Consider the following 60,948-nt stretch of genomic DNA (forward strand, 5'->3'; position numbering starts at 1 on the left):
ATGATTCTGTACGACTGACTATACATTTAAGGGTAGGTCCTAACCTTCATTAGCTGGCATAGGTTTAGTTCCCTATACCAATAAAATCACAGATCCAGTCCTTATCCCAGCTGACCCATATACCTATTTTCCTACCTTTATACAATTTTTTGTTAGAATAATAAGCATAAAGTTCAAAGCCATCCTTGATGAATGTAAGAGAAGGGAATAAGCAGGCTTTCAAAGACAGTATTATATAGCTAATTAGATCTTTACAAAAACAATTGAAAGGTAGAGAGATTATGAGGTACTAATGTACCTATTATTTGTTGACTATTAAAAAAGTTTTGATTTGGTAGAGAGAAAAAAATGCTGCCTTAAACGATCTCCCCTCAACAAAGTGCCTCCCATGAGGATATCAAAATCACACAAGATTCAATGAGAGATGTAACCATCAAAATGGCTCTGTTCAATGGCCTTCTGGTTATCAAAGAAGGAATAAATCAGAGATGTGTAATTGACAAGGCTATTTGCTAGTGTCATGGAGGATGTCCAGGACAAAATCCAGAGTAAACAGGGGTTTGCTATAGAGAATGAGGTCCTCCAGATGCTCCTGTTTGCAGATGGCATTGTGCTGATTGTGTCAAGTCCCAGAACGTTGCCAGGCATTTTAAATGATCGAAAGAATCTAGCCTAAGTATCCACACCGGAAAAACCAAGTGGATATAAAATGCCCATTGTCCAGACTACTGTAAATAGTTGGATAGACAATACTTAGAACTCAAACATTAGTACTTTATCTTGGACCAAAACTACAAATAGACAATGCTAACCCAGAAATGAACAGCAAGAGGAAAGCAGATTGGACTGATTTGGGGGAATTGTGTGATCCTTTAAAAAAATTTTTCCTTTTGGGGGGAAAAGATAACACTATTATTCCCCCCACATCTCTTTTACTCTTTCTCTACAAAAATAAAAGCTTTCTTTTGTTTAAAATTATATATGTGTGTATGTATAAATGTATATGTGTATATATATAATAGTCAAGCAAAACAAATCCACAATTGGTCATCAAAAAATGTTTTGTTCTTGCTCAGTTTTTTAGAAAAATATCCCAAGCTTCTCCATAGACCTATTTATTTAAATTTTTAAATCTCATTTTTTAGGGATCTACAAAAATATTTATAGCATCTCTTTTTCTGGTATAAAAGAATTGGAAACTGAAGGAATGCCCATCAATTGGAGAATGGCTGAACAAGTTGTGGTATATGAATATAATGGAATATTATTATGCTCTAAGAAATGATGAGCAGGCAGATTTCAGAAAAACCTGGAAAGACTTACATGAACTGATGATGAGTGAAGTGAGCAGAACCAGGAGAATGTTGTCCACAGTAACAGCAACATTTTGTGAGGATAAACTATGATTAACTTAGCTCTTCTCAACAACACAATGATCCAGGACAAGTCCAAAAGACACATGATAGAAAATGCTATCCACATGCAGAGAAAGAACTGATGGAGTCTAATGAAAATTGAAGCATCCTATTTTCACTTTATTTTCTTTGGTAGTTTTTAAATTTTGTTCCATTTCTCCTTTCATAACACACAACTAATATGAAAATGCTTTATATGATTGCACATGTATAACCTGTATCAAATTGTTTACCACCTCATGAAGGGAGGAGAGAAGAGGGAGAAAATTTGGAACTCAAAATTTGATTTTAAAAAGAATCTTAAAGATTGTCTTTACATGTAATTGGAAAAAAATAAAATACTATTAAAAATCTAATTTTTTATATTTATTGTTTTGTATTATTTTGGTTTTAATATATCCCCCATTTAGCAGTTTCTTATAACAAAGGCTTTTTTTTTAAAAAGTAAAAATAATAGTTCAGCAAAACCAACACAAGCAACTATATCTGAGAATACATTAAATATACTATATCCATAGCCTTCCCCCCACCTCTGTAAAAAGAAAAAAGAAGTCACATTTTCTCAAGTTCTTCTAGGGCCAAGTTTAGTTATTATAATTATGCAACAATCAATTTTATTTTATAAGAATTGTATTTATGTGGTTGTAATCATTGTCATTTTCCTGGTTCTACTTACATTACTCTGTATCAGTTCATTTAAGTCTTCCCATGCTTCTCAGAATTCTCCAACTTCTTCAGATTCATCATTACTTATGGTCCCAAAATATTCCATTTCACTCACATGCCACAGTTTGTTTAGCCATTCCCTAATCAATGGCAAAAGTTCATTTTTTTTTAACACCATTCTTCTTCCGAGGATGTTGTATGACTTTGAATCATGGAATGTCATAGTCTCAAAAGAACTAAAGTTAAGGATCATCCAGGAGCCTTCTTTGATGCAGACATGGCACACCATACTGGGAGGTCCTGTGCCAGTGTCTCCCACGTCACACAATCAATTCCAAAGTTCTTCAGAGAGACCTTGAGAGTGTCCATATATCACTTCTTCTGACTTCTACTTGAGCACTTGCCTTGTGGGAGTTTTCTGTAAAATGGTCCTTTAGGTAAACATACGTTTGAATCAGAGTTGCACTTTCTGGAGTAGAGTTTAAATGCTTGGCAGTCCAATTCAAGAAAGGACCTCAGTGTCTGGTATCTTATGCTGTCAGGTGATCTTCAGAATCTTCTTAAGGCAATTCAAATGGAAGCAATTCAGTTTCCTGACATGGTGCTGGTAGACTGTCCGGGTTTCACAGGGGGGTCAGCACAATGACCCTCTAGACCTTCAGTTCAGTAGGCAGTCTAATACCTCTTCTCTCCCACACTTTCTTTTGGAACCTCCCAAACACTGAACTAGCTCTGGCAATGCATGCATCAACCTCATCATCTATGTGGACATCCCTGGAAAGTATACTGCCAAGGTAAGTGAACTTATCCACAGCATTCAAAATTTTTCCATTTACTGTAACTGATGGTTCCATGTATGGATAGTGTGTGATACTGACTGGTGGATAACATCTGTTTTCTTGGTATTGTCAGGCCAATATTAGCACAAATAGCAAAGAATTGATCCATATTCTCTTGCATCTCAGCCTCAGAGGCTGCATTGAGTGCACAATCATCTACAAACAAAAAAATTGCACACCAAATCTCACTCCACTTTAGTCTTAGCTTGTTGCCTTTTCAAGTTAGTTTATCATCAGTGCCATAGCTGACCTCGATGCCTCATTCATCTTCATTGAAGCATCACTGAAAACATCATGCTAAAAAGCATAGGAGCAAACACACAGCCCTCCTTCATTCCATTGGTGACTAGGAAAATGCAAGAGCATCATCCATTATCTAGAACTCATTCTAGCATACCGTCATGAAATTGGTGTATAATACCAATAAACTTCAGGCAACCAAATTTTGTCATAATCTTCCACACGCCCTCACAACTGACAGTATCAAAGGTCTTTGTTAGATAGATGAACATTATGCACAGACCTCTGTTCTGCTCCTGGTATTTCTCCTGGAGTTGTCACGCAGCAAACACCATATTAACTGTTACTTGGCCCTTTCAGAAACCACTATGGCTCTTGGGTAGATGACCATCTTCCAGATGAAGGATCAGCCTACTAAGGAGGACCTTGGCAAGAATATTGCTAGCAATGACCAAAAGAGAGGCTCTTCTGTGATTGTCGCAGGACAACCTATTTCCCTTTTGTTTATACAGATGGACAATGGAGGCATCCTTGAACTCCTGGGGGATAATTTCCTCTTACTATATAACCCAGAAAATTTCAGTCAGCTTTTGGATGACCAGTGGACTCCCTGCCTTGTAAATCTCAGCTAGAATAGAATCAACACCAGGTTCTTTGCCACAGAAGAGGGACCTAATGGCATTCAAAACCTCTTCTTTAGTTGGAAGTTCAACTTCCAGAGAGAGATTGGCTTCAGCATTGGTTGATGACAATCTGTTGGAAGGGTTCAACCCATCTCTCCAGGATCAATGTGGCTCTATCAGCACTTAGTAGTTAAGATGTACCATGGGTCTCTGGCCCATAAATAGCCTTCAGGGAATCACAAAAGCACTTTAGATTGTTACTATCAGTGTAAAACTGAATTTCATCAGCCTTCTTACTAAGCCAAAAATCCTGCATCTCTCTAAGATTCACTTTTACTTTACTTTTGATAGGATTAAATGAAAGCCTTCTTAGAGACAGATTAAGTATGCTTCTGGTAAACCCTTTGGAGTTCTCATTTTTCACTTAGCAACTCCTGAACTTCCCTATCATTTTTGCCAAACCAATCTTGATGTTTGCAAGTGTTCTGGCCCAGATGAATAAATGTGGTGCTTGTACACCAGATCTCTGAAAACTGGTCACTCCTTTCTGCTCCACTGTTCCCAATTGTATATTGGCTTGGCTTTCCCTCAAAGTTTCCCTCAAACACACTGTTTACAGAGAAATGCTCTCATTTGTTGATATTAAATCTTCTGGTGGTCATCTTGCCTTGGGGCCACTGCTTTTGTTGAAAGTGAATGTTTAGCTTAGAGAGGATAAGTCTATGATCAGTCCAGCACTCTGGGCCACACATCACCTCCATCACTCTCACATCCTGTCTGTCTCTTCTACTTGCAATGAAATAGTTTATTAAATGCCAATGTTTGCTACAAGAGTGCATCCATGAAGTTCTATTGTGGTTTGGCAAATGAAATACAGTGTTGGTGATAAGAAGATCCCAAGACACACAAGTCTTTAGTAATAAGTGGCCATTGTTGTTACTCTTTCTAATTCCCTTCCTTCTCCCAAGGACCCCTTGCCACGTCTGATACTCTGTGCCTACTTTGGCATTAAAGTCACACAAGCTTGTCCTCTTTCAGCACGTTTATGAGGAGGGTCTCCAGTTCTTTATAAAATTTTTCTTTGAACTCATCAGAGTAAGTCAAGGTGGGAGCATATGCACTGACGATGGTGGTGTGACACTTTCCTGCAAGTGGCAATCTCATTGTCATGCATTCCTTTTGGGAGGTATACAAGCTTATTGACTAGGTTAGTTCTGATTGGCCACCACACAGAAAAATATATATCCAGCTCCGACTGGGGTAACCTGGCCTTCATTTACCAGCCTTCTTTTACTCAGGGCTGCTATTTAGATAGAATACCTACTGAGTTCTCTCACAACAAAAGCTTTTCATCTTTCAGGTCTACTGGATTTCATGTGTCCCATAAGCAATGCACATTCCATGTTCCAATGGTGAGTAGAATCATATTTGCAAAAGGGTTGGACCCCCACCTGCCACAGTAAGCAAGCCATGGTTGAGTGAAGCAGACAATTTTTAGGACACCTTTTCTAGGCCCCTCCTCATGCCAAGAGGTGAGTGATGCTCAGATGCACAGGAAGTTGCCAAATCCTGCTGCTCCTTCAGTTCAGTGAAAAAATGACCCTGTGGCTTGGACTGCCTACATGCAGGGTTGTGGCTACAACTCACAATGTATCCACACCTGCTGATTTGTTACTTGCCTGTTACCACAAGGCTTTGAGGTAGGTAAAAATGGTAAAATGATACAGGTGATATCTTTGCCTCATGGATAAATTGGATTTAAGTGAGGCAATTGCTCAAAGTCATCAGCCTCACTCTCCACAGTCATTAGAGTACAGTGGCAAAACAAAAGTCAAGATGACTAGACATGGCTAAGGATACAGTGGATGACCTTGGCATCTTCAGTGCCTAACCAAGCTCTAAGTGCTCCACAGTGTCTAGAAGTAGAGGTAGAATTGTACTCAATTCTAAGCTCCTTAAAGACAGGAACCCCACCCAGCTATCTTCCCCTGCCGAGCACAGAGCCCTGAGTGTAATATAGCTAAGAAGCAACCCCAAGGTTCCTGACATGTATTTGGGTCCCATATCTATCCAAAACCACAACTCCCAAATCCCCACCCAATACCAAGCCAGATGGCCCACCAAATCAGTGCAAAATATATTTAGTTAAAACAGAAATCAAGGTAACTAGGAAGAAAATCAGGTCACAAACATTGTGCCTATACATAGATGTCAAAAGAGCATCAATTTATCACTTCAAGCATCTGTTATTATTATTATACTAGACAGAGGATTCATGGATAAGATGATGTGATTTACTTGCCTAATGAAGATTCTGTAATAATGTTTAATATTATCAGCCACTTACATTCATTTATCATTTATATGTCATTGTGACTATGTATACTCTGGGTATGGTTTGGGATTATTGTATATATATTTTAAGTATATCCTAATTTATGCAGCATAACATGCATTTTTACCATCATATTGTCTTTGGTGAAATTAATATGAGATTTATGAATTATGGAAACTTACCATTTCAGAGACTAATTGCTCTTACACTGAGCTTAACAGAAATGCTTCAACTCTATGATGCAGGCCCTAAAGAGGATATATGTACAACAGGAGGAGAGACAGGCACATATAAGATGCCCTGATGGAGGCTGAGAGACAGCCATTCAGCGAAACCTGGAGGCTGGATTCCCTTAGTCCAAATACATTCAGGAAGTCCAAAGTTTGTTGATGATAGCAGCTATGTAGAGCACAATTGCTAGATATAGTCCAGTTTCTTCCTCTCTCCCTCCTAAAATGGCCTGGTGTCATGGAACCTCCAACACATGCACCTGGTTTAACTTGACTCGGCTTCTTCACTCCATCTGGTGGCATGGTCAGAATCCATCCACCTGAGGCCTAGAATAATTACTGGATGTCTACGGAACCATGAGATGTGGTATGGTAATCTTCCCATAACATTTTCAGGCATCATCAAGGACACGTTACTAAATTTGGCCTTGAACCAGACATAGAGTGGTAAAAAGTGCTATTGATATCATAACTGCCTCATCTCTGTATTGCATATGGTTATAAGTATCCTCCAAAGGGGGGGGGAATGCAATATGCTGTATGTAGCAAGTTTAAATTTGTTACATTTTGAAGAACTCTCACTGTTTAATTTGATCACTGACAATGTTATACTAAAGATTAGTGGAAATCCAGCAGTTAAACAGCTAAAGAAGTAGAAGTATCCAGAGACAACTGGAATCCAGAATTTGGACCAGAATCCAGTTTCCCTGATGGCATCTTAACACTCAACAAAGACAAGACTTCAAGGACTTTAAATGAACATTTTTGGTTTTTTCCTTCTGTTCCTATATACATCATCTGTAATATGTATTTTCTGCAGAGACCTTTCTTCTGTAGACATTGTCAAAGTGCAACTCCATGAGGGACTGCCTCTCTGGACAAAATTTTCCCTTTCTCCCTTTCTTATATTGTTATTAGCATATTGTTTGTTAGCATAGGTTATGATATTCTGTTATTTTTTATTGCTTCATCAAGGAAACACCCTGTGTTTCTTAACAAAGCAAAGGGGGAAATGTAAGGAATTAATTGTGATTTGGGGTTTTCATAACCCTATCTTTTGCTTTATTATGGTCAGACTAGAAAAAATGTAAGCTTGGGTGTGTACTTTGGGAGATAATTGAACAAACAAGAGGAACTCTGACCACAGGGAACATTTATTGAAACTAAGTAACTAATAGCTCCTCTAATAGCTCCCCCATGCCCACGTGGGTCTGGCAAGATTATAATGGGGACAGCCCATGGGGGTGTGCTGAGCCAATTGGAGACTCAGCATGTCTAAGAACCGCCCCTCCCCTTCATGTGGGGGAGTCAGATTCAGTTGGATATAGTTAAAGAGGCGGTTAGAGAGGGTTCTGAGGGAAATGGGGAAGGAAGGTAGACATTTAGAGGAGCTGCTGGTGTTTGACCTTCGGACCAAAACAGAAGAGACTACAGCTAATAGCTACAGATTTGGGGTACTGGTGAGTCTGTGTTGTTTTTTGGGTTTTTTTAGGCAGAGCTGGGCTGGAGGCAGGTTCAAGTGCCTGGGGCCCTTTTACCCCAGAGATTTATACATTGTTTCTAGTTCTATTAATCTCACTTGTGTTTTAAACTTGTTACCATTAATAAACCTGTTTTGTTTTTGAAAGAGGCTATTTCTTTTCTTACCTCAATATTAAGGCAAGTCACCCAATTAACTCTTCCCATACTAAATTTGGCCCTTACACTAGGAAGCAAATCAGGTCGCAAACATTCTTTGTGCCTATACATAGATGAAGTCAGAAGAGTTGGATAGAAAGGAAGGAAGGAAGGAAAGAAAGAAAGAAAGAAAGAAAGAAAGAAAGAAAGAAAGAAAGAAAGAAAGAAAGAAAGAAAGAAAGAAAGAAAGAAGGAAAAATGGAAGGAAGGAAGAGGAAGGAAGAAGGAAAGAAAGAAAGGAAGGGAGGGAGAAAGAAAGAAAAGGAAGGAAGGGGGAAGAGAGGAAGAAAAGGAAGAAGGAAAGTAAAGAAGAAAAGAAGGAAGGGTGAATGAATGGATTTGAAAAGCATTTATTAAGTACTTTGTTATTATTTAGCTGTGTCCAACTCTTTGTGACTCCATGGGACCATAAAGTCCATGAGATTTTCTTGGCAAAAATATTGGAGTAGTTTGGCATTTCCTTCTCCAGTGGATCCATTGGGTCCTTTTGTCAGGTTAATAGAGGTTAAGTGACTAGCCCAGAGTGACACAGCTAGGAAATATCTGGGGCTGGATTTGAACTCAGGTCTACCTGATTCCAGGCCCAGTGCTATATCCACTAAGCCACCTAGCTGCCTCAGTATTAAGCACTTACTATATACCAAGGGGAAGTTCATTGGGCAAATTCATTTAACCCAGTTTGCCTCTGTTTCCTCATCTGTAAAATGGGCTAGAGGAGGAAACGACAAACCAAGAAATACCCGAATGGGGTCGTGCGGAGTTGGACATGACTAAAACGACTAAACAACAGCACGAAAAATACAAACACAAGTCTCTTCCTTTGGGGAGCTTCCATTCTGATTGAAAGGGAGACAAAAACCTGTAAGTCAGTGGTGATGAAGGAGAGACGCTCTGGTCTGCTAAGCTACAGGGATGTGGATTGACAGGTCTTTTCGGGAGTAATGGCCAATTTGATTTCATCCTGGTTTCAGGCCTGGAGGGAGGGGTAGGGGTGGGACAGAGGGGGAAGTTAAACATGCTAAGACAAAGCAGATGGTAAGAAGACGGCTGGGAGGTAGGTAGAGAAATGAAGCCTGTCTGGGACCTGTCAAACATAGTGGGCCAAGTGAGAGGGCCAAGGGTGGATGTTGAGACAACTTCCTGTCTTGGCTCCATCATTACCCCCTACGCCCCTCTGGTCCTCAGTTCCCTAATTTTAAACATGAGGGAATCAGACGAGATAATCTACAAAATCCCTTCTAGCTCTGAATCTTTCAGCCTCTATAATCCATTGGGCCCTCTGGGAGACTGCCAGGAAGAGCATGAGCCCTCCAAGGAGACGTAGTGAAATCTCAGTCTCTGAGCCAGTAAATCCTCTGACCTCCACAGCCTCGCATGGCAGATACATCTATTTTTGTTTCAGTGACACACAGAGAAGCAGCCATCAGGGGACAGTCGAGATGAAGAAGCCCAAATAGAATGCTGGCCTAGACTCTGACGTAGAAAGGGTTTTTATTTTTTTTTCACTTCATGGTTCTGGCTTCCCTTAGACTGCTGACTGCAAGGCTATGAACTGGCCTAGTTTGTGGGGTAGGGAAGAAAGCTGACAGGTACTCTTGTGGGAGTTCTTTTTTCTTTCAAATTTTTTTTTTCAGTTAACCAAAATCCACCTTTTATCCTTCCACTTCCCTCCTCTTCCCCATTGAAAGAGAAAGAAAAACAGGGGACAGCTAGGTGACGCAGTGGATAAAGCGCTGGCCTGGGATTCAAGAGGACCTGAGTTCAAATCCAGCCTCAGACACTTGAGACTAGCTGTGTGACCCTGGGCAAGTCACTTAATTCTCATTTCCCTGCAAAGAAAGAAAGAAAGAAAGAAAGAAAGAAAGAAAGAAAGAAAGAAAGAAAGAAAGAAAGAAAAACAAAGTCTTTGAAATAAATATGCATGGTCAAGCAGAACAAATTCTCTCATTGGCAATGGATGGATGGATGGATGGATAGAGAGTTAGAGAGAGATGATAGATCAATAGATAGAAAAATAGATAGATGGGTGGGTGGATAGGTAGAGAGATAGAGATGATAGAGAGATATAGAAAGATGGATAGATGGATAGAGAGACAGAGATGATAGAGATGATAGATTAATAGAAAGATAGATGAGTGGGTAGATAGGTAGATAGATAGAGAGAGATGACAGAGATAGATATGATAAATCAATAGATCAATAGATAGATGATAGATAGATATCTAGATAGATAGATAGATGGATGATAGATGATAGAGAAAGATATAGATGGATGGATGGATGGATGTGTGGGTGGGTGGTGGATAGGTAGAGATAGAGATGATGGATAGATAGAAAGATAGATAGATAGAAAGATAGATAGATAGATAGATAGATAGATAGATAGATAGATAGATACACACTCAGTTTGGGAGACTCTTTCAAGGGGAACAAAAGGCATCAAGGTTTTCCACTTTTCCATAGCCCCCAAATAGGGGATTGGACTGGATTCGCATCCTGAACTCCAGGCTTCCTGATCCCACCCTGTGACCCCAGGATCATTGATTTTGAGATGGAGGGGACTTCAGATATCTGGGGGCTCACTGGGTCTTTAGAGAGGGAAGGGAGTTTAGAACAGGTGCTCTTAACCTGAGGTCCACATCTGTGGGTGGATTTCAGGATGTCTGTGAACTTGAATGGGGAAAAAACCCACATCTTTATTTCAAGAGCACTGGTTTTCTTTGTAATCCTACATATTATGTTGTATGAATTGTAAAAACAAACCATGATTCTGAGAATGGGTCCTTCAGCTGCACCAGACTTTGAGCAGGATCTGTGATGCAAAAAATAAAGATAATCCTTCAGATCCAGAGACTCATGTGCAGAGGGTTGCTAGTCTATGTTCTGGGGTCTGGGATTAGCTCTGCCAGGGAGGGAATAGCTTCTCAAAAAGTCTCTTTTGTCTAGATTCCATTCAGAGGTTGGGCTCAGCCTAGAGTTTCTTTCTCTTACTCCCCCAAACTCCCCTAACCCTGGAATTTCTGCCCAGGTCTCTGTATCTCAAGAGGGGCAGTAACTCTGGCTCCCTGGACTAAGGTTCCAAAAGCGTTGGATCTCTCCTCCCTCCCTGAGCTGGGGTCATAAATCTCTGAGTGTCACTGCCTGCAGTTTTATTCAGCCTGTTCCTCATGATGGCCTTGAATTTCTGACTGGGAGAATGGATTGCTCAGGAGGTGGGGCAGTTAGGGAAGAGGGGGTAAGAGCATGATGGATAGAGGGGCCTGAAAGGGAAAGAGGGTAACTAAGGGTAGATAGAGATCAAGGATCCCCTTCCCCAGAGCCTAAAGTGTTTCTCCCTCACACCTCCTCCATTCTTCCTTCCCCCCATAGGGCCTCCTGATCTAGGTGTCTGTGCCAGCTTGGGCCTCAGAGGGCATATGTCTAACAGAGCCGCCCCCCCCCCAGGAGCACTTCCTGTTTAAAAATACTTTGCTTCTTTTTCAATTTGTCATTCCAACTATTCTGGCTCCACAGGACACACACATATACCTCCCCTCTACTCACTCCTTTCCCTTCTAGAATAGGTTTGAGCCAAGTAGAAAGGAATCATGAGGGGGCAGCTAGGTGGCGCAGTGGATAAAGCACCCCCCCTGGATTCAGGAGGACCTGAGTTCAAATCTGGCCTCAGACACTTGACACTTACTAGCTGTGTGACCCTGGGCAAGTCACTTAATCCCCAGTGCCCCACAAAAAAAAAAAGAAAGAAAGAGAGAGAGAGAGAGAGAGAGAGAGAGAGAGAGAGAGAGAGAGAGAGAGAGGAAGAAAGAAAGAGAAAGGAATGATGAGATCTGATTGGAATGGTGAAGGGCATTGACTATAATGAATGAAGTAAACGCTTGGAGATGGGGCCCAGTTCTTGATCTCCATTTTTTTGTCTCCCTCATTAGACTGTGAATTCCTTGAGAGCAGCCACTGTCTTTTTGTCTTTCTTTGTATTCCCTGTTCTTAGCATAGTTCTTGGCACATAGTAAGCACTTAACCAGTGTTTATTGACTGCTTCTCACCAGCTTGTATCCAATTCTCTCCTCTCTTTCTCTCATTTTCTTTAGGCCCCAGTTCCAAATTCCTTAGCTTTCTTTGAGCTTCAAAAACAATAATTTAATATCTTTCTTCCCCCTCTTCACTGAGTCAGTTGCTGTTATTCAGTCATTTCAGTTGCATCCAACCCTCTGTGACCCCATTTGGGATTTTCTTGGCAAAGATACTGGAGTGGTTTGCCATTTCCTTCTCCAGGTCATTTTACAGATGAGGAAACTGAGGCAAGCAGGATAAAGTGACTTGCCCAGGGTCACACAGCTACTAAGTATCTGAGGTCACATTTGAACTCAGGTTCTCCTGACTCCAGGCCTGACACTCTATCCTCTGTGCCACCTAGCTGATCCCTAAGGTACTCTCCTTCCTTTCAGCAGTTCTTGAATCCCAATGCATGCCCTCATCTTGGGTGGCCTCAATACTCAGGTTGATGGCCCATTTGACAGTCTAGCTTCCTGGTTCATCAAACTCCTTGATTCTCATGATCTTCCCTTCATGATCTATATCCCATGTTAAGCAAGTCACAATGCAGCTGGCCTGCACTCCTGAATCCATGCTCCCTTTTTCTTCCATTGTTCACACCTTGCTAATCTCCTGTCCTGAACCACCTTTTTCCTTTTGTTTTCAAGGCCCAGTGAATGCTATGGGCTGAAGTCAAGAAAACACCACCAGATCCACTACAAAGCCCTGACATCCTTTAATTGCTGTACTGCACTCCCTGTATTCATCGCTGATGGCATCCCTTTCCCACTCCCCACATCAGTTGTTCCACACCTTCTTCCCTCTGCTCATGGGCTCCACTCTATACTCAGCCCCTTCTCTCTCCGGAAATGGCCCTGCCTCCTACTTTACTAGGATTAAGGCCTGCTCCCTATTCTCTCCCTCTGCTCCAGAAGTCAACTACCCTTTACATCTTCATTCATTGGCTTCTTTTTGCTCCAGGCTTAGAAGATGAGGTGGTTTTTGTCCTTCCTAGCCAAGGCTAACTCTCCCACTTATGATCTGGATATCACTCCCTCCTGTCTCCTCTGGGAGCTTTTTCCAATGATCATTTTCTCTCTTTTCTCTATCTCTTTCCATCCCTCTCTCTGTCCCTGTCTCTCTCCTCCTCTCTCTCTCCTCTCTCTTATTCTCTTTCTCTTTCTGTTTCTGTTTCTGTTTCTCTAGCTCTCTGACTTTCCCTGTCTCTGTCCCTGTCTCTCTTTTTCCTATTGTCTCTCTCATCTTTTAATTCTCCCTCCTTCATGCCTAAAAACACCAGACCTTCCCCTATCCTTTAAATATCTTTTCTTGACCCTGTTAACTCCTCATCCTATATTTCTGTTCTCTTTCACTTTTAGACAACTCTAAGAAAGAGGTGTCTGCTCACTGTCTTCCTTACAACCCATTTATATTTACTTCCCTGTCCCTGGCAATCTGGCTTCTAATAGCACTGCTCTATTGAAATTGCTGCGTGCAATCACTGTATCACTCACCCCAATGTTGGTTTTTTCTCAGCCTTGATCCATCTCGATTTCTCCACAGCATTTGACACTGGTAATCACTCTCTCCTTGCTGAATTCTCTCTCTTTATTTTGCTATTCTCATTCTTGGTATCTTCCACCTGCCTGTATCCTCCTTCTTACTCTCCTTGATTGGTACATCTTCTTCCCTCTTGCCATCTAAATGTGATTTCTTGCAAGGCTCTTTCCTAGTGTCTGTCTATCTATCTGTGTGTGTTAAGCTGCATTATTTTTTTTTGCGGGGCAATGGGGGTTAAGTGACTTGCCCAGGGTCACACAGCTAGTAAGTGTCAAGAGTCTGAGGCCAGATTTGAACTCAGGTACTCCTGAATCCAGGGCCAGTGCTCTGTCCACTGCGCCACCTAGCTGACCCCCTGCATTATTTTTTTAATAAAAGTATTTTATTATTTTCCAGTTACATGTAGAGATAGTTTTCAACATTTGTTTTTATAAAATTTCCAGTTTCAAATTTTTCTCCCTCCCTCCCCTCTCTCCGCCCCCCCAAGACAGCAGGTAATCTGATATAGGTTATATATGTACAATAACATTAAACATATTTCTGCATTAGTCATGTTATAAGAGAAGAATCAGAGCAAAAAGAAAAAATCTCAAAAAGAAAAACAATGGCACCAAAGCCAAAAGAAATAGTATGGTTCAATCAGCATCCATATTCCACAGCTTTTTTTTTTTCTGGATTTGGAGAGCCTTTTCTATCATGAGTCCTTTGGAACTTTCTTTTTTTGTTTGTTTGTTTTGTTTTTGTTCTTGTTTTTGTTTTGCGGGGCAATGGGAGTTAAGTGACTTGTCCAGGGTCACACAGCTAGTGTCAAGTGTCTGAGGCTGGATTTGAACTCAGGTACTCCTGAATCCAGGGCCAGTGCTTTATCCACTGTGCCACCTAGCTGCCCCCAATAGTCACATTTTCTCTTAGAACCTGGTCTTGGGAGTTTCCCAGTTGGGCACCTCCATTTTTTTTGCAGGGAAATGGGGGTTAAGTGACTTGCCCAAGATCACACAGCTAGTAAGTGTCAAGTGTCTGAGGCTGGATTTGAACTCAGGAACTCCTGAATCCAGGACTGGTGTTTTATCCACTGTGCCACCTAGCCGCCCCATAAATATTCCTAGATTTTTTCTGGTTTTTTTGTTGTTTGTTTGTTTGTTTTTAAGGGCAATGGGGGTTAAGTGACTTGCCCAGGGTCACACAGCTAGTAAGTGTCAAGTGTCTGAGGCCGGATTTGAACTCAGGTACTCCTGAATCCAGGGCAGGTGCTTTATCCACTGCACCCTAGCTGCCCCGGAACTTTCTTGTTCCATTGTATTGGTGAGAAGAATCTAGTCTATCCCAGTTGATCAACACACAATGTTGATGATATTATGTACAATGTTCTCCTGGTTCTGCTCATCTCCCTCATCATCAGTTCATGCAAGTCCTTCCAGGTTTCTCTGAACTCCTCCTGCTCATCATTTCTTACAGCACAATAGAATTCCATTACATTCATATACCACAACTTGTTCAGCCATTTCCCAGTTGATGGGCAGCCCCTCAATTTCCAATTCCTTGCCACCACAAAAAGAGCATTAAGCTGCATTATTAACATTTTCTCCATTATCTTCTTAAATTTAGATAATTAAGGAGACTCAAGCCATGATTTTTTAGCATTTGCCAGTTTTTGATATGGAAATGCTAACACTGATAATTTAACAAGTGACTCTCATGAGCCTCCAGTATGCCCCTGCTTTTACCTAGCCCTTTCTCTCCTGGGATATGACCACAACCCTGGTTTAGGACTTCAACACCTCTTGCCAGATTATTAATATTATCAGCTTTCCTGTCTCTTATCTTTCCACTTGTCAATCTATCTTTCAAATAGCCATTAAAGTAATTATACACTAGTTGTTGAGTCCTTTCAGTCATGTCCAACTCTCCGTGATCCCATTTAGGGTTTTCTTGGCAAAAATACAGGAGTGGTTTGGGATTTCCTTCTCCAGCTCATTTTACAGATGAGGAAACTGAGGCAAACAGGATAAAGTCACTTGTCTGGGGTCACACAGCTACTAAGTGTCTGAGGCTGGATTTGAACTCAGGAAGATGAGTTTTCCTGACTCCAGGTCCGGCACTCTACCTGCTATGCTACCTAGCCACCCTAATCATATCAGTACACAGACATTAGAGAGTCAAGTCACTCCTCTGTTCAAAAACTTTCCATAGGGACAGCTAGGTGGTACAGTGGATAGAGCACCGGCCCTGGAGTCAGGAGTACCTGAGTTCAAATCTGGCCTCAGACACTCGACACTTACTAGCTGTGTGACCCTGGGCAAGTCACTTAACCCCAACTGCCTCACTAAAAAAACAAAAACAAAACCAAAAAAACCTTCCATAGCTCACTATAACCAAAAGCTCCTTAGCTTTGCCCTCCATAACCTGGATCCCACCAACCTTTACAAGAGTTTTATTTCATGTCATACCCTCTCACTTCCAAAGGTTTGTCATGCTGGGGTGGGAGTGGGGATAAGCTCCCACTCTCTATAAAATGCTCCAATAACATGCATCTCAAATAGCCTCTGACAACCGAAGCCCAACTCCTGGCCTTCTCGTGGTGGAACTGTTTTCACTAACAGGAGAAGGGGCGAAGGTGAGTCACTGGCTCCTTAAAACCAGTCACTTTGGCAGGTGGGGCTCGTTAGCCTTGGCAGGTAACCCGCCTAGGGGAAGGAACCCTGATTTTAAACCTCCACTGCCTTGTGGCTATACCCATATATGGGAAAGGCTTTGGGAGTTAACCCCGAGGAAAAATCGGGAGTTGGAGTCCCTTAGGCAGTTGGATGTTGGACATCACATCCCTCTGGCAACTCCTGCGGCGGCACTGGTGCCAAACTGTATTGGCTCTGCCTCTCCTTTGGATCCACCAATGTCGCTGAGAGGTAAAACCTGCTGCATGGGCAACAGCTTGTTTTCCATATTGATCCACCCAGGCCAGTGCCCTGCAGAGGACACTCCAGCTACTCCTCATGGGGTAGATACAACACAGGATGCGGCAATTACTGGTTATAAGTCACTCAGGAGCTTTGGCTCCCATATCGGACTGCACAGCCACACTGTGGCCTGTGGCTCTTCAAGGCGCTGATCCATGGTCATCCGAGACTGGTGGAGGCCTACTACTACCACTACCCTCTCACTCATTCCACATTCCAGCCAAACCAGACAGCTTGCTTTTCTCTGATGCCTCCAAACTATATCCCTCCTCTGGACATTCACATAGGGTATGCTCAACATCTAGAATACACTCCATCACCTCAGGTTGCTAAAAACTTTCTCTTCATTCAAGGCTCATCAGAGCCAAGGTTCAGATGCTGCCTCCTTGAAGCTTTCCTTGATCTCTATTTCCCTGATATGAAAGTATGTTCTCTCTCCTCAAATTTTCCTAAAAGACTTGATCTAGACCTCCCCTTGTATTATAAATATCTCCATGTTATAGCTACCAATAGAGGGTATAGTCCTCAAGGAAATGGACAATATCTTTTTTTTTTTTAGGACTATATCTTTTTAAATTATTTTTAGTTCCCCGTGCCTAACACAGTGTCCTGAAAATAATGGGCACTTAATAGCTAGCATTTATATAGCATTTTAGGGTTTGCTAAGCACTTTACAAATATTATCTTATTTTGATCCTCACAACAACCCTGGGAGGTAGGTACTATCATTATCCCGTTTTAGAGATGAGGAAACTGAGGCAGACAGAAGTTATATAACATGCCCAGGTTCACACAGCTAGTAAATGCCAGAGTCTGAATTTGAACTCAGGTCTTCCTGATTCCAAGTCTAGTGCTCTATCCAATGAGCCACTTAGCTGCCCTAATAGATATTCAATGAATAAATTAAGAGGTTTTCTGTTTTCTGACAAAGTGAATTGTCTTTAGATTGAACAGCATAAGGATAAAAATGGCTACTAGAGAGTTGATACCCAAGGTAAGTGTAGAAATAATAAGAGTATCTGGTTGCCCTTGATGAGTTAAAATCACTTGGCCCAGCTACACTACATGTAAGGATAATGAATGTTGCAGAAGACTGCAAACGTGTCAATCATTTATGTGTCAGTGAAAGACCATGGAAAACAAGAAAGTTCATGATGGACTGAATGAGGGAAAATATTATCCTGATTTTCTAAAGGAGAGAAAAAAGGGCCTGTAAACCCTAGGTAAGTGAGCTTGACTTTGCTGGCAAAATTCTAGAGTGTATTCTATTATAGAGTATATTCTAGAGTCAAAATGGGATAATTAGTGAATATCTAGAATCAAAAGTAATACAAAGTCAGTATGTCTACATCAAGAACCTCACACCCTGAAAATCTGCAGAAATTGCAAAAATTGGCAACAGTCAGTGTTGGAGGGATTATGGAAAGATAAACACACTAATACATTGTTGGTGGATCCGTGGAATGCTATAACCATTTTGGAAAGCAACTTGGAATCATTCAAATAAAGTGACTAAAATGTCTATATCCTTTGAACCAGAGACTCTATACTTGGCTTATACCCCAAGGAAGTCATCAGTAAGAAAAAAGTCACTATAATCCTCCAAAAAATTTAGAGCAGCACTTTTTGTGATAGCTAAAATTTGAAAATAAAGTGAATGTCCATCAATTGGGAAATGGTTATACAAATTGTGGAACATTAATGTAATGGAATATTACTATACTGTAAGAAATGATGGGGCAGCTAGGTGGTGCAGTGGATAGAGCACCAGCCCTGGAGTCAGGAGGACCTGAGTTCAAATCCGGCCTCAGACCTTTGACACTTACTAGCTGTGTGACCCTAGGCAAGTCACCTAACCCCAATTGCCTCACAAAAAAAAAAAAAAAAAGAAATGATGTTTGATGAATACAGAAAAGAATGGAATGATCTATATGAACTGATGCAGAGCGAAGTAACCAGAGCCAAGAAAACAATATACACAGTAACTACAATATAAATGGAAAGAATGATGATGCACTAAAAAGTCAAAAGGGAATGTAACAAAATTATAAAAATCAAACAGGACTCAAATAAAGAGATATGAGAAGACACTTCTAACCTATTCCTTTGTGAAGTTGGGAAGTCCATAGATATTAAACACAGCACATGGTTGTTGTTGGGGTTTTTTTGGGGGGGGGTTAAAACTTTTTATTAAAAATAGTAATTTGGGGGGCAGCTAGGTGGTGCAGTGGATAAAGCACCAGCCCTGGATTCAGGAGGACCTGAGTTCAAATCCACCCTCAGACACTTGACACTTACTAGCTGTGTGACCCTGGGCAAGTCACTTAACCCTCATTGCCCTGCCCCCCCCCAAAATTTTAAAAAGTAATTTATAGCAAATTAACTTCATTTCTTTTTTTGATAGTCAAGTCAAATTTTTTTAAATTGTGAAGCACCTACTATGTTCCAAACACTGTGCTTAAAACTGGGGATTCAAAGAAAGGCAAAGAAAGGTCCCTACTTTCAAAGAGTTCAGTCTAATAGGGAAGACAGCAAATGACTACATATAAACAAGCAAGATGTAGACAGGATGAATTGGGGGTAGAGATAGCCTCAGAAGGAAAACCCTAAGATTAAGGAGGACTGGGAAAGGGTTCTTATAGAAGATGGGATTTCAACTAAGACTTGAAGAAAGCTGCGAGACAGATGAGGCAGGAAAGCATTCCCAGCATGGGGGACAACATGTTGGAGGAACATCAAAGAAGTTGGCAACTTGAGATTCAAGAACATTTGGATCGATTGAAGGAATGGGGTAGATATTTTGCCTGAAGAAGAGGAGTCTCAGAGGGGACATAATAGCTGTCTTCAAAAATTCTGAAGGGTGAGAGGAGATTCATCCTACTTGGCAAGAGAAAACAGAAATAGGAGCCAAATGTTCAAGTTGCAAAGAGGCAAAGTTAGGCTTAATATCAGGAAAAATTGGCTAACAATTAGAACTCTTCAAGGGACTGCCTCTGGAGGTAACCCTCAGTGAAGGTCTTCAAAGAAGACCAAAATATGCCGAATGTGTTGGTGATCTTATCTAAATTTTCTTTTAGCAAAGACTCAATCAGCCTTTCCCAAACTGAGCCCTAACACCATTGTTTCCTGAAGTGTGTATTGGATCGGAGTGTGGATGGCTCCATGTGGCCCGTCCCTGTGGTGCATAACTCAGAATCTACATTACATTTTCAGGACCAGGGACCTCATGATCATAGGATGGAGCAATGTATGGAGTTTGTCCTAGGAAAATCCCAGGTCGCTGTGTTAATGTTGCATCCCTGATTGTCCAATAGGCAAAACAGAGTTTATCTCCAACATCTCACATGGAAACAAAGCTATTTCCCACCGATTGAGCCTCATAAACCATCAGCTATTACTCATCAGCCTTTGCCAGCTCGTATAAGATGAGCCTGATGTTTTCCTTGCCGGAGGAACATTGTATTCCAACTTCATTCTGTCCTGAGAGCTGCCCCTGCAAGGGTGGGAAAACTCCCAACTTCCAGGCTGATCTCCTCTAGCCCAAGGAAAAATCAGACTACTCTTCCTGACACTTTCTGACAAGAGCTAGGGTAGAGAAGGCAGTGTGGTGCAAGAGAAAGATACCCCAATAGGGACATAAAGACCCAAGTCCAACAATTCCATTTGACAAACATTGATTGAGGATCGACTATTTGCAGGGCCCAAAGCATAGACATAGGAGACAAGACTTGAACCCAAACCCTTTGACTTCAGAGTCAAGGCTCTTTCCACTCTACCGCTCTTTAGAAACTTCATGTCTAGTATGGGAATGAGATGTAAATACAGAGAACTATAATACATGACAATGTAGAAGTACATTAGGAAGTGCATAAAGCACCAGCCTCAGAGTCAGGAGGACCTGAGTTCAAATCTAGCCCTAGACATTTACTAGCTGCATGACCCTGGACAAGTCACTTAATCCCTATTACCTCCCCTCACCAAAAAAAAAAATAGGAAGTACATTAGGGAGGTAAACAAAGTGCTGGGGAGAGAGATAATTACTAGAGGAAGTAACCAGGGACAGCTTCTTGAAGGGGATATTTGACCTGGGTTCAAATCCTGGCTCTGCTACTTACCACTTACCCCTTACCACTAAAATTCTCTAGCATCAAGGCACGAGAGTGGCCCTGGGTTCTCAAAGACTGCTTCTAGATTAGCACAAGTTCTAGCCAGTTCTAGAAGCTGGAAAAGTCTCAACTGTGGGCCAGTGATGATCATAGATTTATGGCTGTCAGGGACCTCAGAGACCACTGAGTCTAATCTTCCCATTTTATAGCCAAGGAAACTTAATCTGAGAGAAGGTAACTTTCCCAGGGTTCTACAATCTAAGTCAGGATTAGATCTCAGGTCACCCTGACTTCAAATCCAGTACTCTAACTAAAAGTCTGTTCTCTAGCTAAGTTTCAGGCAAACCCTTCTACATGCATAGGTGATCCCATTCTATGCTATCTTCTCCAACATCTTCTGCCCCTTCCCTCTATCTATCATCCCCAACCTCTCACTTATTTCAATCTCTTCCTGGCTCCTTCCTGCTTCCCTACAGCCTATAGACATGCCCATGTCTGACCCATCTTCAAAAAAACCCCTCACTTGGTCAATCCATTCCCTCTAGCTTTCATCCTATATCTCTCCCCTCTTTGGTGGCTAAACTCCTTTTGAAGATCATCTACAGTGGGTACCTCCACTTTCTTTCTTCTCACTCTCTTCTTAACTCCCTAAAATCTAGCTTCTTACCTTGTCATTTCACTGATACTGTTCTCTCCAGAGTTACCAATGATTTCTTAATGGCCAAATCTTTTTTGGCTTTTTTCTCAAATCTTTGACCTTCTCGACCTCTCTTCAAACTCTGATACTGCTTCAGTCACCCTCTTCTCTCTAGGTTTCTGTGACACTGCTCTCTGCTACTTCTCCTGACTGATTAGCTAACCACTCCTTTTCTATTTCCTTTGCTGGATCTTGGTCTAGGTCACACTCACTAAATGTCCTGGGCCTTCATTTCTTTTCCCTCTATATTAATTCATTTAGAGAATTCATCAGCTCCCACGTGTTCAATTACCATTATTATACAGATTCTGAGCTCCTTTTATACAAGCTCTAATGTCTCTTCTAACCTTCAGTTCCCTTTTCCAACTTCCTATTGGACAATTGGATTTCCCATAAACATCTTAAACTCAACATGTCTAAAACCAAACTCATTGAACTTCTCTGGAAACTTTCTCTTCTTCCTAACCTGTTACTGTCATCCTTCTGGTCACCCAGGCTCACGACCAAGGTGTCATCCTTGCCTTGGTACTTTCTTTCTCACCTCCCCCCTATGCAATATGTTGCCAAGTTCTGTCAATTTTACCTTCCTAAGATCGGGAGTATATGTTCCCTCCTTTCATCTGACACTGCCAGAAACCTGATGCAGACCATCACCACCACATAGCCTGGTGGGTGGTCTTCCTACCAGGTTTTTCTCCATTACTCTGCATCTTCAACTCAATGGTCAAATTGATCTTCCTAAAGCCAAGCTCTGATCACACACCCTTAATTCACTCAACTCTAAAGGCTCTCTATGAGGTCTAGTATTAGGGGTTCGATACTTGTAGCCTCTATCCCCCTCCCATTTTCCAGTCTTCTTACACACTAGACACCCAATGGCACTGACTCTCTTGCTGGTCCTTGAGCATAACTCCTCAGCTACCAGGCATCTTTATTGACCTGGCATGCTTTCCCTCTTACCCTTCCTGGCTTTCTTAAAGCCTCAGCTAAAGTCCCACCTTCTAAGAACTCTTTCTCAATCCTCCTTAATCTTAGCGCCTTACCTCTGGTGACTATCTCGAACTTGGGTGTTGATGTTGTTTGTACGTGGTCGTTTGCACGTTGTGATCCCCATTAGACTGTAAGCTCCATGAGAACAGGCACTGTTTTGTTTTTTGGTTTTCGGTATTTTTTGCGGGGTGGGAATGTGTGTGGTTTCTGTGTAACCGCAACACTGAGCACGGTGCCCGGCACATGGTAGGTGTTTAATAGATGTTTCTTCATTCCTGACTATTGGCATGCACACAGGCACGTTCGCAGACTGGCACACAACACTTGGCACCTTCCCCATGTGTCCCACCTTCTCTCCTTCTCCCCGGTCCCCCACCCAAGGGGCACACACCTTGCCTTCCCACGTACACGTGCTCGCACAAAGACCGGAGAGATGCTCCCTCCCAGCCCCCAGCCCCCAGCGCTCCCCCCAGACAGTCCCCGCTGCGGCGCCTCCCCTTCTCCCCCTAAACCCCCGCCCCGCCTCCTCGCCCCCAGCGGGAGCCGCCTTTGCCCAAAAGGGGCCGGGAGACTCAGCAAACTCCTGACGTCCCGCAGCGGCTTCGCTCCGGCTCCCAGAGTGGCCTCGGGGATAGACGGGACAGACGCACTGCCGGCCGGCGGAGGACCAAAGCACAGCGGCCGGGGAGAGGGACCGCACGGGCGCGGGGGTCTCGGCCTTCTCCTTGCAGCTCTTCCAGCGAGAGAGGGAGTGAGTGAGCGAGCATCCATCCATCCATCTCGTTAGCCCCCTAGCAGGGTTTGGCCGCGCCTGGCATGGGGAGGCAGTGGAGAAGGGGGCCGGGTGGACACTGGGGGCTCCTGCCGGGGCCAAGACGCCCGCCCGCTATCAGAAGAGGGTGGGTAGAGGGGTCTTGTACCCATCCCGGAGAGGTAAAGAGGGTAAGAACCGAGGAGCCAACCTGAAATAAGGGCGGGGCGGATTTAGAGACGAGAGAGGACGAGAGAGGAGAGCGGTAGACTGGAAGCAATTCCCAAGTGGGACAGGGTTTGTGAGATTCGGAAGGTCTGATGTTCAGAAAGTGCCTTGCCACCCTTAAAAAACTATCTGTCAACCTTTATTCGTTTTGAGAGCTAGCCTGACCTAAGTACTGGTCTTGGAGTCTGGAAGATGTTGGTTCCAGCCTCATCCCTGACACCCTCTGGCTGTGTGACCCCTGGGCAAATCACTTGACCTCCCAATGGCCCCAGACAACTCTCTAAAGCCATAAATTACAAAGAAGGTGGGACCCAACTGGGTGGAGGAAGTGCTTTCCACAGTTCCCTATAAGAAGGAAACCCTAAGTCTAGTTTTTTTAATATTCTTCTCCAATGGAAGTGTGAACCTGCAATGCAAGGACTACAAGGGAACCTTAAGAATGGTGTTACTGGAGGAAGCTTAGAACATAGAATGTACAGTGTTAGAGATGGAAAAGGTCTTCAGAGATTATATATAGACAGAATTTTAGATCCATAGCTGGAAGGGACCTCAGAGGCCATCCAGTCCTTCCCCCCCCCCCCAACAACACACAGATTTACTGTGGAGGTTGAAACCCATGGAGGTACAATGACTTGCCCAAAGTCACACCATTTCAGAGCTCTGATTCTGGAGACAGCGCTTTTTCCCGTTTCTGTCCAACCCCCTATATTCTACAAATGGGGAAACTGAGGTCTGGACTTGACTAAAGCTCATCTACCAAGTCAGCAGCAGGGGAAGGTTAGAACTCAAATCCCCTACTTCTAAACCATGGCCCTTTCCACAAATGTAAGTTGGAAACTAGTTAGAGGGGACTCCAAGTCCCAGCGAAAATCCCATCTTCTACAGGAAACCTTTCCCAAGCCCTCTTAATTCTAGTGCCTTCCTTCTGATAATTATTTCCTATTTATTTTGCACATACCTTGTTTGTATATATTTATTTGCTTGTGTCTCCCTCATTAGACAGAGATTGTCTTTTGCCTCTTTTTTGTATCCAAGGGCTTAACACAGTGCCTGGCACACAGTAGGTGTTTAATAAATGCTGATTGACTGACTGTTGAGGAAGGAGAGTTTAGACCAGGATTTTAAGTAGAAGATGTTTTTTTTTGGTTTTTTGTTTGTTTGTTTGTTTTTTAACTGAGGCAATTGGGATTAAGTGACTTGCCCAGGGTCACACAGCTAGTAAGTGTTAAGTGTCTGAGGCCAGATTTGAACTCAGGTCCTCCTGACTCCAGGGCCAGTGCTCTATCCACTGTGCCACCTAGCTGCCCCTAGAAGATGTTACATAGGTCTTTTCAGTGGCCAGAACTGGGATTTGGGAGACCCAGATTCTAGTCCTGTCCCTATCACTGACTTAGTGGCCAAACTCTTTAATTTCTCTGAGCCTCAGTTTCTTTCTCTGTAAAATGGGAATTATTCGTGACCTTTCCTCCCAGGGTTGTTGTGCCTTTCAAATGAGAAAAAGTATGGAAAAGTGCTTTCATGTAGGTAAAAAGCTATATGAGGGGAATTATTGTTTATCGGGGCAGAAGAACTTGCATAAAAGGATAGAGTTGTGAACTTGGACAAGTCATTTCAGTTGAACCTCAGTTTCCTCCTCTATAAAATGAGGGTGTTAGACTAGGTGGTCTCTAAGCTTGCTTCCCTCTAACGTTCCATGTTCTAAGGTTCCTTTAGTTCTTACATAGGGTCATAGAATCATAGACAAGCTTCTAGATATCTAGTCCAAACTCCTCATGTTACAGAAAAGGAAACTGAGATCCAGAAAATTTTAAGTGTTTTGCCCAAGGTCATAGAAGTAGAATGTGTCAGAGGTAGGATATGGTCCTAAGTCCCTTCTACCTCTTGACCATTCCCTTTTCTATATTCTGAAGTCCCTTCCAACTCCAGGAGTCTATGATTTTCTGATTATTCCCTGGATTCTCTAAGTTTCTCCATGAAAGGGAAGGTGTAGCAGCACTGGATCAGCGAAGCTGGTGGGAGATGGAAAAGGGCAACTGTCCATCAGCCAAATAGATTCATGGCTCAGAAAGTCCTCCTTCATATCAAGCAGGTTCTTCTGCTATGGAAACATTTAGACAATAACATCATAGAATGGTAAGACTAGAAGAGTCAGAAGAGGTCATCCAGTCCAACCATCTCATTTTACAGGTGAGGAAACTGAGGCCAAGAGCTGAGGTGAATTGCCTTAGGGTTACTTAGAGAGTAAAGCGTTCAAACTCAAGTTTTTTGTCCCTAAGTTAAGCAGTCTTCTCACTCTACCATGTTAGGGATACCAAAGGTGTGGGCAGAGCAGTCTCCATCTGGGATCATGGAGTCCAACCCCGCTCTAACCCTTTCCCCACCTAGGTGAAGTCAAGGGTCTGGACTGAGGGACTTGCTTAATTCCCAGGGATGGTGAAGACACATGTCCCTGAGAAAAGATTTCTCTGCCCTTTTCCTGGAGAGATAGAGAGCAAAATATGCTGGCCACTGGGGGAGGCTAACATAAATTCTAGGACATTGAAACTGGAAGGAATTTTAGAGATAATCTCGTCCAACCCCCTCATTTTACAGAAAAGAAACTGGAAGTCCAGAGAGCAGAGCAGAATTGCTTGAGGTCTTGCCTGATACTAAATAGTAGAGCAAAGACTTGAACCCAGAGCCCTCTGATTCCAATCACACTGTTCTCTTTCATTCTACTGCACTCTTTCTTGGACCATGGAGTCCCACCTTTATCTTGCCCTCCTTGCCATTTCCTAGCTAGGGAAGTTGAGGCTCAGAGGGGGAGTGGCTTGAGTGCATAGAAAGTCACTGGATCCATCCAGAGCAACCCCGGATTGGCACAGGCTCCCTTTGACCTGCTCCTTGGATAACAGCAGGAGCAGCCTCAATTGTCCAGGGCCGATTGCCAGGAACACAGTCCCTGGTTGGCCCTGTGAGAATGCAAGGGAAAGAGAGATCCCAGTCTGGTGGGGGTTGGAGACCAGGGACATGCACCCTTCCCGAGGGGCCCCTGGGCATTGATAGAAGGGAAAGAGATGAGACGGGGTGGTATCCAGCCATGAGGGGCTGAGAGCAGATTTGGTCTTCAGCCAGAGAAAGGGTGGGGAGGTGGCATCCGTCCAAGGCACGGGCCTCAGGCAAGTTTGGGGAATGGACTTGGAGGAGGAGGTCCTGTTGACAAAGACCAGCTGCAGTCTCGCTGGGGATAAAACTGGGAACGGAAGGAGCCCCAGTGAACTGAGATTCTCCAGGCATTTCCAACCCCTTTTAATGTCCAAATCCCCTGGAGTTTTACTCTGACATAGAGACAGAAGGGTGAACCAGATGACCCCCCCCACCCTCGTCAAAGGGCAATCATGATCCTAATTCCCATTTCTCTGATGCTTTAAAGTTGACAAACCACTCTTCTCTCAACAGCCCTATGAAATAGGTAGTGCAGATAGATAGAGCATTGGATTCAGCATCAGGAAGACCCAAGTTCACATCCAACCTCAGACACTTACAGACTTTGTGAATCTGGGCAAGTCATTTAACCTCTGTTTCCCTTAGTTTCCTCATTGTTTTAAAGCCCTTAGCACAGTGCCTGACGTGTTGTACACATGTTGTAAATGTTAGCCATTTTTATTAGTGAGTTTCCCATCATGGCTTTACAATATGACTTCAGGTCTACATTGGACTCATGACTCCTCAAATCCTTCCAATTCTAACTTTCTGGGACTACATGGTCTCTAACGTCTCTTGTTCTGTTCAGTTTTAGTCAATTATTTACAAAGGACCTACCTCGTGCCAGGCCCTGTGCCATCCACTGGTGATACAAAAGTATCAGCCTTATTGGCTCTAGGGCCTCTCTCCCAAATCGAACTAGCAAGTGAGGTGCAGAGTGTGGCTACCTCCCCTCTCAGGTTCTGGGGTACCCCTGAGGGGTTGGGGCATTTTTCTAATGTTCTGTGATTAAGCTCCCATCCAATGTGTTCCTCTCAACAAGCAATTAGTGCCTCAATATCATTTGTCATTGCCAATGAGTATCTCATGGTGTCAGTTGATTTAGCCTCAATGTCATCAATAAGCAATGAACATCAATTAGTTTTTACAAAGAGATATTTACTGAAAAGATATAGCAAGAACAGAAGCATAGAGACTAGGAAACTGGAAACCTAGCCTCCACTACCTTGGTTCCAGGGGAGAATGGCCTCAGATATAAAGAGGTGGCTAGCTTAGCCAATGGGGGAGCTGCCCCCTTGCTTGTAGCATCTGGTGACTGGCCCCTTTTTTTGCTCACTAATGGGTTGGGTCATGCAAGTTCTACTTTGGAATCTTGCTGGCTCCTCACCTGGCTTGGCTGTGATGGCTACAGCAGTCTCTGCCATGGATCCCCTTCCCCTTGAAGCTCACAAAGCCAATACTTCTTCACCAAAGATCATGAACAAATAAATATGAGACAGAAGAAACTGCTAGATCTTATGTTCATGGGGCATAGACATAAGATAGAGGTGGCAGCAGCCACTGAATACTAGTGCATGGTCTGAATCAGGGGAGAGTCAAGGAGAAAAGTCAAGAATCGATCAATAAGCGACCCTGGACAAGTCACTTAACCCTCATTGCCCCGCAAAAAAAAAAAAAAAAAAAAGAATCAATCAACAAGCATTTATTAAGTGCCCACTGTGTGCAAGACATTGTGCTAGGTATTGGGGATACAAAGAAAAAGATGTAACAATCCCTACTCACAAACTTATATACAAATGGGGAAGAAAGTAGCCCACCTAGAAGTATAAACAGAAGCCATTACAGCCATTGAGGCTAGAAACAGTGAGGCCTGAACTATGGCAATAGAGGGGGTGATGGGGAAATAGAAAATATTACAGAAATGGAATCAATATGACTTGGCAACTGTGGTGTATTTGTATGAGTAAGACAGAGAGAGAAGGGAGGAGGGAGAGGGGGAAAGAGAAAGAGCGAGAGAGAGAGAGAAGGAAGGGCAAGAGGAGAAAGGGAAAAAGAATGAGGAAATGAGGGAAATGGAGGGAAAGAAACAGAGAGAAGGGGAAGATGGGGGAGAAGGGGAGAGGGGGAAAAGGGATAGGGGAGAAAGACAGAGAGAAGGAAGGAAGGGGAAGGAGAAAGGAAGAAATAGAAAGGGGAGAAGGAGAGAGGAGAGAGAAAGAAAGAGTGAAGCAGAGAGGGAGAGGAGGGGAGAAAGGGAGATCAGGACAGAGAGGAGAGAGAGGGAGGGAGAGAGAGGAGGGAGGGAGAGAGGAAAGAGAGAATGAGGGAAAGAGGAGAGATGGAGGGAGGGAGACAGAGAGAAGAGGGAGAGGGGGAAAGGGAGAGAAGAGAGAAATGGAAGGAGAAGGAGGGAAGGGAGAGGGGGAGAGGAGAGAGGAAGAAGTGAGGGAGAGAGGAGGGGAGAAAGGGAGATCAAGACAGAGAGAGAAGGAGAGAGAGGGAGAGAGAGGGAGAGGAAAGAGAGAATGAGGGAAAGAGGGAAGAGAGATGGAGGGAGGGAGAGAGAAGAGGGAGATGGGGGAGAGGGAGAGTGGGGGAAGGGAGAGGGGCAGAAAGGGAGGGATGAGGGAAGTGAGAGGGGAGAGGAGAGAAGAAGAAAGAACAAGGAGGAAAGGGAGAGAGAAGAGAGGAAGAAATAGAAAGGGAGAGAGGGAAGGAGGGGAGAAAGGGAGATCAGGACAGAGAAAGAAGGAGAGAGGGAGAGAAGGGAAAGAGGAGGAAGGGAGAGAGGAAAGAGAGAATGAGGGAAAGAGGTAGAAGAGATGGAGGGAGGGAGACTAAGAGAAGAGGGAGATGGGGGAGAGGGAAAGAGGGGAAAAAAGGGAGGGAGAGGGAGGGAAGGGAGAGGGGGAAAGCAGGAGAGGAGAGAGGAAGAAAGAGAGTGGAAAAGAGAGGGAGGGAGGGGAGAAATGGAGACCAGGACAGAGAGAGAAGGAGAGAGAGGGAGAGGTAGAAGAGAGCAGGGAGAGGGGGAGTGATAGAGGAGATAGGGAGAAAGAGATAGAGGGAGGAGAAAGAGACAGAGACAGAGAGACAGGAGGGGAAAAGACGGAAAGATGGGGAAAAGGGAAAGAGAGGAAGTCAAAGGGAGAGAGACAGAGAGAAGTTTTTCAGGAGTCTATCCAAGGAGGATTTGGCCAGCTAAAGATTGTTTTCAAATGGTGCTGTTGTCAACATAAAGAGGAAAATTGGGATGAGGGGCAGGTTTGGGAGATGATAATGTCGGGATGTGGAAATGTTGGGTTTGGGATGCTGGTGGAACAACCACCAGGAGATGTGATCATGCAGTTAGAGATGTGCGGCTAACAGCCAGGGCTGGGGACAGCTCTTTCATCATTCAAAAAAACTGATCAAGTGCTTTCTGGGTCCTAGGTGGGCATTCAGAATTGAAACAGGTCACAGCCCTAGTCTTCTAAGAGCTTATAGTATAGTGGGGGTTGGGAGTGTGTTGGGGAATATGACCTAACTTTTATACATAATATTGCATGAGGAGGACATCAGAAAGGTACAGATCAGAGAGCTATGTGAGGTCCAACATTTGGTAGTCCTCTTCATAGAAGTGATCTTTGAAGCCATGGGAGCAGCTTTGGCTGAATGACCAGCCCCGGTATGATGTGTCGAGGTTGGATTAGAGGCTCAGTGGAGAGAGCGTTGGACCTGGACTAAGGAAAACTTGAGTTCAAATCCATCCCCTGCCACTCACTAGCTGCATGACCTTGGGCAAGTCACTTAACCTCTGTCTGCCTCGGTTTCCTCATCTGTAAAATCGGGATACTACTTCCTGGGATTATTGTGAGGATAAGATTAAATATAACACACGTAAAGTGCTTTGCAAACCTTAATGCACTCTATAAATATTAACTCAAACAGCAATAATAATAAGATGGTTTCTGAGGTCCCGTCCAGTGCTGAGATTTTATGATTCTGGAAGAAATTACCAAGTGACAGAGCACAAATGAAGAAGTGAGCCTAGAACAGTCTTGGGGGGATGCGCACAGTTAGGGCCAGGAGGAGTGAGATGAAATAGTAAGGAGACCAAGAAGAGGTAGGAGGAGAACCTATAGTTTTGAATGCTTGGTGCTGGAGTCATTAGGTTCTCAGAGACACTGAACAGATGAATTCTCACCACAACCCAGTGCATCTGGGAGGAGAGGTATTATTATCCTTATTTTACAAAGGAGGAAACTGAGACTAAGACTGATAAATGGGCTCCCTCAAGATTGCCTAAATCAGTTGCACACCTGACATCATAACAATTAGCTTCATGGGCTCATTCTGCTACTCCAAGCTAATCTCTACCACTTCTCTCAGGACCCAACAACGCATATGGGCAAACAGAAGTCCTGGGGTGCTCTTCGTCCTTAGAAAGTCCGACAAGACTGAAAGAGACCTCTGAGGTTTTTAGAGAGAAAAAGAAAATGTAAAACCCTAGGCTTTGTGTCTTACAGATAACCTAAGCCAACCCCTTAATTTTACAAGTCACTTTTCTGTGCCTCTTTCCTTTTATTTTTTTTCTCTCTTTGTTGAGGACCCATGATGCCATGAGTGTAGGGAACTCCTATTATAGAAATTCATTCCACTGATGAAGATTGTGGACTTGCCGATCTGTTAGTCATCAGGCATTTATTAAACACCTGTGATGTTTTGGGCACTGTCGGCAATTCTGGGTATACAAAGAAAGCAAAAAAACCCCCCAAAACAAAAAACCCAACAAACCATTCCTTGTCCTCCTAATGGGAGACAACAAGCAAATGACCACGTAGGGACAATGTAGAGTACAGGATAAATTGGAGATACTCACCAGATTAAGCACAGAGAAAGGCTTCTTAGAGAAGGTGAGACTTCAGCCGACCCTCAAGGGTAACCAAGAAAGCGTGAAGGTGGCGATGAGGAAGAACCTTCTGGACATTTGGAGGACAACAAGTGAAAATGCTTAAAATCTGCAGATGGAGTGTCTTGTTTGAGGAGGCGGGGAAGCCAGTGTGACCAGGTTCACAGAGAAAGTGGAAGGGAGGAAGATGTGAGAAGACTAGAAAAGTGGGAAAGGGGCAGGATATTATGGGTTTGGGGGGAAGTATGGCCCAGCGTCACACAGACAGTATGTGCTAATGGCAGGATTAAAACACAGGTCTTCCTAATGGCAGGGCTAGCCCCTTTGAATATTACACTGCCAGTTTCACCTTTCTTTATATCTCTAGCACTTAGCACAGTACCTGCTGACACGTAGTAGGTACTTAATAAATGCTAGTTGACTCACAGGCTGACTACTTCAGTTTCCTAAACCTCTAGAGAATAGACATAGTAATATTTGGCTCAAGGATATGATGGAAATCTCTTTGTAAGATATAAGAGGGGGCAGCTAGGTGGTGCAGTGGATAAAGCACCAGCCCTGGATTCAGGAGGACCTGAGTTCAAATCCAGCCTCAGACACTTGACACTTACTAGGTGTGTGACCCTGGGCTAGTCACTTAACACTCATTGCCTTGCAAAAAAACAAACAAACAAACAAACAGATAGAAGAGGCTAAAGAAAAGATGAGAGGGTAGAAGGGTAGTCTGGCTAAAATAGACATTGGGCAGCCTAGATAAGTGTAGGAGAAGAGGGGTTTTTAAAGTATTTTTGATGTTAAATCACCATGTGATTTTGGACTTATCACTTCTCCTCTCTGGGCCTCTGTTTCCCCATTTGTAAAATGAGAAAAGGAAAGGAAATATGGGAGAAAGTTAGACGAGGTGATCTCTAAGCCCTGTTCCAGTTCCAAAGTTCTTATTCTTTGATACCCTGATTTCCTCTTTGCCATGCAGTGTCCCTCCTCCTTCCCTTGAAATTCTCCTGGGAATTGCCTCCTCCAGGAAGTCTTTCCTGATGAACTCTGGTCCCTCCGTGCCTCTGGTGTTTGTGTATTTTGTTGCTGCCACTACTTCTCAGTGAAGTTATTGGAGTTCTTCTTAGAGGTGACCATGACCCTTTCTGCAGAGAGACAGGGAGCTTCCTGGGAAAGGGAAAAGGCCAGGATTAATTAAGGAGCTAAGTTAACGGGAATCAAAAGGCTTCCCTCTCAATGTGATCTCGGATGGCCATTGGGTCCAGGATTCTGCCTCCAGGCATGGACTTTCCGACAGTGTTGAGGGAGGACAAAGGAATCATTGGTCATCTTAGCACCAGAGAGTACAACATGGGGAGTTTGCAAAGAGGCCAATATCAGCTCAATATAAAGCTAACTTCTAATAATGAGAGGTATCCAAAAGTCTGCGTTGGGAGGTGGTGGGTGCTTCATCCCTGGAGGTCATTATGCCTTTGATTGTTCCTCTTTCTGTCCAGTCACCCAGGTTCACAGTCTTGGAATCATTCTCCAATCTTGACACTCCCCCCATACACCTCATAGGTCTACATTAACTTACAGGATCTTGCCATTCCTTCCTCTGCAACATCTCTTACATCTGTCCCCTTCTCTCCACTCCTCATCACTTTTTGCCTGGACTGTTGCAAAAGCTGTGTAATTTGCTTTTCCTATGGCAAATCTCAGCTAGGTGGTACAATAGATAGAGTGCCCAGTCTAAAGTCAGAAAGACTCATCTTCCTGAGTTCAAATCTGGCCTCAGACACTTCCTAGCTGTGTGACCCTGGGCAAGTGACTTAAATTTTTTTGCCTCATTTTCCTCCTTTGTCAAATGAGCTGTAGAAAGCAATGGCAAACCACTCCAGGATCTTTGCTAAAAAAAAACCACAAAAAAACCAAAAAACAATGTGGTCATAAAGACAACAGAAAACTGAACTCGTTTTTATGGTTGCCATATCACACTGCTGTCCCTGTTGAACTTGCAGTCTACTAAAACCCCACAGATCTTTTTCAAAAAAACTTCTGTCCAAGGGGCAGCTAGGTGGTGTAGTGGATAAAGCACCAGCCCTGGATTCAGGAGGACCTGAGTTCAAATCCGGTCTCAGACACTTGACACTTACTAACTGTGTGACCCTGGGCAAGTCACTTAACCCTCATTGCCCCGAAAGAAAGAAAGAAAGAAAGAAAGAAAGAAAGAAAGAAAGGAAGGAAGGAAGGAAGGAAGGAAGGAAGGAAGGAAGGAAGGAAGGAAGGAAGGAAGGAAGGAAGGAAGGAAAGAAAAAGAGAAAAACTATTCAGGCATGGACAAGTACCCCATCTGGTACTTGCAAAGTCAGTCTTTTGAATCCAAGTTCATCCCCATTCATCTCTATTGATTTTTATCTTATTTGATTCCACCCAGTGTTCTGACCTGTTAAGATGGATAGATGGATAGTATAGGTGAAATAAGCATTCATTAAACACCTACTATGTGCCGGGCACTGGGCCAAGCACTTTACAAATATTATCTCATTTGATCTCAGGATCCTTCTGAGTCCTAACTCTGCCATCCAATGTGTTGGCGATGCTTTCCCAGCTTCTTGTCATCTGAAAATTTGATGGTGATGTCACTTACTCCTTTATCCAAGTTACTGATAAAAGTTTTAAAACCAGAGCAGGACCAAGCACAGATCCCCAGAGTGCTTGGAAGCCCCTTCCCAGACCATTAATGTCCACTTTTTGAGTCCTGCTATTTAACTAGTCCATCTAATTGTAATCTGGCCTCCACCATCTTTTCTAAGAGATTAATGTGAGCTACTTTAATAAATCCCTTGCCAGATTCTAGATAAACTGTTGCCCAATGCATTCCTTTGATCTATTATAAGCTTATTAACCCTGTCAAAAAAGGAAATGGGTTTAGTTTTGAAATATTAGAGAGATAATGGGCAAAGGAAACAATGATTACAGAGGCAGCGTGGCTTCATCCAAAGCAAGTCATTGGATGAATGAATGGATGGATGGATGAAGGGATGAATAAATTAATAAATTAATGGATGGACGGATGGACAGATAGACGGATGGACGGATGGATGGATAATGGAATCTAGTGGTGGGATTTTAGCCCCACAGTGAGGCAGATGAGGAGGTTATTTGGGATCAGGCAGGCCTTTTGTCGATGATCCCTCCCTGGCCCTGGAGGTGGCCAGCTCTGCTCTTGAGGAAAGTGGGCAAAAGCCAGTGGAGACTTGGAGCCAGGCCAGCCTTGCTGCCCTGGGCTTTTTCCAGTCCTGTTCTATTCTGTGATAACCAGAAGATGCCTGATTTAGCATTTGGTATTTCAGTCCACATTGAAATCCCCACTGCTGAAAAACAGCCCCTTGCCCTAACTCACCGTCTGCCCTCTTAATCCCAAACACCTCAGATACTACGTGTCCCCTCCCAATGTCCCACTCCAGAACTTCCTGGAACGTCAGCTCCCACAAACTTTCCTTCAATTTACAACACTTCCTCTCTTCTTCTTCTTGTATTCCGGTACTCACTGTGTCTGGGCTCCCTCCAGATGACACTGGCCTCCCTGTCTAGCACTTTCACTTATGCCCTCTGACTCACTGGTTATAGTGAGAGAATCATCATCTTCCTCCTTTCCCATGGCTACTCCTAAACTCTCCCTCTACTACGATTACTCAGAAGCCTCTCTCTCACCCTTTGAGATTCATGCAATCAAAATCTGTCACCCAATCCACTTCCTGATAGCTGTTATCTACTGATCCCAGCATGTTCTCCCTCATTTTTCAATGAGTTCAATGCCTAGCTCACAGTCTCCCTCTTCACCTTAGAGTACTTCAACATGGATGTTGATGTTCACTCAAATATCTAACTTCTAGATCTTTAATTCTTCACCTCTTATAACCTACTTCCATTCCACTTAAGTTATATACAGGAGTGGTCCTACCTTTAATCTTGCTGTCACCCATAAGTGGAACTCTTCCATGCTTAAGAGCCCCCAAATTCTTTTTCTTTTTCAGATTGTAATCTTTGATCTTCCCATCTCTCCCTCAACCTTCACTTCTACTACTCTTTGTCCTCTCCAGTACCTCTAATAACCTCAGTCCCTCAGTATTTTCCCCAGCCATCACCCCTGCTCTGCTTCTCTTCTCTTCCCATTCTCAGCCTCTTGCTAAACCTGTTCATATCTACAGTAGCCTTTATTTTTCAATCACTTGCCCCCTTATCATACCCCAGTCCTCCTGCCTAATGCCAACCCTGTATTACTCTGACCATCTGCCTCCCTTGTTCCTACTCATGTGCTGAAAGAACCCACAAAACCACGCTTGCTGGGACTGCTACACATTTATGCTTTCTAATCCCTTTCCTTTCCCACTGGCACAGAGTGATTGTTATCAATCTCTTCTCATTCTTCACTCTCTTGTTCTTGCTCAATCATTTTGCAGTTATGCCACGACTCCTCGTGACCCCACTTGGGGTTTTCTTGACAAAGATACTGGAGTGGTTTGCCGTTTCCTTGTACAGCTCATTTTACAGATAAGGAAACTGAGGCGAACAGGATTAAGTGACTTGCCCAGGGTCGCACAGCTAGTAAGTGTCTGAGGCCAGATTTGAACTCCGAAAGATGAGTCTTCCTCATCCCAGGCTCAGTGCTCTACCCACTGTACCACCTAGCTGCCTTCACTCCCTCAGTTTCACCAAAACGAACAATAGAACTCATTCTCTGAGAGCTCCCTCTTGTCCCTCCTCCTCATCTCCTGTCTAACTGATGCCTCCATTATGTCATCCACTTTCTCTCTCTCTGATGAAGAAGTGGCCCTTCTTGCCAAGGCCAATCCTGCTCCAAGTAATCTTGAATCCATTCCCTTCCATTTTCTCCATCAGAAAGTCACCCTTCGATCAGCTGTGAATGACTTAGCTATTCTCAGCAATACAATGATCCAAGACAACTCTGAAGGATTTATTATGAAAAATGCTATCCATCCCCAGAGAAAGAACTGATGGTGTCTGAATACAGATCGAAGCATATTTTTTTTTACTTTCTTTATTTTTCTTGAGGTTTTTTGTCTATGTTTTCTTCCACAACATGACTAATGTGGAAATGTTTTACATGACAACATATATATAACCTATATCAATTTGCTTGCCTTCCCAATGGGAAGAGGAATTTGGACCTCACAGTTTTAAAAACAAATGCTATGGGGCAGCTAGATGGCGCAGTGGATAAAGCACTGGCCCTGGATTCAGGCGTACCTGAGTTCAAATCCGGCCTCAGACACTTGACACTTACTAGCTGTATGACCCTGGGCAAGTCACTTAACCCTCATTGCCCTGCAAAAAAAACCCAAAAAAAACAAAAAACCTCAGATACTAGTTGTGTAACCCTCGGTAAGTCACTGAACCCCAATTACCACCCCCAAAACAGGAAATTTACACCCCCATCATCCCTACTCTTTCCCTATCTTCCCTGCTGCCTGCAAACAAGCCTAAGCCTCCTCTCTCAAAACAAAACAAAAACCCACATGGCATCCTAGCATGCCCACTAGCTATCATCCTTCATCTCCCCCACACACATACACCTTTCCCCCACCACCTTTGTTTGCTTTACTCCTTGGAAAAGCTATCTTCTCTTGGCATCTCCTCCATATTCTCTCCTCTCAATATCTTCTAAACCTTCTGCAATCTGACTGCCAGTCTGATCATCCCACTGAAACTGCTCCCACCAAAGGTACAGCAATTTCTTGACTGCTATATTTTTTTTTCTTTTCTTTTTTTTTTTTTCAGTGAGGCATTTGGGGTTAAGTGACTTGCCCAGGGTCACACAGCTAGTAAGTGTTAAGTGTCTGAGGCTGGATTTGAACTCAAGTACTCCTGACTCCAGGGTCGGTGCTCTATCCACTGTGCCACCTAGCTGCCCCAACTGCCATATTGAATTGTCTTATTTCAGCCCTCATCCTTTGACTTCCATAGCCTATGGCTCTGTTGATCATCTTCTCCTTCTGGATATTTTCTTGGACACTCTGGGTTTTCCCTTTATATGCATTGTCTCATTTGATCCTCAAAACATCCCTGAGAGGTAGGTGTTTTTCTTCACCTCCTTTCACAGATGAGGACACTGAGGCAGATGATTGTTAATCAAGTTACTCACAGCTGCATTTGAGGCAAGATATGACTCCACATACAGTACCTCTCCACTGAACTTTGCATAAACATTGGGTGATGGATTTCTGGTGGGGTCCGTGTCTCTTCACATTTTGCTATTATGGTTATTTCTCTATCGTAGTACTATGCAAATAGTCTGGGAAACTGAGCCCTGAACCCTGGTCTGAGAGACATGGGCACATATGAACATGTATGCCTCTCTGTCTCTGTCTCTCTCAGTCTCTCTGTCTCTCTGTCTCTCTCTGTCTCTGTCTCTCTCTCTCTCTCTCTCTCTCTCTCTCTCTCTCTCTCTCTCTCTCTCTCTCTCCTCAGTTCTAGCCTGTCCTGTTAGCCTGGATACTGTCCCAGGGGAATAGTGGGTCCAGAAAGGGATGTGTACTTTTTTACTCAATGTCTCTTGCTCCCCGGGATCTCACCAGGGTGATCAATGATGCTACAGGTCAAGAATATGGTCTCCCCTTTGGAAACAGTGGCTCAGAGAGGTTAATAAGTGTGCCGGAGAACAGCCCAGTATTCTGGGGCTATAGAAGCAGATTAAGAGTCAGGATGAGAGCTGAGTGTTTGCTGAAGCCGAAATAGGGGAGGGAAAGGGCACATGGGAAGATGCGTCACAGTGAAATACCACTGAGATTCTATCTTTGTCCTTCTGGAGTTGCTGGCAGGGCAGCTGATGAGATGCAGAAATAGGAAGGAAAATGGGGTTACAGAGAGCTCTCACTGCCAGGAGAAGGGGTGGTTTCATAATATAACCAAAAAAGTAGCATCGAGAGCTCTTCACACGACCCTCCTTGTGTGTATGAGTGGGCATCTTTATGGGATATAAGGGGCCTGAGGCATGTCTATGGGGGTGTAAGGGGCCTGAGACACCACTAGGGGATATAAGGGCCTGAGGAATCTTTAGGGGATGGAAGGGGTCTCTGGCATCCCTAGAGGATGGAAGGGGCCTGGGGCATCTCTATGGGGGCATAAGGGGCCTGAAGCTTCCCGAAGGAATATAATGGTCTAACACATTCCTAGGGGATATAAGGGCCCTGGAAAATCTCCATGGGATATAAGGGGCCTGAGGTATCCTTAGGGGACCTCAGAGGCCTGAAGAATTCCCAGGGGATATGAAAGACTCCCTAGGGAGTATGAAGGTTCTGGTAGATCCCTAGAAGAAGTATTTTTATAAGGAAGTAGGGCAGAACTAGCCTTGTTTTCATAGTAGTAGGGAGTCGCACGGGCTGTTTGTGTCTATGAGCTTTGGGGTTTTAGGGTGCTCTAGGGGTGCTGCCCTCTTCTCCTCAGCTAGCTGTCTCTACATCAGCATGGAATGCTCTGAGACACTCATCCCAGTTGGTCCCTGGATGGGGATGGCTCTGCCTTCACTGGCCTAGAGGCGATAAAGGGAACAGGGGCCTAAATGAAGAGGAAGAAATGGTGGAGGAGGAGGAAGAAGAGGTAGAAGAAGAGGAAGAACAGGAGAAGGGGGGAGGAGAGGAGGAGGGGGAAGACAAGGAAGAGGAGCAGGAGGCCCTGAAAGCAGCTGGCTGTAATGAAAACTGCTCTGGATTTGGAGGCCAGGGATCTGAGCTCCTGTCTGGCCTTGATTCCAGTTCTATTACTCAATTACCTTTCCCCATTCCGGTATGACTTTCCATACCCCACCCCATACATACACACCTAAACCATGGAATAGTAGACCTGTGCTGGAAGGCAGGTGACCTAAATTCTTGGTCTAGGATGCACTGTTCACCTGTTACCATGAACCTCGGGCAAATCACTTTCTCTCTCCTGGAACTGTTTCTCATCTGCAAAATAAGGACAGTTTTGGATTAGCTGACCTCTAAAATCCACTCCGGTGCTAAAGTTTTAAACATCCGTGGTTCTAATGGTGGGATTTCAGGCACAGAGAGATTAAAGGGGGAGGCAAGAAAAAATTCCAGAGAGGAAACTCTAAAACCACAAGCCCTTAAGTGTAGCTTTGTCCCCGAGGGCATGAATGGTGACCCCTCCATTTTCTCTGGCCTCTCGGGTGCCCATCATGGAGTTTTGACTGCAGGGCATATGTCTAATTGCCCCCAGACTGATTACTTAGGATCATAGCATTTCTTTCTTTTTTTTCCAGGGCAATGAGGGTTAAGTGACTTGCCCAGGGTCACACAGCTAGTGTCAAGTGTCTGAGGCTGAATTTGAACTCAGGTCCTCCTGAATCCAGGGCCTGTGCTTTATCCACTGTGCCACCTAGCTATCCTGGGGATCATAGCATTTAGAACTGAAGGACCATTATGGATCATCCAGTCCCCTCACCCCTATTTTACAGATGATGAAACTGAGGCTCAAAGTGAGGGAATGACTTAGATTAGCCCACTCCAGACCCTAAGCACACATTTTCTAGGGAATATTCATAAAAGATAAGAGAACTTGCAAATTCAGAAATAATATACCAAGGGAAGATTACCAGTACAGATAAAAGGAAACTGCCTGGTCCCACACTAGGAGACCCCAGCACTTTCAGCTTCCCTAGACTCACATTGTAAGGCAACTGGGTGACACAGTAGATAGAATGAGGAGTCTAGAGTCAGGAAAACTCCTCTTGGTGAGTTCAAATCTGGCCTCAGACACTTACTAGCTGTGTGGCCCTGAGCAAGCCACTTAACCCTGTTTGCCTTAGTTTCTTCATCTGTCAAATGAGCTGGAGAGGGAAAAGGCAAATCAGTCCAGCATCTTTGCCAAGAAAACCCCAAATGCGGTCATTGAAGATTCAGACAGACTGAAAGGACTGAACGACAACACTACCATTCCTCTGGGTCATTCTGATCTCTCTGTCCCATTTATTTCCTTCATGATATGAGGAGAAAATTATTTTACCTCCAAGGCAGAAGGATACACTTCAGTTCCCTATATATGCACACATACACGCACGTGTGCACACACGTATGCACATACACACGCACATACATGTACACACATAGCAAGATGTTCAAGAATTGCACTAGATGACCTCTGAGATGCCTTCCAACTCAGACATTTTGTGATTCTGATTTTAAACGCTCCCTAAATATTTGCACCCAGAATGGCCCTGGCCCCTGATATAATACAACACACATTTATGAAGTACCTACTGTTTGCACTGTTTGCAGGGAGACACAACATTTTGGGGGTAACTTTTCTTTCATTTTCTTTTTTTTAATCAACAAGCTCTTATTTTGTCTCCCTTCCAGCTCCCACAAACAGACACAACCTTTAGCTAAACATGGTTCTGCCTTCTACAGTCTAGCAAGGTAATGAGACATACGGACAGTTATAATGCAAACAATTTCCTGGCATTAGAGAAAGTGGTAGGTGATTTGGCTCCTGCACATGCTGGCTTTATGGCCCTACAGGAAGGACCTTTAACCTCCCTAGGCTTCAGTTTCTTCCTCTATCATATGCTGTTTGCACTTTGCTCCTCACTAAGTCATTCTGAGGAAAGTGTTTTGTAAACCTTAAAGTGCCAGAGAAATATGAGTTATTAACAATAGTTGTTATTGTTGTCATTATCCTTTTTTTGGTTTTGCCTTTACAAGGCAATCGGGGTTAAGTGACTTGCCCAGGGTCACACAGCTAAAAAGTGTCAAGTGTAAGAAGCCATATTTGAAATCAGGTCCTCCTAATCTATCTACTGCTCCACCTAGCTGCCCCAATTATCGTTATTATTGCTGATTTAGAGGACCAGGAAAGACTTCCTAAAGCATACAATATTTCAACAAACTAGTTCCCATCATCTCCCAGCAGCTAGGTGGTACAATGGATAGAGCCCTATGCCTCAAGGCAGGAAGACCTGAGTTCAAATCCAGCCTCAGATACTTGGTAGGGCAAGTCACTTAAACTTTGCCTCTATTTCCTCAACTGTAGAATGGGGAATAATAGCACCTACCCCCCACAGTTTTTGTGAGGAGCAAATGACAGAATATTTGTTAAGTGCTTAGCACAGTGCCTGGCATAGTGGAAGTACTTAATAACTGTTGGTTTAATTCCTCTCATTATTATGAATTAATATTGGATGAAATCTTCCTACCGGACATTTACATAGCACTTACGAAATGTAAACTTAACTCATCTTGGATTCTGAAGTCCATATGAGTGAATACAGTATGAGATGGCAATAACAAGAAGCTAAAGTAATCCAAGGCTTGCATGAAGTACCCAGAAAACAAAAGGGGTATGTGTGTGTTTGCAGTGATCATCCTGCTACATGCTGCTCTGTCAGGAGATATAGTTTTGAGTCCGGATGGTGCCAATTATAGTCATGTGGTCCTGAGAAAGTCGGTTTATCTATCTTGGCCTCTATTTCTTCATCTGTAAAATGGCAATAATAATATTTCTTTGCCTACCTCACAGGGTTGTTATGAGATCCTATATATGAAAGTGTTCTGTAAAGTGAAAAAACAAAACACGGTGAGGTTTTTGCCATCTTATCTGGGCACGATAAAGTGAGAGAGGCAAAAAGGAAAAGGAAAGAGTAGCAGCATACTGAAGACAGAAGTCATACTTCTTCAGAAGGCTATCAAGGCTCATTTTATGGTCGTTCAGTCACTCGGTCGTGTCCCATTCTTAGTGACCCCACGCACCATAGCGTGCCAGGCCCTTCTATCTTCCTCTGTGTCCCGGGGTCTGTCTGAGATCATGTTTATTATTTCCGTGACGCCATCTATCCATCTCATCCTCTGCCATCCCCTTTTCCTTTTGCCTTCAAACTTTCCCAACATCAGAGGCTTCCTCCTGAGGAAGCCACTGAGCTCCAGGTAAACTGACAGGAATAACCAACAGGAAGTAGTTATTCCAGATGCTCCCAACTGGACACCTTGACCCTGAGCCAGATTTAAAATATACCCCCCCACACACACACCACAAGGCATTCAAAGCAATAGGCAGAGCTCTGTCCCAGTAGCCCAGGGATGAAAGATGATGATCTCTCTCAGTAGCTGGTTCAACGGGCCAAGGAAATAAATACCCTTCGGCACAGTATATCAGCATCATCTCTGCTCCTGACTTTAGTGGGCCAGGGCCCCAGTGTCTCCACAGCAACCCTATCCAAATAAAGGGGGTTGTCTCATTATTTACCCTCACTGCGCTGGAAGGAGTACTGCATTTGGAGCAGAAGGCCTTGGGTTCCAATCCTTGTTAGGACATTTTCTAGCTCCCTGGCCTAGGTAAGGCACACAAGTAGCAATACTGGGATTTTCTTTTCTTTTTTTTTTGTGGGGCAATTGGGGTTAAGTGACTTGCCCAGGGTCACACAGCTAGTAAGTGTCAAGTGTCTGAGGCTGGATTTGAACTCAGATACTCCTGAATCCAGGGCCGGTGCTTTATCCACTGTACCACCTAGCTGCCCTCTAGCTCATTTTTGTAGATGGGGAAACTGAGGTAAACAGGGTTAAGTGACTTACCCCATATCACAGAGATACTAAGTATCTGAAGTTGTATTTGAACTCAGGTCTTCCTGACTCTAGGTCCAATTCTATCCACTGTGCCACCTAATTGCCCACATTTTTCTTGAGGCAATTGAGGTTAAGTGACTTGCCCAGGGTCTTACAGCTAGTAAGTGCCTAGTGTCTGAGGCCGGATTTGAACTCAGGTCCTCCCGAATCCAGGGTCACTGCTCTATCTACTGTGCCACCTAGCTGCCCCTAATTGCCCATGTATTAACTTTAAAACCCGTATATTAAAATTATCTAAGTATTTTTATTTCTTTTGTTAAACATTTCCGATTGCATTTTAATCTGGCTCAGACCACTGGGTAGTGTTGGGGGGGGGCATATTTGACAGCTACTTTCCAAGGTCTCTTTTTAAAAGGAAGCAAAGGAGGTGACCATCATCCTCTAATTGTAGCATATAGACCATTGGCGATTCCATCTCTGTGTGTGTTTTCTTCTTAGATAAACACTTCGGGTCTTTGCAATAACAATAATCCTTCATATTTGGGACAGGCTTTGTATTTGTCAAGACCCTTTCTCAAACATTATCTACATAGTTCCTTACACACAGCCCCTCTGGAAGGGGGTGGGGGGCAGGGACTATTCCTTCCACTTGATAGAGGGAGAAGCTGAGGCTCAGGATAAGGAAGTGAATTGCCCGAGGTCATGCATGAATCAGTTCTAGCTTTAGAACTGGATCTGGGGGCAGCTAGGTGGCACAATGGATAGAGCACCAGCCCTGGATTCGTGAGGACCTGAGCTCAAATCCAGCCTCAGACACTTAACACTTACTATCTGGGTGACCCTGGGCAAGTCACTTAACCCCAATTGCCTCACTTTAAAAAAAAAAAAAAAGAACTGGATCTGGAAACCAGGTGCCCTGATTTCACATCCAAGGGCGCATTTGTATCACTAGACAGAGAAAGATGAGCAGAGTTGGGGGCGGAGAAGGGAGAGGGAGGAAGAAAGCCTGGGTGACTCATCAGTGGCATTGTAGAGAGAACTCTGGACTGCATCCTCCTGAGCTCTCTTCTAGTTCCAAGATTCTCTGATGACATAGTAATGATCACTCACATTTCTGTGCATTTGTCCATATATTCAAAGCACTTTTCTCACAACAGCTCCAAGGAGTAGATAGTTCAAATTTTGTTGCCCCATTTTGTAGATGAGGAAACTGAGGCTCAGAGAGGTTCTACTACCTGCCTAGGGCTCACAGCTACTCAATATCAGAACCTGAGAAAGTCCAGAGCTCTTCGCAATATACTACACTACACTTTATAGTCTAAAAAGTCACGTTATAGTCTCCATTCTTCCCTCCCTCCCTTCCTCCTTCTGACTCCTTGTCTTTGTCTAGAGCAGCCTCTTAAGTTGTGAGATTGTTAAGAAGTACTTACTGGGGCAGCTAGATGGCGCAGTGGATAGGGTGCCGGCCCTGGATTCAGGAGGACCTGAGTTCAAATCCAACCTCAGACACTTGACACTTACTAGCTGTGTGACCCTGGGCAAGTCGCTTGACCCCAGTTGCCTCAGCAAGGAAAAAAAAAAAAAAAAAGAAGTACTTACTTGTGTTACCTAAGTCTGCCCTGCCTGCTATGGAAGCCTCATCCATGAATCTGGTCTTGGCTTTTCCTGACTCCAGGAGTTCAGAAAAATAACTAGACTCTGAACCAGGAGTGGAGACACGGGGAACGATCTGAGACCCTTAAGTGCCCAAGTGCACATGAAATGCTCCCCTCAAAAATCCTTTAAGTTCATTTTTATTTTCTGTTGTGAAATCTCTCTACCCCCGCCCCCATCCATCAAGGAGGCAAGAAAAAACAAAACTCATTACAAACATGTATAATCATGCAGAACAAATTCCCAGGGGCAGCTAGGTGGTGCAGTGGATAGAGCACCAGCCCTGGAGTCAGGAGTACCTGAGTTCAAATCCGGCCTCAGACACTTAACACATACTAGCTGTGTGACCCTGGGCAAGTCACTTAGCCCCAATTGCCTTACCTAAAAAAAACAAAACCAAAAAACACCAAATTCCCACATTAACCATATTAAAATAAAGAAGAAAAAGAAAGAGAAGAGAATTTGCACCCCAGAGTTCATCAGCTCTCCATCTAGAGGTAGATAGTGTGTTTCATCATGAGTCCTTTGGAAATGTCATTGGTCATTATGTTGATAGGAGTTCCTAAGTCTTTCAAAGTTGATTATCTTTGGAAATGTCGTTGGTCATTATGTTGATAGGGTTTCCTAAGTCTTTCAAAGTTGATTATCTATTTGGGGGGAGGGGGGACGGGCAATAAGGGTTAAGTGACTTGCCCAGGGTCACACAGCTAGTAAGTGTCAAGTGTCTGAGGCCAGCTTTGAACTCAGGGCCTTCTGAATCAAGAGCCAGTGCTTTATCCACTGTGCCACCTAGCTGCCCCAAAGCTGATTATCTTTACAATATTATTGTCATTGTATAAATTGGTCTCCTGGTTCTGGTCACTTCACATTGCATTAGTTCATATAAGTCTTCCCAGGTTTTTCTGAAACCATTCCCTTCATCATTTTTTACAGCACAGCAGTATCCCATCACATTCATATGCCATAACTTGTTTGACCATGCCCCAGTTGATGGGCATCCCCTTAGTTTCCAATCTTTTACCACCACAAAAAAAGCTGCTATGAATGTTTTTATACATATGATTCTTTTCCTCTTTCTTTGATCTCTTTGGGGTATAAATCTAAGGATTGAGAGGGATTGAAGGGTACCCACAGTTTAATAATTTGGGAGATAGAATTCCAAATTGCTTTCTAGAGTAGTCAGACTAATATCACAGCTCCACTAACGGTGCATTAGTGCACCCATTTTGCCATAGCCACTCTAGCATTTGTCATTTTCCTTTCCTTCTCATCATCCCCATTTCACAACTGAGAAAACTAAGGCTTGAACAAGTGAGGTCATTTGCTCAGGGTCACACTTCTTAGGGAGAGGCAGAAATTGGACCAGAATCCAATTCTCCTGAAAGTGCTTAGTGACCAAATCACTTTTCTTCTTTGGGATTTAGTATCCGCAACTGTAAAATAAGGGCATTGGACTAATTGACCAGTAAGATCCCATTCAATCCTGACATTTGAAGGTTTTTCCTAATTTTCTGAGGTTCATTCCAACTCTAACATTTTATGTTTTAAGATTCCTCCCCACTCTAAAATTGTATGTTCTAAGACCCTTCCTACACTAACATTCTAGATTCTGTGTTCTAAGGTTCCTTTGATCTCTAAACATATGTTATGAGAAATCTCCCTTCTCTGGCAATCTGTGTTCTATGTCCCAAGAGCCTTTCCATGTCCCAACATCCCACACTTCTGGGATTTATACGACAGGAAAGTATGAGAGTTTGAGAGGTATTAGGGAAGGGAAAAGAGAAACACCCCCCCACACACATCCTTCAGGCATCTCACAACCCAGTTGGGACCTGAGTCATCCCCTTGCCAATTTCCCAAACTGCTGCCCTCCCCAAGCACTTTTCCAGAGGAGAGAAGACAATTTGTCACATGGCACATTTATCCAATGGCACTGTAAGGGAGTGAACCAGTTCTATAAAGTGCCCAGCATATTGTTGGTGCTCATTGGAAGGCCCTGAGGTCTTGAATTAGAGAGAAAAAAGAACATAAAATTTTTTGCTTGAGTACGGCAGAAGCACTTTTCAAACCTCCCAGCTCAGGCCCTAGCTGCTGAGTTACTGGCAACAAATTTAGAGGCTTCTGAGCTATGAGAATATTTGCTTGGTAAAGTCTATCATTCTTCTTGAAACTCTATCACTCGTGCTTTATCCCTTTGGGTTAAACATTATCCTTCCCATACCCCCATGACAAAATACTAATCTCTCTGGAGAAGGGAGCACATTCAGTCCCCAGCATCTCCGTGGGAAGGAGTTTCTCATGGACTGATACAATATTATATCTGGAAGGGAATTTAGAGATCCTCCAATCTAACCCCTTCCTTTTATAGATGTGGAAACTGAGGCCCAGAGAGGTCATTTGTTGAAGGTCACACAGCAAGTTAGTGATTTAGGCGGGACAAGAGATCTTTCCTTTAGAGGGTAAGTATTTAGGGCCAGGAAGACCTTCTTGGCACCCCACAGCTCAGGCCATGTGGTCTGCAATCCCTCTTAATGCTCTTACTGAGCCCCTGGCTGGGATGGGAAGTCCTGGGTAGGGGCCAACCAGAGCCCCTGCTTGAAATTTGTTTACTCTGGGCTATATTTGCATCAGTGAGTACCAATAATATGTTGGGCGCTTCAGGAACCATGGAATCAGCCTACTCCCTGGCTAGGCCCTTGGCCAACTGGCTCCAAGCCACAGGCTCTGAATTCTCTCTTTCAACAAGGCTACGTGGGCACTTTGGGAAACCAGGAAGGGACTCAGGTCTCATCTGAGTTGTGAGAAGTCCAAAAGACAGAGGCTGTGTTTTCTCCAATCAGACTAGGGTCTCTTTAAGAGAAGGGATGGTAGCTACCATTTTAGTTGGTCCCCTTTGGGCTCTCTTTTCTTCTCTTCTATTTCATCCCATTCCATCCCATCCCATTATCATTTAGTCTATTCAAAAATATTTCTATTCTATTCTACATTTCTATTGTCTATTAAGTACAAATTAGGCCAGCGAGGTGGCACAGCAGATAAGAGTGCTGGGCTTAGAACTGCAAAATCTCAACTTCATGAGTTCAAATCTGACCTCAGACACTTACTAGCTGTGTGACCCTGGGTAAGTCACTTAACCCTGTTTGTTTCAGTTTCCTCATCTGTAAAATGAGCTGGGAAAGGAACTGACAAACCACTCCATTAACTCTGCCAAGAAAACCCCAAATGGGGCTATGGAGAGTGAGACACAACTAAAAAATAACTTAACTTTTAGGTACAAACTACTGTTGCTAGAATTGGGGATATAGTGATGAAAATGGGGCACTATTCCTTTCTTTAAGGAACTAACAGTGTAATAGTTTGAGAGAAAATAACATATATATATACATATACATATATATCTGTATATCTCTATCTATCTATCTGATCTATCTATAAGAATAGTATGATGCAGGAGCAGCTAGGTGAGCAGTAGATAGATAGAGCACTGGCCCTGAAGTTGGGAGGACCTGAGTTCAAATCTCACTTCAGACACTTACTAGATGTGTGACCCTAGGTGAATCACTTAACCCCAATTGCCTTAAACATCTGGGACCATCCCAGTCATTCTGATATTTGTCTTGCCACTGGACTCAGATGACTCTGGAGGATAGAGTGAAGTTGGTAACCTTGCACAGCCCTCCTTCACTTAAATCCAACTCAATGCAAGTCATAACATCACCTCGATGTCATGATCCTCTTTGAGAACAAAGGACAAACAACAACAATGATACAAATTGGCTTTGTAATCCTGGACAAGCTCCCTCTCCTTTTTGCCCCTTGTCAATTCTCTTAAGACCATGATATGCAGACTAAATGGTTTCAGATCTACATTCGCTGGGGCAAGGGGAGGGTGAGGGTGAGGATTCCTTGCTAGGTAGCTTCACACAGCCAATCAAATCACAGGCCCCCCAAAATAAAAGATACCCAGTAAAGTGCAATAAGGATCATAGGGTCATAGAGGTCATCAAGTCCAACACCCTCACTTTACACATGAGGAAATTCATCTTGTGAGCAGTCCCAGAGAGGCCATGACTTACCCAACATCACACAGGGAGTTCAAATCCGGCCTCAGACACTTGACACTAGCTGTGTGACCCTGGGTGAGTCACTTAACCCTCATTGCCCTGCAAAAAACAAACAAACAAAAAACCACAGGACTGTACATGAATAACTTATATTGAATTGCTTGAGTTTTATAGGGGGAATAGGGAAAAAGGATGAGAATTTGGAACACAAAGTTTTAAAAATCGATGTTACAGGGGCAGCTAGGTGGCACAGTGGATAGAGCAATGGCCCTGGATTCAGGAGGACCTGAGTTCAAATTCGGCCTCAGACACTTAACACTTACTAGCTGTGTGACCCTGGGCAAATCACTTAATCCCAATTGCCTCACCAAAAAAAAAAAAAATCGATGTTACAATTTGTTTTTACAATGTGTAAGGTGAGGAAAAATTCTTAATTAATTAATTAATTAATGGACCAAGGGCTGTATCCCTTCTTCAGAGTAGAACACCTTGAGGGCAGAAACTATCAGAAGCTGTCACTTCTTCAGACTAAGGGGTCCTTTACAACAGGGCTTTGTCTTCCTCCTCATTCTGGGGAGGGGGGTTCCCCCAACTCTCCAATTCCTCTCATATCACTCTGGTTCCTTAAAAGGTTAAGGAGGTTGTGAACCTTTTCACTCAGCACACCCTAAAATTGAGAAAAACTGCCCCAGAAAGGGCAGGGGATTGGTGGCAACCATGGAGAAGAGGCATTTCTAACACATCATAAATCTCAGACAAGCTCTGGCAGGCAGCCAAGCGCCTGGGAAGCAATTTTGAACTCCCAACAACGAGATGACAAATTCCCCTTTTACTTTCCCCAAATACCAATACCAAGGTTATATTTAGAGACTTGGGAAGGGAGGACAGAAGAGAAGAGACACACAGAGAGAAAGAGGCAGAAACTGAGAGAGATGTACAGGGAGAGACATCCATAGAAGAAACAGAGAGATGAAGGCAGAGAGACTGTGCTTGGTTTGGTCCGTGTTAGAGCTCAGTCTCTGCCTTTTAGAGACAGCAAGGGGGTCCAGTGAATAGAGTCCTGGGCTTGTGATCAGAATATACCTGAGTTCAAATCTGGCCTCAGACACTTATTAGTTTTGTGACCCCAGGCTAGTCGTTTAACCTCCGACTGCTTCAGTTTCCTCAGTGGGAAAATGGGGATAATAATAGTACCTACCTTCCAGGGTTGTTGTGAAGATCAAATGAGAAAAAAAAAAAGAAAAGAAAAATCAAATGAGGTGATATTTTTAAAACCCTTATATGTCATTTTTCAGTCATGTTTGACTCCTCATGATCCCATTTGGGGTTTTCTTGGCAAAGATACTAGAGTGGTTTGCTATTTCCTTCTCCAGCTTATTTTACAGATGAAGAAACTGAGGCAAGTGGAGTTCAGTGACTTGCCCAGGGTCACACAACTACTGTCTAAGGCCAGATTTGAACTCACCAAACCAGGTGCTCTATCCACTGTGCCACCTAGCTGCACAAAATCTTATAGGTGTTTAATAAATGCTTTTTTTCCTTCCCTTCTCCTTCATGTCAAGGTCAGGGGTCCTCAGTTTGTGAAGTTGTGGTCACAGTTAAGATTCAATCTTTGATCAAGGATCAGGATCTAATGTCAAAATCAGAAATCAATCTCTCACCAGGGTCAAGGCTTAGCCAAGTGACTAGGAAAGATTTTTCTTTTCGTTTTTTAAATTCAGCAAACACCTGATGACTACTTTCCACCTTCAGAGTTTCTTTCTCCATGTCTCTCCTTTCCCCTAGGACATTCTACAAAGACACTTATCTGTATACATGTTATATATACCTCTGGGGAAATTGTCAATTCTTTGGTGGCATGAGAGGCAGTGCAGTATAATGGTGAGTGCTCTGAAGCTAGATCCAGAGAGTCCTCCTGCTTAATCGTCTTACCTGGCTCGGCCACAGCCAGCTAGCTAGGTGACTTCGGTAAAGTCTGTTCTTTGTCTGTTTCCCCCTCTGTAAAACAAGAGGGTTTTATGAGATGTTCTCCAAAGTCTCTCTTTTTTTTTTTTCTAGGCAATGGGGGTTAAGTGACTTGCCCAGGGTCACACAGCTAGAAAGTGTCAAGTGTCTGAGGCCGAATTTGAACTCAGGTCCTCCTGAATCCAGGGCCGGTGTTCTATCCACTGCGCCATCTAGCTGCCCCCCAAAGTCTCTTCTAACTTACATTCTGTGCGTCTGTGACCCTCTTTTGTCATTTATTGATCATATCAAGTGAGGTGCTCAGTAAATGTTTGTTCATTCATTCAACAGACATTCGTCAGTCATTTACTAAATGCAGGACTCTGGGCTTGGTGCTGAGGGTGATAGAAAGTTTAGGAAGTTAGGGTCCTTGCCTTCATGAAGCTTACATTCTATTTGGAGGATAAGTCACAGACACAAAATTAAATTAAATTGTGTGCCCAACTCTGTATTAGGTACTATGGGGATATAAAAGAGATGGAGAAGATATGGTCCCTGTCTTTAGAGACTTGTCAGTGGAACTGAGAAGAAAAGGCACTAAAGATTAGAGACAGGGGCAGCTAGGTGGCGCAGTGGATAAAGCACTGGCCCTGGATTCAGGAGGACCTGAGTTCAAATCCAACCTCAGACACTTGACACTTACTAGCTGTGTAACCCTGGGAGAGTCACTTAACCCTCATTGTCCTGCCAAAAAAAAAAAAAAGATTAGAGACAAATTCAAAACAGTATGTCAACATATATGAAAGGTGTATATAGATAATTCCAAGGAAAGGAAGGATCACTTTGTGGGTGAGGGTTAATCTGTGAAGACTTCTTGGAGGAAGCAAGTTTAAATTAGGCCTTGAAGATTAGGTAAGAGATGGTTTGAAGGAAATGGGGAGTTAAGTATTTTAATAGAATAGTTATCCCTTCTACAGCATGACTTTCACCATACTGTGGGTCAGCATAAGAAATCAAATGGGAATTTGGGGGGAGTTTTAAGGAAGCCACATATGACATGCAAAGACAAGAAGATGACACAGAAAAAGTTTAGAAACTCAGAATGCATAAAATATATGTATAGTATTCTATAATATCAACATATTTTATCTTTTAATACTATAATAATTCAGACTCCTTCTCTGGTACAAAGAAAGGACCGAACAATTTCCGCTAATTTTCCAAAGTGTGGGGGTGCCGTGCCCCTAACCCCTGCAATGTGGAAAGGATAGAGCTATAGGATTTGGAAGGGACGCTGCAATGACATATTCCATACACGCCCCCAACTTCAATTTACAAAAGATGAAATTGAGGGCCATGGGAACAGCATGATTAAAAGCCCAGAAGTCAGAAGTGAGCTTGTTAGCTCCAGGAGACAAGATGAGACTGCCTAGAATAGAATATCTTTGTAAAGACGTTGTGGGAGAAAAAGAGAGATAGTCTGGCTCAGGTCAGGGCATGGAGGAACATTAATGCCAAAATGAGGAGTTTGGACTACATGGGTGAAATGGGGAGCCACTGTGGGTTCTTCAACCGGGGAGTAATGTGCAAATAATAACAATGATAATAGTTATTAAGTGGCAGGACTCAGATTCAAGCCCAGGACTTCCATTTGACAATTCCAACCATCTTGCTCCTCTTTTTGGACCGGACCTGAGATGCCAGAAACTCCCAGTGAAGAAGCAACTCTCTCTGCCAAAGTAGATCAGCAACCACTCAGTAATTGAGGGAGTTGCTTGGGGGCATTGAGAGGTCCCACAGCTGTTAAGTGTCAGACATCTGGGATTTGAACCCAAGGTCTTCTAACTCTGAGACCCAACTTTATCTACCCCAGCACAGTCTTTTGCATATATATAGCTCTTGTATTTCCAAAACACTTTCCACATTTGTGAGTTCTATTGTTCCCCTAGGCAGCACTGAGAAGGAGTCGATGACAAATGACAAATTTGCACAGCCAGGATAGGATTCTGATCCAAGTCTTCGGTAGTTAAAGTCCAGAGCTGTTTTCTAAAGGAAATGGCACTAAAGCTGCCTCCCCCACCCCTTTGAGGAAAAGGAGGCAACTCTCCCCTCACCTCCCCCTCTCCCCATTCTTATTCCCCCCTCAACAGAGGTAGTGAGTTTCCTGACAGTGGAGGTCTTCAAGTGTAGGCTAGCATTGATCCTTGTAGAGAATGTTGTAGAGGATACCCTCTGAGGCCCCTTGTAGGTCTAAGATTCTGTCTGTGATTCTCCCAGACCACCCACCTGGGGAAAGCAGAGAGGCTACCAGAGACTGCCCCTTTAGGGAGTTGGCCTCCCTTCACCCCCTCCCCAGCCAGTCTTCCCTGGGAAGAAGGGGGGGGAGACCCTGGTTTCACTTTCTCCCCAGCATCCTCTATTATTTCTCCCTGAAAAAGCAAGAAAACTCCTTATTTGGCTGAGCAGAGCCAGCCAGGTCCCTGCCGCGATGAACACTCTGATTTAACCCTTGGTTTATAAATAAAAGAGCCGATCACAGGAGGGAGCTTAAACACCACCAGGCAGCAACGTAAACAGAGCTCAAAGCCATTCCCGGGGCAGGAGGTAGAGGCTCGGGGTGTACGGGAGGGCCCAAGAGAAGGAAGAAGGAACCAGACAACCTTCGGGACCAGCTGCTGCAGAGATTTCGGCCCAGGGGGTGGGAGCCAGGAGATGGAAACCCTGGTGTTTATTTGAATGACACCCAGGCCGTCTGGGAACATGGCCCTGGATTCTTCTCAGCTGAGGCTCTCATTCCATCTGAGTAGGTCTACCCGGAATCTGGGAGAGGTCTGCTCTGCCCCTCTGTACAACCTCCAGCCCTAATCACAGCTGCCCCTTTCAGGGACTGGACTGGGGAGTGGAGAATCAATCTCTCACAGAATCTTAGAGTTGGAAGAGAGCTCAGAGGGCATGTGGGCTGAGCCTTACCCCAACAAGAATCCTCTCTGAGGACATCGAGAGGTATTCCCGACAAGTGTCCCCAGTACCTTAGCACAGTCCCTGCAGTAGTTGTTTAATAAACTCTTTTTTTCTTTTCTTTTCCTTTTTTTTTTTTTGGTAGGGCAATGGGGGTTAAGTGACTTGCCCAGGGTCACACAGCTAGTAAGTGTTAAGTGTCTGAGGCTGGATTTGAACTCAGGTCCTCCTGAATCCAGGGCCAGTGCTCTATCCACTGTGCCACCTAGCTGCCCCTGTTTAATAAACTCTTGTTGAATCAAATTCAATTGACAAGGAGAATCTGACTCAGTATCACTTCCTCCCACTTCTGAGGCCAGGCAGAATAATCCTAATTCTCATTCTTCATCTTCACAGCCTTCCAGGTATAAGAATATTGCTGTCCCTATTGTTTCTCTCCTACTTCTTGCCTTATTAAGGCTAAACATTTTTAGTTCCTTCAAGTTATCCTTGTACGGCATGTTTTCCAGGCCCCTCCCCACTCTGGTCTTGCTTCTCTGAACCGATTCCAGTTTGTCAATGTCCCTCCTAAAACATGGCATCCACAAGCGAATTTAATATTCCACACAGCCTGACCAGGGCGTAGTGCAGCTGGGTGGTTATTAGCCTGGGTGGTAGTCTCATTTCAGGCCCCAAAAGCTGTATGACCTTAGATAAGTCACTCTCCCTCTGGGTCACTGTTTCCTAACTTGTGAAGTATGTGTCATGGGAGTTTGGGGCAGGGTTATGGAGAGGACTTGAAATTTTATTTTTTTAAACAATTAAATTTTATTGAATCATTGCAAAGTAGCTTTAGTTCTGTTTATTTTGGTTTGGTCTGGTTTTGAAGGGCACTGAGGGTTAAGTGATTTGTTCAGGGTCACACAGCTAGTAAGTGTCAAGTGTCTGAGGTCGTATTTGAACTCAGGTCCTCCTGAATCCAGGGCCGGTGCTTTATCTATTGTGCCACCTAGCTGCCCCCAATAGCAGTAATAGTCCGTATTTATATAGTGCTTTAAGATTTGCAAAGCTTAAAAAAAAAAAAAAAAGGGCAGCTACTATCTACTACGGGGCTTGCCTAGTAAGATCTGGAGGTGGGAAAGAGGGGAGTTTTGAGCCCACATGGTTGTAGCATAGGCACCAGTGTAATTATGGGAAAGGCCCAGCATTCGGAGTCAGGCTGTGGGTTCAGACACCAGCTCTGACACTTAACATTCATGTGACTTTGGGTTAAGTCCCTTGTGCCTCAGTTTCCTCATCTGTAAAATTATGGCATTGGATTAGACAATAACAACCGGCATTCATAGAGGATTTTGGGTCAGCAAAGAGCTTTCTAATAAATGGGATCTCATTTGATCATCCCCCAAACCTAGTAAGACAGGTGCTATTAGCCTCATTTCACAGACACAGAAATCAAGACTCAGAGATGTTGAGCCACTTGCCTGTGGGTCATACAGCCACCAAGATTCAGAGGTTGTGTTTGAACCTAGACCTGACTGATTTCAAACCCTACACCCCATCCCACACACCAGACTGGATTTTCCATGATTTTTAAGGAATTGCTCTGATCCTGTATACTTTACCTAGGCTGCCTACTAGGGCTATAACTGGAATGTATTGGTTTTTTTAAATTATGAGCCATCAGACCTGGATCCTAGTCCCACCTCCCACCAATGATCCTCCGGGTAATCTTGGGCAAGTCACTTCTATTTTCTGGGCCTTGGTGTCCTCCTCTATAAAAGAAGAATGGTTGGATATGATGTTTTAGGGGTTTTGAGGCAACTGGGGTTAAGTGACTTGCCCAGGATCACACAGCAAATAAGTATCTGAGTCTGGATTTGAACTCAGGTCCTCCTAATTCCAGGGCCAGTTCTCCAATCACTGTGCCACCTATCTGCCCCAACATGATGCTTTTTTTTTTTTTGCAGGCAATGGGGGTTAAGTGACTTGCCCAGGGTCACACAGCTAGTAAGTGTCAAGTGTCTAAGGCTGGATTTGAACTCAGGTACTCCTGAATCCAGGGCTGGTGCTTTAACCACTGCACCATCTAGCTGCCCCCAACATGATGCTTTTTAAGGTTACTTTCAGCTTTTTTTACATGGACAAAACCAGTTGATTGGGGGACGGGGTAAAGTTTGAGCCAGGAAAGGGGTCCTGCAGGTTGGGGGAGAAGGAACTCTTGTGAGAGGGGGAACACAGCAATGAGATCCTAAGAGTTGGTAGCTGTGCCACATAATATGTGGATTGGAGGAGAACTGAGTGCCAAGATGAGGTGATATTACTTGCCATGAAAGAAGTATCTTCCCCCATAAAAAAAAAAAATCAGCACCCTGGGGCAAAGCCCCATTTGCCACATACTAAGTCCAGTAGATCTGTTCCCAGCTCCATGGGTTCATTTTCCTACCCATCTCCCTGCTTTCCTTTCAGGTGTTGGTTGCCACTATGCCATCCTCCTCCCCTCAGGAGTCCTCCCTCCTTCTTGCCAGCCCCAATGCCACAACCCCAGGCAACAGCACAGAAGATAACCAGTTCTTCTATGCTTTCTCACTCTTGGACAAGGAACTCCATGACAACTTTCCCAATCTGTGGGTGGCCCTGCTGGCCGTCAATGGGACCATCTTCCTAGTCGGTGTGGCACTCAACAGCCTGGCCCTGTACGTCTTCTGCTTCCGCACGAAGACCAAGACCACCTCCATCATCTACACCATCAACTTGGTGGTGACGGACCTGCTGGTGGGCCTGTCACTGCCCACGCGGTTCATTATCTACTATGGGGCTCAAGACTGCCTCAGCTGCTCTCTCGTGCATGTCTTCAGCTACTTTGTCAACATGTACTGCTCCATCCTGTTCCTCACCTGCATCTGCGTGGACCGTTACCTGGCCATTGTCCAGCTGGAGGCCTCGAGGAAGTGGAGGAACCCTAGCTGTACCAAAGGCATCTGTGTCTTCATCTGGCTCTTTGCCATGGTAGTGACCTTCTCTGTCCTGACTGTCGCGGTCCAAGGAGGTTCCTGCTGCCGCCTCTTTGCCTTGACGGTCTTCGAATACTTCCTGCCTCTGGTGGTCATCACCTTTTTCACAGGGAGGATCATGTGTGCGCTGTCCAAGCCCAACCTCATGCGCCAGAGCCGCGAGCGGCGAATGCGCGCCGTCCAGCTGCTCCTCACTGTCCTCGTCATCTTCCTGGTGTGCTTCACACCATTCCATGCCCGCCAGCTGGCCGTGGCTCTCCGTCCCCAAGCCATATCCAAAGAAGCGAGTCTTGTGGCCTACCACGTCACCATCACGCTCAGCAGCTTCAATAGTTGCATGGATCCCATTGTCTATTGCTTTGTGACCAACAGCTTCCAGGCCACTGTCCGGGGCCTCTTCCACAGGAGCGAGCCAGAGCAGACCAGTGGAGAGGTCATCAGCATGCACAAGAGCTCCAAGGGTTCCATCCACAACGCCATCGTCCCCTGCTCCCGACCTCAGGCCGATGGGCCCCAGGTGTAGTCAGGAGGCTAGAGCGTCATAGGAGAGGCCAAGACAATGAACGAGGTTTCCCAGAAAAAGCCCTGGAACTAGAGTCGCGAGCCTTGGGTTCGAGTTTGGACTCTGTTCCTGACTACCTATGTGACCTTACTCAAGGCTCCACTTACCTGGAGATGAAAAGTTTCCTCATCTGTAAAATGAAGCATTGACCCAGATGAGCTCTCCGCTTATTCAAGAGCTCAGGGGCGCTCTTTCCAACTCTTGGACTCTGTTGACACCCTAAGGATGATTCCAGGGTGGGGTACCCACCTCTATTATGCCTCTGCCTTCATGTGTGACCTCAGACAAGTCCCTTCAACTGTCTGTGCCTACATTTCCTCATCTATCAGATGGGGATAATAATGCCTGACCTTCCTACCTCATAGGGAAGTAGAGAGGGTGAGAGCAGCCTGTGATACTAAAGTCATCAGATATTCAGAGACACATCTAGCCAGGGCGCATGGACACGGGATTTGGCTACTTTATTCTTAAGAGTGTTTCCTGGCGGGGGCAGCTAGGTGGCGCAGTGGATAAAGCACTGGCCTTGGATTCAGGAGGGCCTGAGTTCAAGTCCAGCCTCAGACACTTGACACTTAACTAGCTGTGTGACCCTGGGCAAGTCACTTAACCCTCATTGCCCTGCAAAAACAAAAACAAAAACAAAAACAAAAAAAAAGAGTGTTTCCTGGGGACTCCATAGTTAGAGTTAGACTTATCTCTTTAGTTCTAGGGATCCCCTACTTGGTTAATCAGTATCTGGGACAATCTCCATATACCCCCATAGGCCTTGGGCACAGGAAGGGGAGAATTGGGGAAAAGAACGGGGCGGGGAGTGGCACAGGGCAAGAGTGGAGGAAGAAGAGGCAAAGGAGCAAACAAAAGAGAAAAAGGGGCATCAAATGGAGAGGGACAGAAAAGGTACTATCCATGGTCCCCTCAGGGTGAATATATAAAAATGTTCCCTGTGCCTCACATTGGCATAGGGCCTGCAGCGTTTCAAAAGCACTTCCCCATCTGGTCTGTCATCTGAGCTTTGTAACAGCCTGGGAGGGTGGCAGGAAAAGAACTCTGTCTGGGGCTTAGCACAGTGTCAGGAACATAGTAAGTCCTTAATAAACGTTCATCATTGCCAATGATGACCACTGTCCCCATTTTTTTAGAGGAGAAAACTGAGATGCAGAGGAGTGGTTTGCCCAAGGTCACAGATCTCCTGGCTCCCAACCAAGGGGTCCTCGCACTGAGCATCATCACCTCCCGTCACGCTAAGCATTAGCTTTCAGCTGGAGCCGTCCTGCCTGATGATGGTGCACCCCTCCCCCAGGACTAGAGTCTCCTATGTGTCTTCCTCTCCCCCCCACCACCAAATAAAAGGAGGGAAGACTGCTGAGGGAGTCCCAAATAGGGCTTCCACTTAGAGCTTCTGACTTACCTCCACCTACTTGGTGCACATAGAGAGGTACACTTTACTCAACCTGGGCAGCTCCACCTAGACTGATGCTAAGGTCTTGGCCCCGATATTGGTGTGAGACATGTCTTTGAGCTCAGGAGAGGTGGAGGGCACTTTTGGAAAGGAGGTGGAGACCTTCCATTGCCTCCTCCTAGCACCTGCATTTCCAGCCTGCCTCCTTCTCAGATGTAGCCTTTGATTGTAGCTTAGATAGGCTGTGTCTTAGGTAGCATGGAGGCAGTGTGGTAGATAAAGTCCTGGACCTGCAGTCAGGAAGGCCCGAGTTCAAATCCTGCCTCAGATACCAGCTGTATGACCATTGGCAAGAATTGTAAGCTCCATCTACCTCTGTTTCCTCGTCTGCAAAATGAGGATAATTATAGCACTGACATCAAAGAGTTGAGTGAGGATAATATATATAGAACACTCTGCAAACCTTAAACTGCTATATAAATGTTAGCCAATATTATTCTCTGTACCTACGAACTCTGTACCCCCCCCCACCCAATTCACATTTCATTGATGAAAGGAAAGGGTGCTTTGGAACACAGTCTTAAATGTTTCCTTTATAGAATTTCAAGCTGGAAGGGACCTTACCAAGAAGTTAGCCAAACCCCTTCGTTTTACAGATAAGGAAACAGAGGCTCAAAGAGGAGGGAGGGACTTGTGTACCCACACAGCCACACAGCTAAAAGGCCAGAGCTAGGATCCAAGTTCCAACACTGAATCCAACACTCATTTCACTACATCCAGACCTAGGCTGTTTACCCCAAAGGGGTGGACTTCAGGGGGCTGGTGAATACGGATGGAGGAAAGAATTATATCTTTATTTTAGTATAATTGGCTCTCTTTGTATCCTGTGTATTTTAATTTATGCATTTCATATTATCCTGATATGGGGTCATTAGGCTTCATCAGACTGCCACAGGAGTCCAGGACAAAAGAAAAAAATACAAGATCAAAACCCTTTCCCTGGCTCCCCTCCCCTAGTCTGCATAGCCTCTCAAGAGAATCCTGGGAGTCAAACTCAAACCATGGGGTGAATTGGTTATCAGCTGAACCCCACTAAATTTGCCACAGCCCCACTTGCTAAAAACCAACGGTTCTGTTTACTGAAAGCTAATTCTTGAGGGTTCTAATGCCTTGCCCTTCTCTGAAGCCCTAGGAGATTACTCCAGAAATCCCACTCACCTGGTAACCTCTCTAGAAGTTCCTCCTGGGTCAGAAGAGGACTTCGTTATGTGGTGCATTGCAAAGAAGACCATACGTGAAGTACAGAGGGCCTGGGTTCGAATCTAGGCTCTCCTAATGAATTGCTACCAGCGTGTCATAAATTAGATCCTCAGTTTCCCCCATCTGTAGAATGAGGACACTGGACTAGATGATGTCTAGGATCTATTCTTCCCCTAAAGTCCTAGGATCCCACGTTCTTCCTCTGAGTTCCTGAGCAAGGCTGGCCCTTGACAAAATGGAGATGTTGCAGGGTTCCTATTTAGAAACATCTACATCCCCTCCAGTTCCTGCTTCCCTGGTCTTGGTGCCTCCCCAACTCGCACGCCTGCATCCCAAGATGCTCAGGTGCTTTGCTCTTCCTCGAACAGGACAATGCACCTCCTGACTCCTGTCCTCCTTTTCTGGGGTGTTCCCCCTTCTTACCTTCACATCCTGGCTTCCCTGGCTTCCTTTAGGACTCAGTTCAAGTCCTACCTTCTGCAGGAGGCCTTTCTGCCTTGCTTGCCCCCTCCTCCCCTGGCAACGCTTTCCCTCTCAGGTGACCTTCCATTGGCACCATATCTATCTTGTATCCACCATGATTCACGTGCCGTATCTTCCATTGGAATGGAAGTTCCTTGGAGGCAGGGAACATGCTTGTGCCTTTACTTGTACCTATAGCACTGAGCCCAGTGCCCGGCACATAGTAACAACTTAACAAATGTGTGTCAACTGACTGTCTAGAGGCTTCAAGGCTATGCCAGGACCTTAAGTGTCTCAGAATCCTTTTTTAACCCAAGGTGCTCAGATCAGAATGTTCTCCCTGTACCGAAGCAGGGCGATTTCCCCCAGTTCACACCAGAAGGGTGGCTACCTACTTGTAAAGCTGATCCTTCCTTTGAGGTGCTGCCTAACCCTACATTTTCTCCCTGGAAAAGCCCCGGTGACTGGATGCACTGAGAGCTACTTCACCCTGACTCTCCGGTTTGCAGAAGAAGAACATCAGAGACATCAGAGAGCTATTGAAAGCCAGAGGCAGGGAAGTGACCCTGACCAGCTGCTTACTTTCCGGCTCCCTGTTGACATAAGTGCTGCCCAGGAAGATCTTGCAACAGAGATACATTTCTTTAGGGGGTCCTGGGTTTTTAGGTACAACCCTGAGGCCTAAAATGAGCCCCCAGTAGAATCCTGACTAGGAGTGGGATTCCCATTGCCTTTTGAACTGGAAAGCTTCTGCCACTGAGCTGAACATCCTCCTAGCTCCCTGAGTTTCTAAGACCCAACTCCATAGGATTGAGGAAAACTGGTGGCATTGATGATGATGGAGGAGAATGGGACCAAGAGCAGGAATCTGCCCTAGGAAGAGACCCAGAGACCTCCTCC

At 44.3% G+C, this 60,948-nt stretch overlaps 1 protein-coding gene across 1 annotated transcript; it reads left to right on the plus strand.

Annotated features, from left to right (window-relative positions):
- Window positions 1-23,025: 23,025 nt before the first annotated feature.
- On the plus strand, window positions 23,026-56,888 carry GPR20 (G protein-coupled receptor 20). Its single transcript, XM_043977430.1, has 2 exons — window positions 23,026-23,115; window positions 55,821-56,888. Exon 2 carries the CDS (start codon window positions 55,836-55,838, stop codon window positions 56,886-56,888), a length of 1,053 nt encoding a protein of 350 aa, XP_043833365.1. The 5' UTR covers window positions 23,026-23,115; window positions 55,821-55,835.
- The last annotated feature ends 4,060 nt before the right edge of the window (window positions 56,889-60,948 follow it).

This window comes from Dromiciops gliroides, chromosome 1, assembly GCF_019393635.1.
Source record: "Dromiciops gliroides isolate mDroGli1 chromosome 1, mDroGli1.pri, whole genome shotgun sequence".
In the NCBI taxonomy this organism is placed as follows: Eukaryota; Metazoa; Chordata; class Mammalia; order Microbiotheria; family Microbiotheriidae; genus Dromiciops; species Dromiciops gliroides.

What these genes read in the sequence shown, in the direction of transcription:
- GPR20 (XM_043977430.1), top strand. Translation starts at nt 55,836, where the DNA reads ATGCCATCCTCCTCCCCTCAGGAGTCCTCCCTCCTTCTTGCCAGCCCC.